The sequence below is a fragment of the Bufo bufo genome, chromosome 3, assembly GCF_905171765.1.
Source record: "Bufo bufo chromosome 3, aBufBuf1.1, whole genome shotgun sequence".
In the NCBI taxonomy this organism is placed as follows: Eukaryota; Metazoa; Chordata; class Amphibia; order Anura; family Bufonidae; genus Bufo; species Bufo bufo.
Window position 1 is genome coordinate 26,080,863 of NC_053391.1, and position 72,089 is coordinate 26,152,951.

The following is a 72,089-nucleotide window of genomic DNA, read 5'->3' on the forward strand; positions in this document are numbered from 1 at the left end:
AGATAGCTATAGCCACCAAAGGGATATAAAAGACCCAGGCATGGTCCAGAAAGCTGGAATTCACAAGGGAATTTACTTGGATCACTGACCTGCTGAGGAGAAGACACTGACTGGAGATCAAGTCCTTTGTGCCTAATCTAGTGTCCATATTTATGTGACATATACTGTCCTACATCCGAAAACTGTCTATATTGCAAATTACAATAATCCGGGCCTAATCTAGTGTCCACATTTTGTGGGTTTCTGTGACATATACAGTGCTCCATCCAAAAACTGTTTCTTTAGCGCAAATTTAAATTATCTGGGCCTAATCTAGAGTCCATAGTGTGTGGCTTTCTGTGACATATACTGTACTACATCCGAAAACAGTGTCTGTAACGAAAATTTTAATAATTGTGCCACATCTACTGTGTGTGCGTTTAATACATATCAGTGACATATACTGTACTTTATCTGGAGATATGCTAGTCTGTGACATTATCAGGGATACATCTCCTGTGTAATGTGTGCGCATCCCAAATACCTTTTTTAATTTATTGGCGCAGACATTTACAAATCCTACGCTACTGTTTGTGTGCCATACTCTTAAGCATATGTAACATTTAATATTAAGAAGGCGGCCAGTAAGGGCCGTGGAAGTGGCAGTGATGCTGATGCTGCACGCAGAGGCGCGATGAAACTGACAAAATGAATGAAGCTGAGGGCCTCCAGGTGCGCTAACCCTCAGAAACATTATTTGGAAGGGCCTTCCTCAGCTGACCCTCTAAAACATCATTTGTGAGTGTTCTGTCGTGAACTGATTGTAGCTTGTGAGATAAAATAATACATAACTTTTATTAATCTCTTTAAAATAAGTAAGACAGTGTTACTAAAATTCTTACACACGCACTTTGGTGCGTATGGCTCTTTGCTAGAAGAGGGGTATACGGTTTTTTGCCCTAGTGAGGGCTTGGCAGTTTGTGGTGGGGGTTGCTTCTAGGCGAGATCTGCAGATATTGCTCAGTATTGAATATGCAGCTAAGCCTACTTATCTCTGACCTAACTCTAGTCTTGAGTGGGGAGATAGGCTAACTGGCTGTAGTCGGAGCACTCGCGCTGAAAAGAGTGACCCCCAGCCGCTGGAACCTTGGGCCTGACCTAAATATCCCTTCCTCTAATAGCTGACTACAAGTTCTAGCCGACGCGTTTCGCCATAATACAATGGCTATATTTAGGTCAGGCCCTAGGGTCAGAGATAAGTAGGCTTAGCTGTATATTCAATACTGAGCAATATCTGCAGATCTCGCCTAGGAGCAACCCCCACCACAAAAACTGCCAAGCCCTCACTAGGGCAAAAGACCGTATACCCCTCTCCTAGCAAAGAGCCATACGCACCAAAGTGAGTGTGTAAGAATTTTAGTAACACTGTCTCACTTATTTTAAAGAGATTAATAAAAGTTACATATTTTTTTTATCTCACAAGGTACACTCAGTTCACGACATAACATTTATTGACACTACTGAGCTATTAGATAGGCTGTCTTTCTTGACAGCCTATCTTACATTGGGTTATTTATTATTTCCGAGTGGCTTCAGGGAAGCTGACCCTGTCAAACATTATTTGTTAGCGCCTACAGGTGAGCTGATCCTAAAAAACATGAATTACGAGGGCCTGCAGGTGAGCTGACCCTAAAAAACATGAATTGCGAGGGCCTGCAGGTGAGCTGAGCCTAAAAAACATGAATTGCGAGGGCCTGCAGGTGAGCTGACCCTGTAAAAATTTATGAGCGAGGGCAGCTTAAAAAGCATGTTGATATGATGGAAGAGGAGGAGAAGGATGAGAAAAGGAAGATTGAACCATATACAGTAACCTTTTTTGTGGTGGCAGAGGTGCATATGAATACGGTGTATTCAGTACATTATAAACAACACATTTAAAGTGCCTTTATGTTCAGACGCTTTCATCTGGTAGAGTAGAGAAGTCAGGGGCAATCCAGGCCTTGTTTATTTTTTTAAGAGTCTGTCAGCATTTTCAGTTGATAGATGGATGCACTTATCAGTTAGTATGCCCCCAGCAGCACTAAATACCCGCTCTGACAAAACGCCGGCGGCAGGGCAGGCCTGTACCTCCAAGGCGTAGAGTACCAGTTCATGCCAATTGTCCAGCTTGGAAACCCAATGGTTGTAAGGCACAGAAGGATCATTCAGTACGCAGACACGGTCTGCTACATTCACCATCTTCCAAAACGTTTCCCGCCTTGTGACACTAGGCCGCGCATCAGGGTGAGGGTGCTGGTGGGGTGTCATGAAACTGTTCCAGGCCGTGGAGAGTGTTCTCCTGCCTCTGTTGGAACTGCTGTGTGTTCTCCTCCTGTGTTGACCAAGCAACTACGGACTCTGCCGCCAGTGTTGTCATCTGTAATTTTTTCCGCAATGACATTCTGTTCTGTTATTATTATGGTTTGTGTTTGTATTATTGTTGGTATTATTATTGTTATTATGGTGTATGGTTGTAAAATATGTTATGGTTATTTGGTTGTTTATGAGTTAATTAACAGGCCATGCCATTGGTTTACCTCCACTCTTGTGTGTTATGTTGTTATTTGTATTAATGTATAAGTCTGGGATCTTTGTTGTGCATGGGACATATATGCTGTATGATTGCCATGTGTGTGAGCTTGCCAAGCTCCAAAGCTGCCAACAAGTTACGGCCATTATGAGATATAACAACCAACCATGCCAAATTGTAGGTTGAGTGGCGAGAGCCACAGCTCAGTCTGGTCCCACAGCTCTGCGGTGGTGTGCTGATTGTCACCTAAGCAAATGAGTTTCAGCACCGCCTGTTTTCGCTTCCTCACTGCTGTCCTACACTGCTTCCGGCTACTGACTGATGGCTAACTGGTGCTGCAAGATGAGAATTCAGAGGTGGAAGTGGAGTAGGAGTAGGAGAAGGGGGGATTTGCTGCAACTAATGTAGGTGGTGGTGAAAATCCTGATGGAATAGGGGCCCGCAATGCTTGGCGTTGGTAGCACCTGTGCCATCCCAGGGTAAGACTCGCTTCCGGCCTCCACAAGGTTAACCCAGTGTGCTGTCACGGAAATGTAGCCTCCCTTCCCAGAAGCACTTATCCGTGTGTCAGTCATTAAGTGGACCTTCACAATAACTGTGTTGGCCAGGGCACGCGTGATGTTACGGGACACCATTTCTGGTGTAATTCCAGGACGGCACACCAAGAAAAATAGTGGCGGCCTCAGGCCGCAGGCCTAAATGGCAACATTTCCAGAGGTAGCAATTTTTTCAGGTGTGCATTTATTGCTATGGCCTGTGGGTGGGAGGCTGGGTATTTGTGCTTAAGTTCAAATACCTGGGTTAGGGACATCTTAACGTGGGCCTATTTGGTGTGGCCCGCATTTTCCCTTTTGCCATTCCACACCTCTTCCAGCCTGTTGCGGTGCTGTGGATCCCTCCCTATCTGTACTGCTGTCCTCGCTTGGCTTGCCACCTTCTCAGGTTGGGTCAGTGATGTCATCGGGCACCACCCCCTCTTCCACTTCCTCACTCTGTTCATCCTCCTGACTTGTGTTGACCTCCTCAAGACCCTCACTTATTGACAACTGTGTCTCATCCCCATCATCCACCTCGTGAAACACTAATTGCCATTCCCCACCGTCATCTTCTGACTGTGGATGCTGAAGAGTTTGGGAATCAGTGCACAAGATCTCTTCATGTCCCTCTTCAGGGAGGATAAGATCAACTGCAGGCCCTCACCGACAATATTTGAGAGGGTCAGCTCAACTGCAGTTCCTCACTTACAATATTTGAGAGGGTCAGCTCACCTGCAGGCCCTCAACTAAAATATATATTTTTTAACTCGTTTTATTAAAGTTTAACAAGTCAGATATGGCATACAATTCACAGTAATTTGTACAAAAAAAGAGACAGGCATTGTAGTAAACCACATCAATTGTGCTACTCTTATTCATCCCCTATCATCACAATCCAGGTCTTACAAGCTAGTACATTATGAAACCCTTCACATATACATGAGTCCCATTAAGGTATCAATCCCTCCCTACTAGACCCAAATCTTGCAGACATAGTTAGCGAAGAGGAGCACCATTCTCCCCATACCTTTTAAAAATTTTGTGGGCAACCTCTATTCTTAAACACTATGTTTTCCATTGGAATTATTTGGTTCACCAAAAGCTTCCATTAATTAACAGTGGGCAATCTATCCGCCATCCATCTGATTGCAATTGCCTTTCTAGCAAGAAATAAAGTCTCCCTAAGAAATATTCAGTTGTTATGTGTCCACGTTTCCTCATCTACAATCCCTAGTAGACACAACCTGGGGCACACAGGGACAGGAGGGGAAACCACGGTCGAAAGTAACAATACTATCTCCCTCCAAAAACCGTGAATGTAATTACATCCCCAGATCATGTGCCAGAAGTCTGCATTAGGATCAGCGCATCTGTGACATCTGTTGTGATTGAGTTTACCCATTTTGTGCAGCCTGGTGGGAGTAAGATAGCTTTTGTGTAATACGAATAGCTGTATCAGCCTATTATTTATTGAGGGTGAGACTCTAGTATGAGCCTCAAGAGCCTCATTCCATTCTTCTACGGTGAGTTGTGGAATGTTGTTTTTCCATTTGCTTTCAATATTCAATTGAGTCAGGGACATTTTAAAATTTATGAGATGTGTGTATAGGGAGGACACAATGCCTCTGGGACCCTGTGTCTTCAATATTCCAATTAGTGGATATGATGATATAGATTTATTAGTGCTCCCAAATTGTGCCGACAGGGCATATCTAACCTGTAGGAATCTGAAAAATAGTGTTCGAGGGACTCCGAACTTCTCTTGTATTTGGGTGAAGGAATACAGTACCCCATTTTCATATAAATCACTTAAAGTTGCTATCCCGTGTGACCTCCAAGATAGTGTTCCATCATGGTTCGTTAAGTGCGGAAACATGGGATTATCCCATAAGGGCAGCGCATCGGGAAAATCACTATAGAATGGAAGTTTTGCCGCCTTCCAAACCTGATGCGCCAGTCTATGCAGGGGTAGAGCTTTCCTGGTAAATATTTGTATGTTTTCTAATACCGGCCATAAAGAGTGTAATTGTAAGTACTCCTGCAAATAGAGTTCCGCAGCAGGCAATGGGGACTGCGACACCTAATGTATTAGGTATCTGAGTTGACCTGCCAAGAAATACAGGAAGAAATCAGGTAAAGCCGCCCCTCCCTGTATTTTTGTTCTCTGCAAGGTATGAATTGCTAATTTTCGCCTGGCCTTCCCCCAGATGAAGGTTGCCATCATGGAGTGTAAGCAGTCAAAGAAGCTTCTGGGTACAGGTGTGATAGCATGTTCCAGTAGGTATAGGCCTTTAGGCAAGAGAACCATTTTGATGAGGTTTACTCGCCCCATAATTGATAAGGGAAGATTTTTCCACGCACTAAATTTTTCAGCGAATAGCAACTCTAGGGGCGCTATATTTGTTGTAAATGATTCAGAGGGATCTCTTGTGATGACAATACCTAAATATTTGAACTGGTCTACTACTGGAAGATTACAATATGTATTTGGCCAGTCATCTGTCCAAAGGGGCATTAACGCTGATTTGGTCCAATTTATATGTAAGCCCGGAAAGAGGCAAACATTTTCTATTAATTCTATAGCCCTTGGGAGGGTGGTATCCACATCGCTCATTAATAAAATCAGATCATCAGTGTATGATCCCAGTCTATCCTCTCTCCCACCCATAGCAGCTCCTCTATAAATCACATCTTGGCGTATCCTGAGTGCTAGATGTTCTATAGCTACTGCAAATAAAAGAGGCGAAAGGGGGCATCCCTGGCGTGTACCTCTGTTCAGTGTAAATTGTTTTGAGTGAGAACCATTTACAAACATTTTTGCCCAGGGCTTCTTATAGATAATGTGGATCCATTTTATGAATACTGGGCCAAAACCAAAGCAGTGTAATACTTCAAATAGGTATGGCCACTCAACAGAGTCGAATGCTTTGGCCATGTCTAATGAAGCCAGGGCCCATTTTTCATTCTTAGCCACCCCAATTTGCGAAACTACTTGGGCCCTTCTAATATTATTGGAAGTCGATCGACCAGGAATGAAGCCAGTCTGATCTTCATGCACTATAGTTGTGATGACTCTGTTCAGTCTATTAGCTAGGACTTTAGTGAGGATTTTATCACCTAGGTTCAATAATATCGGCCTATAAGAGCCGCACTCTGAAGGGTTTTTGACAGGTTTTAGAATTACCACTATGGTTGCATCGTATAGTGATTCCGGCAAGCAGGGCTGTCTTATACATTTTTTTTCAGTTGGGGGCCTAGTATATCTATATATTTAATATAAACCTCTAAAGGGATGCCGTCTGGGCCTGGCGCTTTCCCTTGGTTTAACTCCCGAATGGCCTGCTGTATTTCTTCTAGGGTAATATCTTTTTCCAAAAGATCCCTATCCTGAGCATTTAACTGCGTGTACGTCACCTCCTGCATGTAGGTTTTCAGTTCTAGAGTCGTATAATGTGCCTCAGATCTATAAAGATCTTGATAAAACTCCTGGAATCTTTTTAGTATCGTAGGTAGTGTCTCTAAAACCATACCCTCTGCGCTCTGTATTCGAAGTATCGGTGGTGCCGCATTATTACCACGGACCACATGAGCTAATAGATTACCTGCCTGGTTACCAACTTCAAATCCTTGTTGCTTAAAGAGGACCTTTCACTACAATAAAAAAAATCTAAACTAAGCATACAGACATGGAGAGCGGCGCCCAGGGATCTCCCTGCACTTACTATTATCCCTGGGCGCCGCTCCGTTCTCCCGGTATAGGCTCCGGTATCTTCAGATTTTCGGCTCAACTGGGAGGAGCTTGCCGGCGTCTCCTTCTCCCAGGCTGTAGCGCTGGCCAATCGCAGCGCTCAGCTCATAGTCTGGTGATGTCTATGCGTTCCAGACGTCAGGCTGCAATTGACTGCAAAGGATTTGCAACCAAGTATTAAAAAGTGAAAGTTTGATTATTTGATTATTATTCTGTCCCATTACTTTTGGTTCCTTAACAAGTGGGAGGCACATATGCAAACTGTTGTAATTCCTACACCTTTCACCTGATTTGGATGTAAATACCCTCAAATTAAAGCTGACAGTCTGCAGTTAAAGCACATCTTGTCTGCTTCATGTCACATCCATTGTGGTGGTGTATAGAGCCAAAAATGTTAGAATTGTGTAGATGTCCCAATATTTATGGACCTGACTGTATATTATAACATTGTACAAGGAAGGCAATCCATTAGAATATGCATAAAGATAAAACGCAACCTTTAATAATTTTACTTTGAGGGTCCATTCACACGTCCGTAACTGTTTTGTGGACACCGGCAATGTGCATTCCGCAATTTGTGGACCGCACATCGCCGGCACTATAATAGAAAATGCCATTGCGGACAAGAATAGGACATGTTTTTTTTTTTTACGGAAACGGAAGCACAAATGCGGAAGTGCAGATCCGCAAATGCGAATGCGGACAGCACATTCCGGCCCACATGAATGGGTCTGCACCCGTTCCACAAAATTAGGACCCATGGATGAGGACCCATTTTGCGGACGTGTGAATGGAAAAGATATCCCTCAAAATGAAAATAAAAGAAATTATTAAAGTTAAAGGGGTTATGCACTTTGTTTTAACTGATGATCTATCCTCTGGATAGATCATCAGCATCTGATCGGCGGGGGTCCGACCCCCAGGACCCCCGCCGATCAGCTGTTTGAGAAGGCAGCGGTGCTCCAGCAGCGGCGCAGCCTTCTCACTGTTTACCGCTGGCCCAGTGACGTCACGACTAGGATTAACTAGCGTGGGTGGGGCTAAACTCCAAGTGAACAGAGCTTAGCCCCGCCCACGCTAGTTTGATACTAGTCGTGACGGCGCCGCTGCCTTCTCAAACAGCTGATCGGCGGGGGTCCCGGGTGTTGGACCCCCGTCGATCAGATGCTGAAGATCTATCCAGAGGATAGATCATCAGTTAAAACAAAGTGCAGAACCCCTTTAAGCAAAAAGCATAGATGTGATTGGCAATAACAAGTGCTCGGCGGCACCAAATCAGAAACCATATGTCCTACCTACCACAATCCGAGGGGGTTCTAGTGCACATCCATGAATCCCGGAGGGAAAGCAAAAAACATCTATTACTGGGCTAGATGATGATGTGGTATTGAAGGACAGGGTGGGCAAAGAACTGTCCCTGATATTGCCCAACAGGAGGGTGCTATTCTAGCCCTGATAGCCTAACCACAGACCACCCGCCCTGATAAGAGCGACCCCGTCCGGAACGTTACCCTATATAAAAAATGGCCCTAGTAAGCCCCTAGCCCTTAGGCCCCTGACTTCCAGGTGATCACTATATAGATCCATGTGTTTTTGACTCATTATAAAAGTATATTATAAGTATATTGCACCCCTCTGTGTATCACACATATCGATAGCACACCTATACTAGTGCTTAAAATGACTTTTGTGGCCCTATTAGCTAGCGTTTGGTGTCCCTAACAGCCTATCCCTGCACCACACAGCAACCTCTCCCTACACTGGCAAAACACTGAATGTAAAATCGCGGCCAGATCAGGTTTATTTATAAGGTAGGGGTATGTCCATGTGCTGAAATGTCTCAATGGTCTGTCCTGTACCACCTGATGGATATGTCATGGGTCAAATTTCTTCACAATGTAAAAGAATATGGCGGACGCAAATTTCTCCATATGTTCTCATGTTCGGCGAATCGCGAACACGCAAAGTTCGCCACAAAACGACAGCCGGGTGAACCGCAAGGCCATCTCTAAATCTGTCTCGTTCATTATTCATTACCATGTTAAAATCTCCCATACAGATCATTCTAGTGGATACTGGGCTACAAAACCTGCAGCTGCCTGCAGTACTGCAGTATTGGCCGGAGGTGGGTTATATATGTTAATTACTACATATGGGTTGCCATTTATATACGCAAATACAAATATATATTGTAATAAGTTGCTGCAATTCCCATCTAAGACAGCGATGAACTAGCAATGCAACCCCTCTTGAGTGTGAGTTCCCATATGCGTTTGCACACCACTGAATCCAGGGCTTCTTAAGTCTACCTCCCGTATCATTTGTTAGGTGCGTCTCTTGCAAACCAAGGATATGTGGGTTATGTTTATGAATATGGGAAAACACTGCTATCCTCTTTCTAGGGCCTCCCAAGCCTCTCACGTTCAAGGACATAACTTTCATGACGGCCATTTTTGTATGTGGAGAGCGTGGTAAGGAGTATTCCCCTCGGACACATTGATCAACATCTGTACCTCCGTCTCTTTCTGTCTAACCTACAATTTCCACTGTCTCCCTGAGAAACTATAGTGCCATATCCCAACAGAATAATAGAACAAAACCAGAAACGGATAGAACCATTTGTGAACATTCTGATTAAGCAGATCACCATTGTATTGCATGGCCTTAAGGTCGGGGACCTGCATAGTGTAAAAAGATGTTATACAAATGCAGGTAGCTGCTCATTGACCCGATACCTCATTTTGAACAATCAGCAGAAATAGTAAGCTAACAAAGGGTTATGCTTAAAAGGAAAATAAAAGGACCCTTGTGACTAAGCACCAATTATAACAACAACTGAACTGAGACAAGAGACATTATACGATACCAAAAGGTCTCATCATAAAGAAACAAGTAAGTATTGTGAGTCCTTTCCTTGGCAGCTTCTCTCGTCTCAGGAATATTGAAAACTGGAGGAGTTCAGGGATCCTTCATTTGGTCAGTGGGGGGACCTGCGTCCCGGTCTTCTGGATAGCCATTAGTCTACTTCCTTAGGATCTGTAAAGAAGATAGTCTTCTCGCCGTCCACAACTCGTAGCCGGGCAGTATACACCATGGAGTACTGTAGATTCATCTCCCGTAGACGCCTTTTCACAGATAAAAAGGTGGCTCTTCTTTTCTGAAGCTCTGCGGAGAAATCCGGGAAGAATGAGATGTTGGAATTCTCATATGTGATGCCATCTTTGTTTCTAGCTTGGCTGAGTATCAGATCTCTATGCCTCCAATTTAGCATGCGAGCCAGGAGAGGTCTCGGTGGTGCTCCTGGAGGCGGTGGTCTGGCGGGCACTCGGTGGGCCCTCTCCACCGCATAAGCTGCAGAAAAGGTGGCAACTGGGAACACCGTTTTAAGCCAATCTTCTATGAATGCTGCAGGGTCTTGACCTTCCGCCCTCTCCGGTAAGCCCAGTATTCTGACGTTATTCCGTCTGGATCTATTCTCCAGATCATAGCACTTCTGTTTCCATAGCTGTACAGAGCTCTCCACTTCTTGTAGTTTAGCGTGCATGGGACGGGTAATATCCTCTAGGGTAGACACCCGGTCTTCTGTTTGGCGCACTCGCTCCCTCAGGTGGTGAGCGTCATGCATCAGAAGGCCCAAATCCACCCTCACCTCCTCTATTTTCCCGGTAAGGTAAGCGGCCCGGAGTTGATCATGGACTTCTTTTGGGTTAAGGACGGGCACCTCCGGGCCAGCCGCTTCCGCCTGTATCGCTGCTTGTCCGCGGGTCACAGAGGCGCGTGGTGGCGCAGAGTTCGCGGCACAATGTTGTCCTTCTTGCCTGGTGAATTCTTTAAGCTGGTCCGCGGCCGATTGAGCTTTGCTGGGGCCCATAACACATCTGCGGGGTCGTCTCCGTCTTCTGCACACCGTCCACTCTATGTTTACTGCTGAATGTGGCTGAGGATGGAGAAGGATTTAGTTCGGGAGCCGGAGCAACGCTGAGATGCGTGCGTTCACATCAGCAGTTGACCACTCTCCCCCTCACCTACAATATTTGAGAGGGTCAGCTCAGCAGCAGGTACCCGCCCATCATTTTTCCAATGGTCAGCTACGCATCAGGCACTCGCCCATCATTTTTGCAATGCTCAGCAGCAGGCCCTCGCCCCTAATGTTTTAGAGGGTCAACAGCAGGACCTTGCTCCTAATGTTTTTGAGGGTCACCAGCAGGCCATCAATCATAATTTTTCAAGGGTGTGTATGATGCCCTCCTTTATGTGTAATAAAGGGTGTATTGGAGTGCCGATTCCTTGTAATTTTTGGCAGACCTTTCACAGTGCACAGGCTTTATGAGTGTAAGAGTCCCACTACCTGAACAATTGTACCACAATGTGAATGAGGTCCTCCTTTATGTGATATACAGGTTTCATCGGAGTGCCTCTTCCGTGTAATTTTTGGCAGCACTTGCACTTTATATACAAGTAAATATACAGGAAAGAATGTTTCCTAAAATTTTTTCCTCTAAAATAGATATTATCTTCAGTTTTGTGCGTATTTTTGTCAGTCTGTAAAAGTGGCGTACAACTCCAACAACATGGTTCCCAGCAACAACCTAGGAGTCCAAGATGCATCGAGACATCGTCCCCGTACCGTTCCCGATCCATTTCAGTGTTTTTTCTGTCACTTTCTGACCTTTTTCAATCGACCAGGCACCCTCCCCTTTTCCGAGCAAGGGGTGCCCGGTTGTGTCCCTTTGACTTTCATTATACTCGCGTACTCGGTCGAGCACACGAACATAGCTATGTGTTCGGCCCGAACACCCGAACACACTAATACTTTGGTACTCGATCATCACTAGTCTACGGAGATGATCTGAGAGCCCGGTGAGGACAGCTTGAGCTTGTATAATGGTGATGGCCACAAGTAAATTATAGAGCAGATAATGTGGAGATTGAAGTAATTGTATTATATAAAAAAATCTGATGTGATAAGAGATTTAACATTTCTGAGGGAGCAAACAGATAATATAGAAATGTCTGTAAATGTAGTCATTGCTACAAATTTAACCTTATAGAAAATAAAATTATATGGAGGATTATCTGTTCTATTTTGTCTTACTAAACTGAATCATTGACAACTGAAAAGTTTTAGCCTGACAACCTTAAAAGCAAGAAATATAACATTGTTAAAAAGAATTAATATTTTTTAAGTCATTTCTCCTCTAGGTGAGATCTGAAAAAAATAAGTATTTTTGAATGATGAATCTGTTTTACTGGGTATAATATGGAGTATTTAATATATGTGAATTATAGATGGTGAGTCATGTGGTTGTATGTCTGGATGGAATCTATCTCATCAGGATGTAAAATGCTCATTGTTTACACTGATTCTCATATGAAAAGGTCTTGGGGTATCCCTGGAATCTCTTACAGATGCTAAATAGGAGTGTGAACAAAAGGTCTCTACCCTGCAAATACAATGTGTAAATGAAGGACCATCTCAGGAGGCCAGAAAATGCTAAATAAGTTGATGAGGAGGCACCATTATTCTTCCATTGTATATGGTAATGAGGGGAGCCAGATCTGATGATGAAAGGTTTCATTGATTATGAAGGTGGGACTGGGAGTCTCCTGGAGGAAGAGGAGGAGCAGATAGCTATAGCCACCAAAGGAGTATAAAAGACCCAAGCATGGCCCAGAAAGCTGGAATTAAGACCTGCTGAGGAGAAGACACTGACTGGAGATCAAGTCCTGAGTGTGTGGAGAGTCCATGTTTGGTAAGTATCACTGAACTGACTGTAAATGGAAGGAATTATAAAATAGTATAATCTGTGCTGTGTATAAGGACAATGTGTCTCTGCTTGTAATGTCTCTTCTGTATGTCTCTTTGTATATCTCCATATAACTCCCATCATAACTGGACACTGATTTTCCACCATTTACAATACAATTTTATAAACTTTTTCTTGTATTTAATTTCTTGCACTGAACCTTAGAATCAGACCCAGTAAGAGAGAGGAAATTCTTACAATGGGAATTAGACAAGTATTAGACCTCCTGATGTAGCAGATGATTGTTGGGAAGGAAAAGTTCCTCATTTGCAATTAACTGCTTGCTAGTGGAGGAGACCGCTGCCATTATATGTAGTAATCTCCTCCAGAGTAAGAGGAATAGTGATTGTTAATGCCATCGCTCGTCCCCATACTGACTCATTGTTTGCCAGCAGCAGCACGATCTGCCGCCTGTAAATAATGATAAATCATGCTTAAAAATCATGATTGCCCGATGAACATTTGTTCTTTCATAAGGTTATTGTTGGCACTTTTGGGGCTGTATTACACAGCCAGGTTCCTATGATTGCTCCTTAACGATTATCTGGCCGACTTTTGGCCAGTGTAATACAGCCCTAAGTCTTTAGTGATGGCAGCAGTGACTGGTGGTTGTCTGCACAGTAGCGTGTAAGTAATTGTACACGCAGTGTCCATACATGTGATATTACATACCTGTAACTGTGCCGGGAACACGGACAATCACCGATCCTGACTGCCATCACTGGACAATACCAAAGCATCAGTATTAGGAGGAAAGAAGATTACTGACAGGGGGAATCTGTCCAGCACCTTTATAGATGTCTGTATATAGTAATATAATAAAAAGGTATCTATACAGAATTTAAGGTCTCTATATAGAACACACCTCAGCACAGAATACAGCAACTATTATCCCAAAGCCAATCAGTGCACATAATATTAAAAAAGATCATTAACAAACCAAAAAATTATTGTGTAAAGTTATTTTTTGCACTGACCAATTGAATAAATGAATTATTAAGAACCTGAGATACCAGAGGACAATTATATAAAATAGAGTTAAAACGTAAATTGTGAAAATGGAGGTTATTATTATTAATAATTCATTTACCTTTCATTACATTCCTGTCATTAGACCAATCTGATATAAAGTGTATAGAAACAATGTCTATCAGAAAGCAGATTCTAGTGATATTCCCATATAAAAAATATATTCCATATCCTCATTTCTCCACCTGTAGTAGTTGTCCCAATTGGGTCCACCTGCCAGTCTCTAGGGGCTTTTGGGATCCATGTGCCAATCTGTAAGTCCTCATCTCAGACAACGAGAAAATCATTAAGAATAGTGAAATATTACTTTACTATAAATCCATTACCAGATCCCTGTCATTATTTATATTGGCAGTCTGTGAGCATCCTCTGCACACTTCTGCCATCTCTCCATGAGCTCTCTTCTTGATGATGTATTTATAGTAAGGTAATATTTCATTAATCTCAATAATTTTGCTTTATTATTTCCCAGAGAAACCCTTAGGCTACTGCTCATGACAAGAGATGCAGATCCTGAATGTTTTTGACCCTCAAGGTGTTCTCTGGCCAATAACAGATAGGTCATCAATACTATGTCAGTGTAGTGTGTAGTGGTCATGCTGGCATAATGTTATTTACCTCCCATTCACTTTATTGGAACCCAACACAGTTACTGCACACTAGATGTAGACTTCTGTTTCAGTTCAATCCTCAGTTTTGTCTCCGGCATCACCGACTGCCAAAAACAGCTGATCATGGGGGTACCTGGTGTAGGAAAACCACAGATCTGAAATTGATGATCTATCCAAGGAAACATCATCAATATCTAAAGAGTGGAAACCCCTTTTACTTTCAATATGTGTATACTTTTCACTTTGCAATATAGTTTTGTGGTCAGTATCTATAGATTGGACCTCCAGTCACATTATTTTATCCACTGAACAAGACAGTCCTTCTACCGATTCATGTCTATTGACCATCCTTCAAAATCAGTACTGGGGTGATGAGATCTTAAATTCTCTGAATCGAAAATCAGAAGAAGGGAGCACTGGACCTAACTTCTAGGCAAGGACCATCTTGTTAAGTAAATATTCATGGACCTAGAATTCCAATCTATAGATATCAACCATAAGGGTAAATAAACTATATTACAAAGTAAAAAGTATATACATATTAAAATTAATGATTTGTACTTATTTATGCGTAAGCAAATCATTTTAAGGTGTGGTGGGGTCATGACCATGTAAAGAAAAACTGGCAAACATGTGCATTACATTTGCCATTTTTTTATCCTATTGCATATGGACTAGTATGGTATGTTGCCAGAGATGCTTTGTATTCCCAGTTCAGCTCTACAAGGAGACCTCTAATTGGAACTTTGTATCAGCAATTTAATTGGTGAAACAAAATCTGGTGACTGCCTTTTTAAATAATGCATTTGTCTATTTTTAACAGCAAGTCAGTATTTCTAATTTTGGTAGGTTTTCTATAAATGCTATTGACTTAATGTTACTGAGATATTTTTATTTGCACTTTTTATCAAAAAATAATCTATTATCTTATAAAATTATTTCATTTTTCAGATGAAGACTTGATAAAAGGCTCAGACAGACATCTACGTTTATCTCCTTCTTATGTATTAGAAGATAATCAATCACAGGTTTGCAATAATAGAACTGGACATAGACTGGGAGAGATGTTTGCAAGTTCTGAAACTCTATCTATATGCAAGAAAAATCACAAAGATGAAAGTCCATTTATAGATTCAGAATGTGATAAAACTATTCCAGAGAAAGCAAGACTTCCTGAACAGCAGAGAATTCACACAACAGAGAGTCAGTTTTCATGTCTGAAATGCGGGAAGTTGTTCAAACGTAAACAACATCTTGAGAAACATGAGAGAACTCACATAGTGGAGAAGCCATATCCATGCTCAGAATGTGAGAAATGTTTTACTAAAAAAGCACGTCTTGTTGAACATCTCAGAATTCACACAGGAGAGAAGCCATTTTCATGTTCAGAATGCGGGGATTGTTTTAGGCTGAAATCACATCTTGCTATACATCAGAGAACTCACACAGGGGAGAAGCCATTTTCATGTTCAGAATGTGGGGATTGTTTTAAGCTGAAATCATATCTTGCTAAACATCAGAGAACTCACACAGGAGAGAAGCCATTTTCATGTTCTGAATGTGAGAAATGTTTCACTGTGAAATCAAGTCTTGTGAACCATCAGAGGATTCACACAGGGGAAAAGCCATTTTCATGCCCTGAATGTGGCAAGAGTTTTACAGAGAAATCAACTCTTGAGAAACATCTCAGAATTCATACAGAAGTGAGGCCTCATTCATGTACAGAATGTTCAAAATGCTTTATCCGAAAATCAAGTCTTACGGAACATTTGAAAAGTCACACAGGAGAAAATCCATTGTCATGTCCTGAATGTGGGAAGTTTTTTATCAAGAAATCAAATCTTGAAACACATCAGAGAATTCACACAGGAGAGAAGCCATTTTCATGTCCTGAATGTGAGAAATGTTTCACTGAGAAATCAACTCTTGTGAAACATCAGAGAATTCATACAGGAGAAAAGCCTTTTTCGTGTCCTGCATGTAAGAAATGTTTCACTATGAAATCAAGTCTTGTGAACCATCAGAGGATTCACACAGGGGAAAAGCCATTTTCATGCACTGAATGTGGCAAGAGTTTTATAGAGAAATCAACTCTTGAGAGACATCTCAGAATTCACACCGAAGTGAAGTCTCATTCATGTACAGGAATGTTCAAAATACTTTAACCATAAATGAAGTCTTACGGGACATTTGAAAAGTCACAGAGGATAAAAGCCATTGTCATATCCTGAATGTAAAAAATATTTTAACTATAAAACGGGTCATGAGATACATTTGAGAATTCACACAGGGGAAAAACCATAGTTATGTTCAGAAGGTCGAGAATGTTTTAGACATAACTCAAATTTTGTAAAACATCTAAGATCATATCAGGGAGAATCTATAGGTGTGTAAGGTCTAGGGAAAGAAATAACATAATCCTCGAACTTGTGGCACTTTAGTGAGCTCACACACTCTTTGTTTGTTGGAAATCTGGCAGGTATGGAGCTCTATTGTAGGATCTACTGACTCAGGATGACTTCTAATACATAACTTAAATGTGTTCCACTACTGGAAAGCAACTCTTGGTTTTGGTTTGGAAATTCTGTCCTATTTACTTCTAGTTATGTGAAGTTATCCGCTATCCATTGGATAGGGGGAGAACTGTTAAATCAATGTGGTCTTACTGCTTTGCCTATTATAAGAAAAAGTACATTGTGTCCCATGGAGACCCTCAAAAGGAACAGAGTGTCTAGTGTCGGGCGTGCAAGCAGCTGGTGCATCCATTTCTATAAGATTTCTGAAAATAGCTCTGAGGCACTCATAAGCACTGTACTTGACTATCTACGGAACTCCCATATAAATGAATAGAGCAGCTATGTGCATTCCAGAAGGGCCGATCTGTTCATTTCAAGGGGCTCCAAGTAAGTTGCCCTCATTCTCGTGATCATTAGGGGTCCCAGGAGTAGGACCCCACTAATCTAGTAGTTTCCAAGTATCCTTTGGATATGGGATAACTCAACATACCCAGAATATCCTTTTAAATAGAGGATGTTGCAAAACCAGACATAACCAGCAGCTGCGTATTTAGAATTAGTGGCAATGTTTTATGGCAAATTAATATGAAAAGTGGTATTTTCCAGAGAAAAAGAACTATAAATTTCATTGGACATGTCCTCTCCTTATTCCATTGATGATTTTGTATTAATAAATTTTATTTCAAATAAAATAAATTGTATAGTTTTATTTAGAATGTGTTTTAATAATGTAATAGGCATTTCACAAAATAGATGGTGCTCAGTAAAAGAGTATGTGGAAAGGGGTTAGGTAAATCACCAGGGAAATCAGGGGAGGGAAGGGGAGAGCAAGGCATGGCAGCATTTTATAAACCCCAGAACAAGCGCAGATCTATTCATGCTACCTAATCCGAGAGTAGGCTTGGCTCCTGAATTTGGCTCACAATAAGTGATGGAAATAACTGACTAAATAACAGAAGTGTGAACTCAGCCTTAGGCCCTGATGCAAATGGACGTTGTGTGCCCGTGGCTGTATTGCGGCCCGCATACGGGGGGTCAGCAAAACACGGGCACGGCTCATGTGCACTCCGCATCAGAGATGTAGATTGGAAGCACGGATCGGAAACCCATGGAAGCACTACAGAGCACTAGAGAAGTTGTTCTATTTCTTTGCGGTGCGGACGGATCGTGCACCCATTCAAATTGAATGGGTCTCGATCCGCCCCAGCAGCCGCACGGACGTTGCCTGTGCATTGAGGACCGCAAATTGTGGTCCCCAATGCACAGAACGGACGCACAACGGCCGTGTGCATGAGGCCTTATAGGTCAATGTTAGAGTCAGCTCTAATTTATCGACGTGGACTTAACCGCGCAGAGGCCAAAGATTCAAGTAGTGGCCCGATGACAGTTGGGTGTCAGCAGTAAAGTTCTGTTCACATCACAGTTTATTTTTTCCATTCTTCTGATTCATCAGAAGAGCAGTCCAAAAAGTGGATCATGTATTTTGAGCATCTACCTTCAAACCTTCAGTATCTGGTCAGCATCTGATCAGTATTTGTAATGCAAAAACAGAAGTGAGCTCAAAACAGATGTAATATGTTATGGAGATATTTGCATGTCTTCTGTGTTTTTGACCTATTCCTGCTTTTCTCTTCCAAATTTTGATCAAATCCTGATGCAAAATACTGACCGTGTGATAGAGGCCTTATATACAGTGTTCATTTTAGGACATGGTCATATATCATAGTCATGTATCAAAATAATGCCATTGTGATACCTGACCCTGACCCTGACACCTAACTTTGACACCTGACTTTGACACCTGACTTTGACACCTGACTCACACTAATACTTTTTGGTACTCGATCATCACTAGTCTACATTCTCCGTACCGGAGATGATCTGAGAGCCCGGTGAGGACAGCTTGAGCTTGTATAATGGTGATGGTCACAAGTAAATTATAGAGCAGATAGTGTGGAAATTGAAGTAATTGTATTATATAAAAAAATCTGATGTGATAAGAGATTTAAAATTTATGAGGGAGCACACAGATAATATAAAATATGTCTGTAAATGTAGTCATTGCTACAAATTTAACCTTACAGAAAATAAAATTATATGGAGGATTAGCTGTTCTATTTTGCTATTTTGTCTTACTAAACTGAATCATTGACAACTGAAAAGTTTTAGCCTGACAACCTTAAAAGCAAGAAATATAACATTGTTAAAAATAATTAATATTTTTTAAGTCATTTCTCCTCTAGGTGAGATCTGAAAAAAATAAGTAATTTTGAATGATGAATCTGTTATACTGGATATAATATGGAGTATTCCATATATGTGAATTATAGATGGTGAGTCATGTGGTTGTATGTCTGGATGGTATCTATCTAATCAGGATGTAAAATGCTCATTGTTTACACTGATTCTCATATGAAAAGGTCTTGGGGTATCCCTCTTACAGATGCTAAATAAGAGTGTGAACAAAAGGTCTCTACCCTGCAAATACAATGTGTAAATGAAGGACCTTCTCAGGAGGCCAGAAAATGCTAAATAAGTTGATGAGGAGGCACCATTATTCTTCCATTGTATATGGTAATGAGGGGAGCCAGATCTGATGATGAAAGGTTTCATTGATTATGAAGGTGAGACTGGGCGTCTCCTAGGGTTAAGAGGAGGAGTAGAAAGTTATAGCCACCGAAGGAGTATAAAAGACCCAAGCATGGCCCAGAAAGCTGGAATTAACAAGGAAATTTACTTGGATCACTGACCTGCTGAGGAGAAGACACTGACTGGAGATCAAGTCCTGAGTGTGTGGAGGGTCCATGTCTGGTAAGTATCACTGAACTGACTGTAAGTGGAAGAAATTATAAGATATTGTAATCTGTGCTGTGTATAAGGACAATGTGTCTCTGCTTGTAATGTCTCTTCTGTATGTGTCTTTGTATATCTCCATATAACTCCCATCATAACTGGACACTTATTTTCCACCGTTTACAATACAATTTTATAAACTTCTTCTTGTATTTAATTTCTTGCACTGAACCTTAGAATCAGACCCAGTAAGAGAGAGGAAATTCTTACAATGGGAATTAGACAAGTATTAGACCTCCTGATGTAGCAGATGATTGTTGGGAAGGATAAGTTCCTTATTGGCAATTAACTGCTTGCTAGTGGAGGAGACCGCTGCTATTATATGTAGTAATCTCCTTCAGAGTATGAGGAGTAGTGATTGTTAATGCCTTCGCTCGTCCCAATACTGACTCGTTGTTTGCCAGCAGCAGCACGATCTGCCGCCTGTAAATAATGATAAAACATGCTTAAAAATCTTGATTGCCCGATGAACATTTGTTCTTTCATAAGGTTATTGGCGGCACTTTTAGTGCTGTATTACACAGCCAGGTCATAGCTAAAGAGTGTTCCTATGAATGCTCCTTAACGATTATATGGCCAAATATCAGCCAGTGTAATACAGCCCTAAGTCTTTAGTGATGGCAGCAGTGACTGATGATTGTCTGCACAGTAGTGTGTAAGTAATTGTACACGCAGTGTCCATACATGTGATATTACATACCTGTACCTGTGCCGGGAACACGGGCAATCACAGATCCTGACTGCCATCACTGGATCTCTCCAAAGCATCAGTATTAGGAGGAAAGAAGATTACTGACAGGGGTAATCTTTCCGGCACCATTATAGATATCTGTATATAGTAATATAATAAAAAGGTATCTATACAGAATAAAAGGTCTCTATATAGAACACACTCAGCACAGTATATAGCAACTATTATCCCAAACCCAATCAGTGCACATAATATTAAAAAAGATCATTAACAAACCAAAAAATTATTGTGTAAAGTTATTTTGTGCACTAACCAATTGAATAAATGAATTATTAAGAACCTAAAATACCGGAGGACAATTATATAAAATAGAGTTAAAACGTAAATTGTGAAAATGGAGGTGATTATTATTATTAATAATTAATTTACCTTTCGTTACATTCCTGGCATTAGACCAATCTGATATAAAGTGTATAGAAACAATGTCAATCAGAAAGCAGATTCTAGTGATATTCCCATATAAAAAATATATTCCATATCCTCATTTCTCCACCTGTAGTAGTTGTCCCAATTGGGTCCACGTGCCAGTCTCGAGGGGCTGTTGGGATCCATGTGCCAATCTGTAAGTCCTTATCTCAGACAATGAGGAAATCATTAAGAAGAGGGACATATTACTTTACTATAAATCCATTACCAGATCCCTGTCAACGTTTATAATGGCAGTCTAAGAGCCGCCGTCCTCTGCACACTTCTGCCATCTCTCCATGAGCTCTCTTCTTGATGATGTATTTATAGTAAGGTAATATTTCAGTAATCTCAATAATGTTGTTTTATTATTTCCCAGAGAAACCCTTAAGCTACTGTTCATGACAAAAGATGCAGATCCTGTATCTATAGCAATGTTTTTTGGCCCCTAAGGTGTTCTCTGGCCAATAACAGATAGTTATTCAGTACTAGGTCAGTGTAGTGTGTAGTAGTCATGCTGGCATACTGATATTTACCTCCCATTCACTTTATTGGAACCCAACACAGTTACTGCACACTAGATGGAGACTTCTGTTTCAGATCAATCCTCAGTTTTGTCTCCTGCATCACTGACTGCCAAGAACAGCTGATCATGAGGGTACCTGGTGTAGGAAAACCACAGATCTGAAATTGATGATCTATCCAAGGAAACATCATCAATATCTAAAGTGTGCAAACCGCATTTACTTTCAATATGTGTATACTTTTCACTTTGCAATATAGTTTTGTGGTCAGTATCTATAGATTGGACCTCCAGTCACATGATTCTATCCACTGAACAAGACGGTCCTTCTACCGATTCATGTCTATTGACCATCCTTCAAAATCAGTACTGGGGTGATGAGATCTTAAATTCTCCCAATCGAAAATCAGAAGAAGGGAGCAGTGGACATAACTTCTAGGCAAGCACCATCTTGCTAAGTGAATATTTATGGACCTAGAATTCCAATCTATAGATATCAACCATAAGGGTAAATAAACTATATTACAAAGTAAAAAGTATATACATATTAAAATTAATGATTTGTACTTATTTATGCGTAAGCAAATCATTTAAAGGCGTGGTGGGGTCATGACCATGTAAAGAAAAACTGGCAACCATGTGCATTACATTTGCCATTTTTTTTATCCTATTGCATATGGACTAGTATGGTATGTTGCCAGAGATGCTTTGTATTCCCAGTTCAGCTCTACAAGGAGACCCCTAATTGGAACTTTGTATCAGCAATTTAATTGGTGAAACAAAATCTGGTGACTGCCTTTTTAAATAATGCATTTGTCTATTTTTAACAGCAAGTCAGTATTTCTAATTTTGGTAGGTTTTCTATAAATGCTGTTGACTTAATGTTACTGAGATATTTTTATTTGCACTTTTTATCAAAAAATAATCTATTATCTTATAAAATGATTTTTTTTTTTCAGCTGAAGACTTGATAAAAGGCTCAGACAGACATTTACGTTTATCTCCTTCTTATGTATTAGAAGATAATCCATCTCAGGTTTGCAATAATAGAACTGGACATAGACTGGGAGAGATGTTTGCAAGTTCTGAAAATCTATCTATATGCAAGAAAAATCACAAAGATAAAAGTCCATTTATAGATTCAGAATGTGATAAAACTATTCCAGAGAAAGCAAGACTTCCTAAACAGCAGAGAATTCACACAACAGAGAGTCAGTTTTCATGTCTGAAATGCGGGAAGTTGTTCAAACGTAAACAACATCTTGAGAAACATGAGAGAACTCACACAGTGGAGAAGCCATATCCATGCTCAGAATGTGAGAAATGTTTTACTAAAAAAACACGTCTTGTTGAACATCTCAGAATTCACACAGGAGAGAAGCCATTTTCATGTTCAGAATGCGGGGATTGTTTTAAGCTGAAATCATATCTTGCTAAACATCAGAGAACTCACACAGGAGAGAAGCCATTTTCATGTTCTGAATGTGAGAAATGTTTCTCTGTGAAATCAAGTCTTGTGAACCATCAGAGGATTCACACAGGGGAAAAGCCATTTTCATGCCCTGAATGTGGCAAGAGTTTTTCAGAGAAATCAACTCTTGAGAAACATCTCAGAATTCATACAGAGGTGAAGCCTCATTCATGTACAAAATGTTCAAAATGCTTTAACCAGAAATCAAGTCTTGCAGAACATTTGAAAAGTCACACAGGAGAAAAGCCATTGTCATGTCCTGAATGTGGGAAGTTTTTTATCAAGAAATCAAATCTTGAAACACATCAGAGAATTCACACAGGAGAGAAGCCATTTTCATGTCCTGAATGTGAGAAATGTTTCACTGAGAAATCAACTCTTGTGAAACATCAGAGAATTCACACAGGGGAAAAGCCATTTTCATGCCCTGAATGTGGCAAGAGTTTTACAGAGAAATCAACTCTTGAAGGACATCTCAGAATTCATACAGAAGTGAAGCCTCATTCATGTACAGAATGTTCAAAATGCTTTAACCGGAAATCAAGTCTTACGGAACATTTGAAAAGTCACACAGGAGAAAAGCCATTGTCATGTCCTGAATGTGGGAAGTGTTTTATCAAGAAATCAAATCTTGAAACGCATCAGAGAATTCACACAGGAGAGAATCCATTTTCATGTCCTGAATGTGAGAAATGTTTCACTGTGAAATCAACTCTTGTCAAACATCAGAGAATTCACACAGGGGAAAAGCCTTTTTCATGTCCTGAATGTGAAAAATATTTTAACTATAAAACGGCTCTTGTGATACATTTGAGAATTCACACAGGGGAAAAACCATAAGTATGTTCAGAAGGTGGAGAATGTTTTAGACATAACTCAAATTTTGTAAAACATCTAAGATCATATCAGGGAAAATCTATAGGTGTGTAAAGTCTAGGGAAAGAAATAACATAATCCTCAAACTTGTGGCACTTTAGTGAGCTCACACATTCTTTGTTTGTTGGAAATCTGGCAGGTATGGAGCTCTATTGTAGGATCTGCTGACTCAGGATGACTTCTAATACATAACTTAAATATGTTCCACTACTGGAAAGCAACTCTTGGTTTTGGTTTGAAAATTCTGTCCTATTTACTTCTAGTTATGTGAAGTTATCCGCTATCCATTGGATAGGGGGAGAACTGTTAAATCAATGGGGTCTTACTGCTTTGCCTATTATAAGAAAAAGTACCTTGTGTCCCATGGAGACCCTCAAAAGGAACAGAGTGTCTAGTTGGGCGTGCAAGCAGCTGGTGCATCCATTTCTATAAGATTTCTGAAAATAGCTCTGAGGCACTCATAAGCACTGTACTTGCCCTCGTTCTCATAATCATTAGGGGTCCCAGGAGTAGGACCCCACCAATCTAGTAGTTTCCAAGTATCCTTTGTATATGGGATAACTCAACATACCCAGAATATCCTTTTAAATAGAGCAATGTTGCAAAACCAGACATAACCTTTTCAAATAAACAAATTCGACCAGATTAGTATTAAATGGGCAATATCACAACATTCTACTGTATTTGATTAAAGTATTTTAGAGGAGTTAGTGGCTTTCCTTAAGAACAGCAGCTGCGTATTTAGAATTACATAGAAACATAGAAACATAGAATGTGTCGGCAGATAAGAACCATTCGGCCCATCTAAACTAAGGAGCATATGGGTGAGCCCTATAAAACCTTTAGAGCTCACCCTGACTGCTATGCCCATGCAAAGGTCTTTATGGTAGACGTACCTAATACTGTGTGACACCTGAAAACCCTATAATAGTGAGGGGACACGACCACCGGCTCCCTGCACTTAATACGGACGGAGTCAGGGTCACCTAGAATCAAGCCAGCAAGGAAACACAAATAAAGGAAAAGGACTTATCTGAGGAATCAGTAGTAGCAGCCTCCAGCAGTGAACATTTCATCCAGGAAGTAGTATAAACCGCAAAGTGAGGCAGTATGGGAGGGAATATAAAGGGAGACAATTAGTGTAAATAGGTGACAGTTGGGAGAAGGAAAGGAGATGACAAAGTGAAACTCAAACAAAGAACGTCATGCAAGAGGTAGAGAAGAACATCTAACAGACCTTCTCACAGAACTGGCGGTGACAGTACTGCTCCCTCTACAGGTGGACTCCGGACACTCTGAGCCCACCTTCTCAGGATGAGACCTATGGAAAGCCCTGATTAGACGAGTGGCCATAATGTCTGCCACTGGGACCCACATCCTCTCCTCAGGACCATAACCCTCCCAATGAACGAGGTACTGGAGAGAACCGCGGATAATGCGATAATCCACAATCCAAGAGACCTTAAATTCAAGATTACCATCAACAACAATCGGAGGAGGAGGCAAAGAGGAGGGTACAGTGGGTTGGACATAAGGTTTTAATAGGGACCTGTGAAAAACATTATGGTTCTTCCAAGTCTGAGGAAGATCAAGACGGAAGGCAACGGGATTGATGACGGACAAGATCTTGTAAGGCCCAATAAACTTAGGACCCAACTTCCAGGAGGGAACCTTCAGTTTGATATTCTTTGTAGACAACTACACCAAATCACCCACATTCAGGTCCGGACCAGGCACACGTCTCTTATCCGCCACACGCTTATATCTCTCACTCATCCTCTTCAGATTACCCTGAATCTTTTTCCAAATAAATGACAAAGACGAGGAAAATCTCTCCTCATCAGGTAAACCAGAATACCCCTCTCCAGAAAATGTCCCAAACTGCTGATGAATCCCATATGCACTAAAAAATGGTGACTTATCAGAGGACTCCTGGCGACGGTTATTTAAAGCAAACTTAGCAAGGGACAAAAAAGAACACCAATCCTCCTGATTCTCCGCCACAAAACAGCGCAGATATGTCTCCAGATTCTGATTGACGCGCTCGGTCTGACCATTCGACTGCGGTTTAAAAGCAGAAGAGAACGACAACCGAACCCCCAAGCGAGAACAGAAGGCCTTCCAGAATCTGGAAAAAAATTGCGTGCCCCTATCAGAAATGATGTCTCAAGGAATGCCATGCATTGGGTAACCCAGGAAAGTAACCCAGGAAAGGGAATGAAATGCACCATTTTGCTAAAACGGTCCACTACTACCAGAATCACAGTCTTCCCGAAGAATGAGGCAGGTCCGTAATGAAGTCCATGGACAGATGCGTCCAAGGACGTGAAGGAATGAGGTAGGAGTTAACCCGATGGCCGTGAATGAGGGACCTTGGCACGAGCACAGGTCTCGCAGGCTGTCACAAAACCCTCAACCGTCTTACGAAGAGCCGGCCACTAGAATCTCCGAGCAATGAGATCCACTGTGGCTCTACTCCCCGGGTGCCCAGCAAGGACAGTATCGTGGTGCTCCTTAAAAACCTTGTGTCGTAAAGCAAGAGGCACAAACAACCTCCCAGGGGGACAAAGATCAGGAGCCTCTGCCTGGGCTGCATGAACCTATGCCTCCAAATCAGGTTAAAGAGCAGAGACGACCAACCCTTCAGCCAAAATGGGGCCCGGGTCTTCAAAGACCCCCCCTCCCGGAAAACAACATGACAGGGCATCGGCCTTCACATTTTTAACCCCAGGGCGGAAGGTAACAACAAAATTAAACCTAGAAAAGAACCAAGACCATCTGGCCTGTCTCGGGTTCAGATGCTTGGCCGATTCCAAGTAGACCAGATTCTTATGGTCTGTAAACAAGGTAATAGGGTGTCTGGCACCCTCTAGCCAATGGCGCCATTCCTCAAAAGCTAATTTGATGGTCAACAACTCCCTATCTCCCACATCGTAATTTCTCTCTGCAGAGGAGAGTTTCCTTAAGAAAATGGCACACGGTCGCCATTTGGCAGGAGAGGGACCCTGAGATAAGACCGCACCCACACCCACCTCAGAAGCGTCCACCTCAACAATAAAAGGTAGAGAGACATCAGGTTGTACCAAAATGGGAGCGGAAGCAAAACTCGCTTTGATACTAGAAAAGGCTTTAAGCACATCTACCGACCACGAAGAAAAATCTACCCCCTTTTTAGTCATATCAGTGAGTGGCTTAACAACAGAGGAATAATTCAAAATGAACTTTCTGTAATAATTGACAAAACCCAAAAACCGCATCAGCGCCTTCTGATTCTCAGGAAGCTCCCAATCAAGCACAGCGCTGACCTTCTCAGGGTCCATGCGAAAACCAGAAGCGGAGTGAAGAAAACCAAGAAATTCAATCTCCGGAACCGCAAACACACTTTTTTCCAGTTTAGCGTACAATTTATTCTCTTGCAATCAGCAAGACCTGACGTAGGTGGTCTCGATGAGTCTTGAAATCAGGAGAAAAAATCAAAATGTCATCTAGATACACCAGTACAAATTTCCCCATTACATGATAAAAAATGCTGTTCACAAAATGTTGGAAGACGGCCGGAGCATTCATCAAACCAAAGGGCATAACCAAATTCTCGAAATGACCCTCAGGGGTATTGAAGGCCGTCTTCCATTCATCCCCTTTCCTGACCCTGACTAGGTTGTATGCCCCTCTTAAATCCAACTTAGAAAAAACCTTAGCCCCAACAATCTGGTTAAACAGGTCCGGAATCAGAGGAAGCGGATATGGGTCACAAATCGTGATACGGTTCAGCTCCCTGAAATCCAGACAAGGTCTTAAAGAACCATCTTTTTTCTTAACAAAAAATAAAACAGCGGCAACAGGTGACACAACAGCATTCAAACAACACACATGCTATTACCACAGAATTTCTATATTACAGGCATTAAACAGTTAGTGTCAGATTATGTGGGAAGGTGTATCACATGTTTGAGGAGCAACCCAAACACCAATGTAACCAGATTGATTAAAGCCCTAAGTGAAATTGAGGAAAAAGTTGCTTGTAAGTCTCCTTGTCTTCCACAGGAACCAACTCACCCATTCCAAGTGGGAGATATCGTGCTGATAAAGAAATTAAAGAAAGGAAAATTCGCAGGAAACTTCATCTTCTGACCACCGACTACAGTGGTAGCCGCGACCCGCACAGCAGTACTCATGGAAGAAGCACCTACTTGGATCCACGCCACCAGAGTGAAACTGGTAAAGGAGGCACCCCAAAAGGAGGTAATAACGGGAAAAGACAGTCCTGACCTCGAAAAAGGACAAAGTGAGGTACTAACGGGAGCAGACAGCTCTGACCTCCACCAGGATGCACTCCCTCAATTCTGGAAGATGGCACAGACGATCCACTTGGACTGTGTGATTACTGATGATCCTAATGACTCTGCCGGAGGATAATAAAGCTGAAGTTGCTATAACTCAGAAAGGTGGAATCACTACCTTCTGGTACAATTCCTCCAGTACTCACGTTGCAACTTACTCCTTCTGTTTATGCAACATAATAAAGTGCAGTCCTTCCACGAGATGCGGCAACCCCTATAAGAATGGACAGGCTTATATCTGTATTACTGACCCTTATTGGGGTAATAGATGCGTATATTGGGGGTCAGTAGGATGGAATACAGGAGAAGACTGGGGGTATAAACCACAGAATGCCCTTAATCGAAAGGATAAGAATGGTAAATCCTTGATTAGTAGAATGACAATTATCAACGGAGGGGACTGTCACATAGATGTTAGCCTATATCCTACAGGGTGGGCATGCCCTAAGATGGTGTCTGAGATGAAAATAATTATAAACACAGAAAACCCGAACAAAGGTGATGAAGGAGATTACGTGCTGGGATGGTACTTTCACGACATGGGGGGGGGGGGGTTCAGAGATTTCAATGATCACCAAACACTTTGAAATAAGAGATATGTGTCAATCCTCAGAATGGACATACCCTCAGAAACAAACATACCCTCTAAAAAGCCATATACAGTCCCTAGGAAACATACTGGCTATTTCTGACCCTACCTATGAGGATACCCTGGCAGCAGAAACTGGGTTTCTCTGATGGCAACCTATGGTTAGAATGGATGAAGTACAGTGCAGCTTCAGTAAATAAAATTAATTGTTATATACAGTATGTGGGACCGCTAAACCTCACCTAGGTACTGTGCCCTTAGTGTTGAGGAATGTTTTTTGCAATTTTTCTCAAATTCATCTAGTAACCAGTCTGCATGAGAAGAATGGAAGAAGAAATACCCACTCCTCATAATAACTCCCCGCCCTGGTGCAGGCATACATATCTATCCTGGTAACTATACCTGCCACAGAGGGGGAGATCAAGGAAGATCCCTGGGTAATTTCACTGAAGGATACTGTGCAACTTACAGTGAAACAGATACCTCCCTCACACAGAATCAAGTATACTCGATTGGATGGAAAGATAAGATCTAGACTAGAGAATTCCTGGAAAGGTGAATTTGCTCTTGCTAAAACCATAATAAATATACACATATTTAGTGAAAAATAGACCCCTAGTGTAGGAAGAGTGACAAGGACCAAAATATCACTCCCCATGGGTAGTTTTGATCCTTATGTGTATATAGACGCAATAGGCGTCCCAAGAGGGGTCCCTGATGAATTGAAAGCCAGAGGTCAGGTGGCAGCAGGATTTGAATCCATAATTCCCCACATAACAATCAACAAAAATGTAGACTGAATCAACTATATTTACTATAATCAACAAAGGTTTGTAATGGATGCGTTACAGGGTGTAGCAGAACAGTTACAGGCAGATTCCATTATGACATTTCAAAACCGCATGGTACTCGATATGATACTTGCAGAAAGAGGTGGTGTCTGTAAGGTATTGACAGACCCCTCATCATGCTGCATGTTCATACCCAACAACACCGGCCCTAATGGTAAGGTCACACTGGCAATAAAGAAACTCGAGGATTTATCAATCGAGCTCAAAAGAAACTCAGGTATCGATAACCCTTGGGATCAGTATTTTGGCAGGTTCACTAACTGGAAACAGGCACTTGTACAGTTGGGAATCATTATCCTGATAATTATTATAGTAATAGCAATAGTTGCAACATGTATCATACCATGTGTATGGAAACTGATAATGAAAGGAGTATCAAATATGTCATTTTATGAGACTCTGCTGCCCAATCCTGAAGACAACTCACATGAAGGATATAGAAAATATCTGGTGGTATACAGGGAAAAGGGCAAGGGTAAGAACCATATTATCTAAGAAATTTGGTTCTAAGAGGGGATTCACCTTCCCCCGCTGTGAGTTTATTTTTGCTTATCTGTCCCAAACGTTCTTGTCTTATTCAGGGTCATTCGGCACAACTGCGTACATTCTTATATGTGAGTGATTAAAACCTATTATTTTTCCTTACTGCACGTCCACATACCATAAATGGATGTTCCGGTAGTATCTGTATGAGCACCAATGTTTATCTTTATGATTGGTTTAACGCTGTTGTTATGCAAACTTTTCTACTGCCTATATAAGGCCAAGCGATAGCATAAGAAAGTTAGAGTGTTTCTCAGTGATACCTGTGTGTGTGTCATGTTATTGCCAACTGAGAAACATTTCTCCTGACGTCAGTGTCTCAAACCAAGGTTGTCGTAGAGGTCTAGAAAGGTCCAAATCCTTTCAGCACCCCTTCTGATGCACCACATGCGGTTGCCCATCTGGCTCTAGAAACAGCCCTGCTGTTAAGGCATAATTTTTGTACGATTGGTTCCCCAGCAATCTTTTTTTCTTTTATGTATTTATCCCATAACACTATGTTCCAACACCGTCAGCCCCCAATAAGGGGCAATTTTTTGGAATCTGAAAAAACATAACATGTGCCAGCATTGTTTGTTAATAGAGATGAGCGAATCGAAGCTGATGAATTCTAATTCAATCCGAATTTCAGGAAAAATTTGATTCGCACCGAATGCAAATTTCCTCACGCTCCATGGTAACGAATTGCATTTTTTCCTAAAATGGAGGATAAAATGGCGTCTACACGTGTGAGGACATGGGAAAAGGAACTCTGGAAAGGCGGGATGACCTTTAATGCCATGCATGCAGCCAATCAGCTGCCAGCCAGCCCTGTGATGTCACAGCCCTATAAATAGCTGTGGCCAAAAATATATTCTGCGTTTAGAGCTGCAGTTATCTGTTCAAAAGCCTTTAGTGTCGTTTATCAGTAGAAAAATAAATTTAAGTTCGCCATTCGTTGCTGCGCTTATATGTTGAAAAACTTTTAGTGACGTATATCAGTATAAAAAGAAATATACATTCTCATTCACTGCTGCAGCACTTCTATGTTGAAAAAGTGTTCAGCGCTGCAGTAATATTTGTGGTAAAACTTTTAGTTATGTATTTCGGTAGAAAATCAAAATTAATTCAGAGTTCCGCGCTGCTGTAATATTTGTGATAAAACCTTTAGTGACGTATTTCGGTAGAAAACAAAAACATTATTCTGTGTTTAGGGCTGCAGTTATACGTGATAAAGCATTTAGTTGCGTATTTCAGTAGAAAACAATACATTTATTCTTATTAAAATTTATCCTTATTAAGGAATGTTGCACGGGTTCACAGAAGCAGCGGCGGTAGCAGTCAGTCAGTGCGGAGTGTTGGGGGTAAAATCACCTACTCGGCGGTGTGACAGTTTTTGTTAAGATGCCTGAGGAGGTAAACATGGCAATATGTAGAATATGTGGGCAGAAGGTAAAGTGTGGCCAGGGTGCCAATGTAGGCACCACAGCCCTGCACCAACATATGCAGCGTCACCATAAAGTGGCCTGGGAGAACCGTGGATCTGATGTTGTGGTCCAACCTGCCCCAGCAACCTTTTCAGGCAGTCAAGGCTTCACCACCTCAGCCGAAGGGAGCTGTCTGTCATTCCCATTGTCTGCTGGTCCTGATGCTCCTGCTCCTCCTACTCCTTTTCAGTCATTCCATTAGCAATCGATCACCGAAGCAATTGCCAAAAGACAAAAGTATGTGTGCATGCATCCAACGGCACAGAAGCTGAACGTGCTCCTGTCCAAGTTGCTGGTGTTGCAGTCCCTCCCTTAATAAGTGGTGGACTCTGCACCTTTCAGAGATCTGATAGCTTGTGCCGAGCCGAGGTGGAGATTCCCAAGCCTTTAGTGTTATATTTTGGTAGAAAAACAAAATATTTTCAGCATTATTAGTAGCTGTAATACTTGTGGTAAAATCTTTAGTGACATATTTCGGTTGAAAAGCAAAATATATTCAGCGTTCTGTGTATCAGTACTATTTGTGGTAAAATCTTTAGTGATGTATTTTGGTAGAAAATGAAAAATGTATTCTGTGTTCAGCGCCGCAGTTATATGTGGTAAAGTCTTTAGTGCCATTTTTTTATAAAAAATGAAAAATGTATTCAGCGTGAATGATATCATTCCAGTGCTTTATGTCCTGGAACAGATACTGGTAAATCTGGCTGGTCACGGGACTGGAGCGCCTAGATATTACCGCCAGATGAGCCCTGTGGGGGCTGAACTGGAAGAGGAGGAGGGGGATGAGGCGGACATTTGAGCACAGGCAATGTGTAGTGAAATTGGTGGTTTTTATACTCAGGTGACAGGAGAGGAGGACCAGGGGCAGCTAGAGGAGGTAAAGGGCGATGAGGAAGATGAGACAGAGAACCCAGACACACCGTGGCAGTATGCAGTGGAGATGGAGGCAGGGAGTCCCTCAGGGTCACTTGCACAAATGGCCCGCGGCATGCTCACTTACTTGTGTAGTGACAGCAGAATTTTTACCATTTGGCAGAGGTATGACCTTGTTGGAGCCTTGCTATGGGTCCAAACTAGGGGCCTTTTTTAAACCCACTGAGAGGGAGGACAAACTAACCTACTAAAGAGACATCCTATGTAGTCAGTTGGCCTCTGTCTATCTGCGCCAGGTCTGACCGGGGGGCCTTCTGTGGTCACATTTCTCTGGCATGGCTGCAGAGTGGGGGGAAGGAGCAGTTCCAGCTCTATCAGCAGCAACTTGAGTCTAGAGACGCTGATGAGCAGCTTTCTTCACCCGCATAGTGAAAAAACTACTCACCAGCAGCTAGGCATAGAGTAGTACCTGAACCAGCAGGTGGTGGCATATCTGGAGTGCACCCTGCCAGCCGTGATTGAAGATCCACTGGACAACTGGCAGCCAAACTGTATTTGTGGACGCAACTGAAACGAGTTTGCCCTGGAAAAGCTGTCCTGCCCGTCCAGTAGTGTGGCATAAGAGCGGGTGTTTAGTGCGGCAGGGGCCATAGTTACCCCAAGAAGAACTCGTCTATTCACCCAAAATGTAGAAATGCTGACCTTTGTCCAGATGAATCAGGCGTGGATCAGCCAGGATTTCCACCAATCAATGCCTGATGCATCAAACTAGATCATCCATGGAGCCTCATCCAAAACTTGACAAAAGAGACCAGTTTCTTCTGGCTACTATTCTGATGCTGCCACCCGTCTGATGCCACACATCTGATGCCAAGTGGTCCTTCTTTTACCCATCTTCGTCAGCGGGTACTGGTAGTTCCACCACCTCCCCACTCTGTCACCGGGTCACTCTGTGGTCGCCTCATGCTGCTGTCATCTCCACACTATGTCACCTTGCCACTGTGTGGTCTCCTGATGCTTCTACTGCTATCTCCATATTAAGTCACTGTGCCACTCTGTGGCCTCCTGATGCTCCTGCTGTCATCTCCAGACTCTGTCTTTTTGTCTCTCGGTGGCCTCCTCATGATGCTGCTGCATCCGCCACCTCCACACTCTGTCATTGTGGCACTTGCTGGCCTTCTCATACTGCTGTCACCTCTAGAATCTGTCATTGTGCAACTCAGTGGCCTTCTCATGATGCTGCTACTGCATCCGCTACCTCCAGACTCTGTCATTGTGCCACTCGGTGGCCTACTCATGCTGCCGCTACCTCCAGACACTGTCATTGTGCCTCTCTGTGGCTTCCTCCTGATGCTGCTGCATCCGCCACCTCCACACTCTGTCATTGTGGCACTCTGTGGCCTCCTCATACTGCTGCCACCTTCAGACTCTGTCATTGTGCCACTCGGTGGCCTTCTCGTACTGCTGGAGTATAAAGATGTCCACAGCACTCTCCGATTGTCTAAAAATCCAATTTATTTTATTAGTACATCAGCAGCAATGCAACGTTTCGACTTTACCTATATCCTCCCTAGTAGAATGGTAACAAGTGTCCACTCCCCATAGGTCATGATCCTGCCCTACACCTGTGTATAAGGCTTTGGTTGGTCATTAGTCAATTAGACCAACGCCGGCCCCCTAATCTGCTTTGAACTTGCGGCCATGTGCTATTCCCTTTGCTGTTCGGCGAAGCGCATAAGAAGCGCGTACACTTGACCGCATATCTCCTTGAGAACACGTTTTCAAACGTAAATGCGGATGCACGACAGGCCCTGCGAGAGTGCGCGAGCGCGTCGACATGGACACCGGAATGGAATCCGCAACAGGCAACGGAGACAAGCTCGGCCGCAGCGTACTGCCACTTGCCCGGCCAAGCTGTTCCCGAAAGCCATGCGGTCTTCCCCTCCGGTGCACATGCGAACGCATCCCCGCGTCAGTTCGCAAAGGGCTCGGAGCTGGTGTATCAATGGAGACAGGTATAACCTGTCCCGCAGCTCCACGAGGACCATTTTTGGTCACACCGGAGTGCGAGACAGGTGAGGATCTTACATTATTCTTCTAGGAAATCAGGATCCTCTAATACTCCTCTGAGAAAGGTTTTAAATCTTCACATGAAGTATGTCATTTTGAGGGTGAGTCATTTTTTCCTCAATTGCGGGTTGTTCAGAGTAGCCGGTTTGAATGTTGGGTCACTACTAGTGTAGCTTCCATGTGGTTTTCATCTGAATGATGATCCTAATGGGGGTTCTCTTTGTGACCCTTGATAATTACTCATGAATACTGTCTTCAGTTCCTGCTTGTGGCCTCCTCTTGGGGCATTTTCCCTTCAGTTTTGTCTTCAGCAAGTGAAATGCATGCTCAATTGGATTCAGGTCAGGTGATTGACTTGGCCATTGCATAACATTTCACTTCTTTCCCTTAAAAACCTCTTTGGTTGCTTTTGCAGTATGCATTGGGTCATTGTCCATGTGCACTGTGAAGCGCTGTCCAATGAGTTCTGAAGCATTTGGCTGAATATGAGCAGATAATATTGCCCGAAACACTTCAGAATTCATCCTGCTGCTTTTGTCAGCAGTCACATCATCTATAAATAAAAGAGAAGCAGTTCCATTGGCAGCCATACATGCCCACGCCATGACACTACCACCACCATGCTTCACTGATGAGGTGGTATGCTTAGGATCATGAGCAGTTCCTTTCCTTCTCCATACTCTTCTCTTCCCATCACTCTGGTACAAGTTGATCTTGGTCTAATCTGTCCATAGGATGTTGTTCCAGAACTGTGATGGCTTTTTTAGATGTCATTTGGCAAACTCTAATCTGGCCTTCCTGTTTTTGAGGCTCACCAATGGTTTACATCTTGTGGTGAAACCTCTGTATTCACTCTATTGAAGTCTCTCGATTGTTGACTTTGACACACATACACCTACCTCCTGGAGAGTGTTCTTGATCTGGCCAGCTGTTGTGAAAAGTGTTTTCTTCACCAGGAAAATAATTATTCAGTCATCCACCACAGTTGTTTTCCGTGGTCTTACGGGTCTTTTGGTGTTGCTGAGCTCACCAGTGAGTTCCTTCTTTTTAAGAATGTTCCAAACAGTTGTTTTGGCCAAGTCTAATGTTTTTGCTATCTCTCTGATGGGGTTATATGTTTTTTTCAGACTAATGATGGCTTGCTTCACTGATAATGACAGCTCTTTGGATGTCATCTTAAGAGTTGACAGCAACAGATTCCAAATGCAACACACTTAAAATGAACTATGGAACTTTTATCTGCTCATTGTAATTGAGATAATGAGGGAATAACACACACCTGGCCATGGAACAGCTGAGAAGCCAATTGCCCCATTACTTTTGGTCCCCGAACAAGTAAGAGGCACATATGCAAACTGTTGTAACTTCTAAACTGTTCACCTGATTTGGATGTAAATACCCTCAAATGGAAGCTGACAGTCTGCAGTTAAAGCACATCTAGTTCATTTTATTTCAAATCCATTGTGGTTGTGTATAGAGCCAAAAATGTTAGAATTGTGTTGATGTCCCAATATTTATGGACCTGACTGTATAATCATAACTTCCCTCAGTCTTATTGAGTTCATGTGACTATTTACTAATCAGTCTTGAACTTAATAAACTGTAAGAAGAGGATAGTCACTATAGATGAGCGAATTTCTCAAAAATTTGTTTCGGCTGGTTTGCTGAATTTTACAAAAAAATTGGCTTTGATCGAATATATTCGCAGCGAATTGTGATAAAAATTGCTATTTCTGGGCTACAGAGAGCCTTTATAGTGGTGTGGAACACTTTGCCTTGCAGTAACACGCATAGGGAGTGTGCTGTGGTAGTGAAATAATACTGTGAGTCTGTATGACAGGCGTCGCTATCAGAATCACTGCACACTTCACTTATTTGGGCAGTCAAGGGGCCAAAACTGACCAAATAACTCAGGTGTGAACTCAGCCTTACAGGTCAATGTTAGCGCCAAGAAGAAGCGCAATCCTTTACGTCAGCTAATTCCACATAGCTGTCTACAGAACCTGTTCTATTAAACGCTTATACATGTAGAGCCCCCCTGACAGAGTGGAGAGGGTGTCAGCAGTAAGTTTGTGTTGACATCACTGATTATATTGCCCTTCCTCTGATACATCAGAACAATAAACCCCAAAAAAACAGATCCTGTCTGGGGAGCATACGCCTTCAGCATTTGCTCAGTAATCCATCAGTATTGCTAAAGCCCAAAAAAAGCAGGAGTGGATCCAAAACAGAGATGACAGGTGAAGGTAATATTTGCATGTCTTCTGTGTTTTGTACCCACTCCTGATTTTGGCTACCAAATCATAAGCCAATTCTGATGGGACCATACAGGCCTTACAGCTGCTACACAGACAGGATCCGTTGTCCGTCTCATTTTTCCTTCCTTCTGACTGATCAGAAGAAAGGTCAAATAAATTTCAAGAAGGCCAAACAAGGACAATAGCCACCCCGTCATAGACTGGGGAGGGTGGTAACAGCATGAGAAGTCCACATATTGGCCCTATGACATAGTGGTGAGGTGGAAGCAGCATGCAGACAAAATCAAGTGGCAAAATGAAAGGGTCTGGAGGTGGCGGCAGCATCAGGAGGCCAAAGAGTGGCACAATAACAAAGTGTGGAGGTGACCGTAATATCGGAAACCAGGAGAAGTGCTATGCTATGTCCTATGGTAGGACTTGTAGTGCTGCTTACTACTTTATACTTCTCATATTGCTGCCACCTCTAGATTCTGTCATTGTGCCACTCGGTGGCCTTCTCATGATGCTGCTGCTGCACCCACCACTTCCATACTCTGTCATTGTGGCATTCGGTGGCCTTCTTATACTGCTGCCATCTCCAGACTTTGTCATTGTGCCACTCAGTGGCCTTCTCATGATACTGCTACTACATCCGCCACCTCCACACTCTGTCATTGTGCCACTCGGTGGCCTACTCATGCTGCTGCCACCTCTACACTCTGTCATTGTGCCACTCTGTGGCCTACTCATGCTGCTGCCACCACCAGACTCTGTCATTGTGACAAATCGAAGCTTCCTCCTGATGCTGCTGCCACCTCCACACTCTGCTATTGTGCCACTCTGTGGCCTACTCATGATGCTGCTACCTCCAGACTCTGCCATTGTGCCCATCTGTGGCTTCCTCCTGATGCTGCTGCCCCTACCTCCACACACTGTCATTGTGTCACTCGGTGGCCTTTTCATGATGCTGCTGCTGCATCTGCCATCTCCAGGCTCTGTCATTGTGCCACTTGGTGGCCTCCTCATACTGCCACCAACCCCAGACTCTGCCATTGTGCCACTCGGTGGCCTCCTCATGCTACTTCCACCTCACCACTATGTCATAGGGTGCCTGATACCAATATGAAATCCAGATACAGCAGAGTATAGGACAATAGTAACGTAATTGTGGTGAAATAATATTAATACTACATAGCCACATACCGTTTTTACCTTTGCTTTGGACCTTGCCATATCAGCACAGTGGATTGGATTACGGATTTAAACACAACAATTGACACAATTATAGCAGCACGGACTGAAATACATCTGTTTACCTAGCTGTGACACTGAGTTACTGGCAGCAAATCTACAATACACGGAGTTCACAATATATTGTGCACCACGCTGCCAGCTATCATCTGGAGTAATTGTGATGGTCAGAGTTGCTATATCAACCAGGGTTGTGTGCTTTTCCTCTCTCTATTTTTTTAGATTTTCTATATATTGAGTGTTTTTTCTATTAATTATGTTGGCGCCTCTAATGTATGTAATATGTGTATGATACATTTTTAGAAGTGATTGAATATAAATCAATTTTGAAATTCATTATAGCTGTATATTACTATTATCCATTTGGACCCAGATAATTGAGTGCCCCCTACTCTTATACATAGTACATTTTTTTTTGTTTCCCCTGAAGCTCCTAGACTGTTATTTGGGTTGGGTGGCAGAGAATTACCATCTGAATGATGGAAGTAGTTGTCATTGTGAGGCTAATGTCCAGGTGAGGATCTCTCACTATTGTTATGTGGACAATCACACGTCTCTGTGAATGTGGTAGACGATACACAAGGCGCGGCCTCATCTACACATTCGGATGACATGCTCTTTTAAACACTTAAGGATATAGAATAGTTTGATTGTTAAACAACAAATTCCTACCATTTTTTAATACTGTTTTCTATGTTGTGAGCAATACAATTTCTTTTACTGGTTATTTTAATTGCTGTATTTAACAATATGTAACTATATATAAACTATATTTAAAAATAAGTGCAGCAGGTGGTGTATGTTTTCGCTATAGTTTAGGACAAGTCGATTCGCTCATCACTTTCTGTACATTTCATAATATCATGCTTACTTAAGCAGACTTCTTCCTACTCGCAGTCCCAAAATATAGCTTGATCTAGGTTTATTATAAAATGATAATTGTAAAACAGATTAGAGAAAAATCACAGACTATGGGGGTCATTTATCAAACTGGTGTAAAGTAGAACCAACTTAGTTGCCCAAAGCAACCAATCAGATTCCACCTTTCATTTCGGACAGCTCCTTTGGAAAATGAAAGGTGGAATCTGATTGGTTGCTATGGGCAAATAAACCAGTTCTACTTTACACCAGTTTGACAAATGACCCCCTATATTCTTAAAGTAAAGATACATAGGAGAAGAAGACAAAATGGACGCCAAGCTAAACAAATCTGCGTTTAACTCAGGTCAAGTTCTTTCATTATAAGGCTGTTACCAGCCTGCATTTGTGGGAGGGGCGTCTGGCTATTTAGTCCCCTTCCCTCCGTTCAGCCAGGCGCCCGAGCCTAACGCATCAGCAGCGTATCGTGCTCCCTTCCTCCTTACTTCCGGTATTCCGGGTTACGTGCCGCCGACGTCCGCATCGCTACACGCAGTCTGCCAGGTAATCGGGGCTCAGCCGGCTCCGTTCCAGCTGTGCCTCATGCCCGTCCTGGTCTCCAGCCCTGGGTGCGGGGTTGTGATGCCGCTCTCCCCCAGCATGTCCGCTCTCAGAGCTGCGGGCGGCTGGGTTGGGGGGAGCGGCATCTTAGCTGCTGCGGTCTGCCGGTCACATGCCGGCTCAGGATAACTTTAATAGACACGCTCGTTCAGCATAGTCTGAGTCCTGAATATTTCCTGGATTCCAGTTATGCTATTAGGGCTTCCAGCTCAGAAGGTGCTCTCAATTGTGGTTTTATGATGCAGGCAGTACTCCTGTGTCTCAGGAGGGGCGCAGCTCATTAGTGCTCCACAACCCACAACAGTTTATCTGCGGTAAAATAAAATAAAAATAAAAACCGCCCTTAATATACATGCCCATTTTAACTCAGAGCAGCTATACTTAGGCTGTACAAAAAAAAAAAGGGGCAGCATCATAATACCAGAATTGGCAGGTTCAGGTACAAGGGACATTTTCGATTTACTGTTTTGTGACAGCCGGTTTTGTCGTCTCAATCTACTTCTGTCCCATGGTCTTTTCATTTTCCAGGGTCCTTTCATTTTTCAGGGTCCTTGGTTCACCCATATTTTCAATGTTCCTGGATCGCCCAGGTTGTCAGTGTTCCTGGATCGCCCAGGTTGTCAATGTTCCTGGATCGCCCAGGTTGTCATGTTCCTGGATCGCCCAGGTTGTCAATGTTCCTGGATCGCCCAGGTTATCAATGTTCCTGGATCGCCCAGGTTGTCAATGTTCCTGGATCGCCCAGGTTGTCAATGTTCCTGGATCGCCCAGGTTGTCAATGTTCCTGGATCGCCCAGGTTGTCAATGTTCCTGGATCGCCCAGGTTGTCAATGTTCCTGGATCGCCCAGGTTGTCAATGTTCCTGGATCGCCCAGGTTGTCAATGTTCCTGGATCGCCCAGGTTGTCAATGTTCCTGGATCGCCCAGGTTGTCAATGTTCCTGGATCGCCCAGGTTGTCAATGTTCCTGGATCGCCCAGGTTGTCAATGTTCCTGGATCGCCCAGGTTGTCAATGTTCCTGGATCGCCCAGGTTGTCAATGTTCCTGGATCGCCCAGGTTGTCAATGTTCCTGGATCGCCCAGGTTGTCAATGTTCCTGGATCGCCCAGGTTGTCAATGTTCCTGGATCGCCCAGGTTGTCAATGTTCCTGGATCGCCCAGGTTGTCAATGTTCCTGGATCGCCCAGGTTGTCAATGTTCCTGGATCGCCCAGGTTGTCAATGTTCCTGGATCGCCCAGGTTGTCAATGTTCCTGGATCGCCCAGGTTGTCAATGTTCCTGGATCGCCCAGGTTGTCAATGTTCCTGGATCGCCCAGGTTGTCAATGTTCCTGGATCGCCCAGGTTGTCAATGTTCCTGGATCGCCCAGGTTGTCAATGTTCCTGGATCGCCCAGGTTGTCAATGTTCCTGGATCGCCCAGGTTGTCAATGTTCCTGGAGTGGCCAGGTTTTGTCTGCATTTTCTTAGGGTTTTCATCTATTCTGATGTCGGTTGTTCCTTCCTTTAGATTGGGCAGTTGTTATTTTTCCTTCTCTCCTTCGTTTTCATCTAGGAATTTCGAGGCAATTCCAGGTAAGTCGGCTCAGAGACGGTCACTAGGTTAGGGTTTAAGTATCAGTTTGATACTCAAATCCGTTCTTTTTATCAGTTCTCCACTTAATCGGTCGGGGTTTTTGGAAGTCGTCTTTCCAAATCTGTTCACATTCCGTCAGGTAGGTTCTTTCGTTGGTCACGTTACACGCTTCAGTCTCTCACTTTCTTTCGGCCGCTACTACCACTTCCATCTGTGCTTCTTTTTCGTTTTCCGGTAGACTTAAGTTCCCCTTCTTTACCCAGGTTATCATATCTCACATGTCCGATATGGAGGACAACCTCTCCATGCCAGGATCATCCGTCTCGGGGCATTATAGCAACACATCTCTAAGGAGCTGGACTGTGCCAAAGTTAATCGCCGAACTCAATCGCAGGGGGATCCGGCATCCCGCGACAGCCCGCAAGGCCGAATTATACCGGCTCCTGATGACCACTCCGGGTCCGACAGCGGAGCAGTCCAATAGCGACTCCATCCGGCTGGCTCTAGCTCAGATCCAGTCATCCATCACCGGACTCGTTAGCTCAGTCACGGACATCCAGAATAGGGTCGCGGTTTTAGAATCCAGACCAGCAGCCTCACCGCAATATCCGGGTTCGGCAGTCATTCTTGCCATTCCTCCGGACGTTGCAGGTAGGCCTTCTGCCACCCCCCAAATTGCTCCTTCCCATTTCATTCCAGAGCATATTAAAAAGGATATCTTGGCAGGCAAGGACGTTAATTTAGCATCCATTTTGATTGCCTCCCAGGATATCTCCGAAAACCGGGTGATTAATTGCGGAGAGGTTTCCGTGGTGTTGAAGGCCAAGGATGCTCGGTTAAATAGGAAGCTGTCGGTTTCCAAGTTCGTCCTGGCCTTCAGCCTCTACAGGGATGTAATATGCTCCGCCCATCCCAATCGCAGGGAAGAATTAGATACTTACTTGTACCGGATTACGGATTTGGGGCACAAGTACGGCGGCTCGGCATTTTACGATTATCATCATTCGTTTTCTGCCAAAGCCGCCGCAGCCCTGAATCAATTTCAGTTCATGTCCAACTGGGCAGACTTGGACATGGAGTTGTTCTGCCGGCACTTCGCAGGTCTGAAGGCTCCCCTGTGTGCCATCTGCCAGTCCATCTTTCATTCCACGGAATGGTGCCCTAATCCGGTGCAAGATCCTCAGTCAGCGCCCACTCCAGGTCTGTCCGGGTCCTCCAGGTCTTCCTCATCATTAGATAAACTGGGTAGGCCCATTGTGTACCTTGGCAGTAGCCAGGTGTGCAATAATTTTAATGCCAAGGGCTGTGCTCTCAATGCGTGCCGGGCACTGCACATCTGCTCCCTTTGTTTTCGGCCCACCCTCGTCCTTCCTGTCCCAGGAAGTCAGCCAGGGACTCCTGACTAGCCGACCTCAACTTGGAGTTACTGGCTGCACTCCTGCAGGACCACCCAGATCGTTCCTTTGTCGCCTTCTTATTGGATGGGTGCAGAGAGGGGTTTCACACCGGCATTATCACGCCCCCTCAGGGCTGCTGGTTGGGCCCCAATCTGCTATCCGCCTCCAGTGACCCTGAGGCGGTGACCACTCTCATTCAGGCAGAGGTCGACAAAGGGTTTGTCATCGGTCCTTTCCTTCAGATCCCATTCCGGTCGTGGCGCATCAACCCTATCGGCCTGGTCACGAAGTCATCTTCAAATAAAAAACGTCTCATTTATGATCTCTCCGCGCCTCATATGTCCTCCATCCCCAGTCTTAATTCACTCATTCCGTCTGAGGAATATTCCATGCAATATTCCTCAGTTGACGAGGCCATCCAGTACATTCTTCAAGCAGGTGTCGGGGCTTGGTTGGCCAAGGTAGATATTGCCGACGCTTTTAAGCTGCTTCTACACCCGCAGCTTTGGAAGTACTACGGCATCCAGTGGGCAGATAGATTTTATTTTGCCAACCGGCTTACTTTTGGCTCCAAGAGCAGCCCTTGGCTTTGAACAGCTTGCTAAAGCCCTGCACTGGATTCTCAACCATCACGGTGGCTTATCCATGGTCGTTCACTACTTGGACGATTTTCTCCTCATTGAAAGGCCCAGTCAGGTCCCTTCCATTCCCCATTCACTTCTGGATATTTTTTCCCGACTCCAGGTCCCCGTGGCCACGGCCAAGACTGAGGGTCCGGCCACTACAGTCACCTTCCTGGGCATTATTCTAGATACCGTTAGAATTGAGGCTAGCCTCCCCAGCGAGAAGTTGCTCAGGATTCGCTCAGCCATCTCCCGGGCAGTCCAGTCTCACTCGCTGACCAGGGCGGAGCTCCAATCCTTGCTGGGGATGCTTAATTTCGCCACCAGAATTATGCCTCAAGGCAGGGCCTTCCTTTCCAGGTTGCTATGTCTCCTGCCCTCGGCCCCGGAACAAGATTCTGTTGTCCATTTGGACAGCCAGGCCATTGCAGATCTCGACATGTGGAGCAGTTTTCTCGCTAACTGGAACGGCATTTCCTTGTTCGTTCCGCAGTGGGATTCCTCTTCCCCCATGGTTTTCTCCGCCGCCGCTGGTTCCTCCGGGTTCGCTGCCATTTTCAGATCTCATTGGCTGGCTGCCGGATGGCCGCCAGAATTAGCCTCGGACTCTGCAGCTCTAAAATCTTCCCCTTTTGGAACTATATCCCATAGTGGCGGCTGCTCAGGCCTGGGGTCACCTCTGGTCTAACTCTTCCGTGACGTTCGTTACGGATAGCCAGACCTTGGTGGACATCGTCAACAAGGGCAGGGCCCAGTCCCTCAGGATCATGGCGTTATTACGCAAGTTAGTGTGGTTATCCCTCCACCACAATTTTCACATGCGCTGCGTACACATCTCAGGCGAACAGAATAGGGCTGCGGACGCGCTTTCCCGTGCTAATTTTGCAATTTTCTTTCAGGAAATGCCCGACGCGGATCGGTCAGGCACCCCGGTGCCCCAATTCAGCACCCTCATTCTGGTTTAGATTCGCTCTTAGAGGAGGCCGAGGGCCTGGTCGCTAAATCGTTGTCACGTAATACGGCGAGGAATTACCAGGCTGGCCTAAGGGCGTTTGATAAATTCTCTAGGAATCATCCGAGGGGTCAACACTCCGAGATCTCCTACATCATGGCCTTCCTGGCCTATTGTCACTTGCATCTCTCTCTGTCGTATGGTACCATCAGACTTTATTTGGCCGGACTTCAACATCACGCTTTGCTGGCCAATCCTCATCACAGGTCCTATTTTTCCATCCAAGCTATTAAAGCCACTCTCCGGGGCATTCAAAAGGAAGGGAAGCGATCCGTGAGCCATAGGCAGCCAGTATCCAGCGAATTGTTCAGGGATCTCTCCTCGTCATTGGATGGTAATCCTTTTGGGCCCTCCACTAGCCTGATTCTGAAAGCGGCTATGTATCTTGCTTTTTATGGGTTCCTCCGGCCCGGAGAGGTTCTGGCTGGTCCAAATCGTAAAAACCATCCTCTGAAGCAACATCTGTCATGGGGCCAGGGCCATTACACTCTGCTTCTACCCTCCGCCAAAACCAATCAGACGGGTCCTCCCTCTGAAATCAAGTTCTACCCGACTTTGAACAATTGGTGCCCAGTCCAGGTGCTGCATCAACTGACAGCACTCATCCGAGATTCATTGCCCGACAGTCCACTCTTGCCACATGCAGGCAAGCCTCTCAGCACTTCGCAATTCATCGCTTATATCCGTGCCCTCGCCCAGGGTTTAGGCTATGACCCCAAGGTAATTTCAGGGCACTCATTTCGTATAGGGGCAGCCTCCGCTGCTTCCCGTCATCAGGTGCCGGCTCACGTCATCCGGTCCATGGGGCGGTGGCGATCCTCCTGCTTTACCAGGTATATACCCAATCCTCAAACTGAGATATCTCATGCCTTTCGTTCTCTGGCTTTGTAATTTGTAAATAAAAGTGTTGTACCTACCGGTTGTTTTTTGCCCCCTTTTCTCACTGGTGTACCCGCGCCCGTGGCTTCCGGCACAATTCAGCCACTATGTTCAGGGTAGGTTTCTCTGCGTACGCCGACGTTGTCCTAGCCCTGACCATAAATTATAAGGCTGTTACCAGCCTGCATTTGTGGGAGGGGCGTCTGGCTATTTAGTCCCCTTCCCTCCGTTCAGCCAGGCGCCCGAGCCTCACGCCCCTCCCTCCCGCCCTTTTTTTCTCAGGTTTCCATCAGGTATGCCCCCTTTTCTCACTGGTGTACCCGCGCCCGTGGCTTCCGGCACAATTCAGCCACTATGTTCAGGGTAGGTTTCTCTGCGTACGCCGACGTTGTCCTAGCCCTGACCATAAATAATGTAAATGGTGATCGAGCAGGTACATGAACGCCTGTTCCCTGATAAATGAGTAAAATGCTCTTTCATAGAGTTTATTCATCTATCGTACAGACACTTCAAGCATCGCTCCTGGGCTTTAGATCAGCTGCATCGGAACAATGAATTTCTATTAGGATGAGCGATAGTAATAGTCATCGTGTATCCTCAGTGGACGTGATTGTTGCATGTAAATACAGCTCTTCATCTCCACTGATGAGCAGTTAGTTATCTGCAAATTTGATGTGTCACCCAACAAATATTCAAGCTAAATCCACGCTCCAAAAGCCAAAGAGGGCTCCTTCCCTTCTGAACCCTGCCGCCTGCCAATAAACCATCTTACATCCATGTTTATGGCACTTCTGTACACAAGAGAACCTGCCTAAGAATTCAAGTATTGTGGTGTGAGTGTCTGATGATACCAGCTGGGCACAACAAGGGAAAATCACCACATTGGACCTCAAAATTTTCATGAAGCTCTTTTACTCCTGAGCCCTATCATAAATTCAGCAAAATAATAGGGCCACATATGGGGTTTTTGAAAACCAAGAAGCACGGTATAAGGGCTCATGTATTTACAAGGCCATAGCCGTTTTTGCAGTTTTTGAAAATTGCAGATCTGCATAATACTGTATACTGTCTGTTTGCTTTATGTATTTTGCGGAAGGGATTGTCCTGCCCTTTATAAAACTGTCCTAATCCTTATCCGTAATATCGACAAGAATAGGACATATTCTATTTTTGTTTGTCTGGTTCTCTATGGATCACACGTACAATGATTATAAATGATTTTCCTCCTTAAGTTAATCAGTTGTTATGAAGCATCATATATTTTATGGAAAAAAAGACAGTAAAAGGACTAAATTGTATAAGTAGCACCTAATAAAGGAATAAGCACAGTAAGAAGAAATCCAAGCAGATGACCAGAAGAGGTCTACATTCTCCGAACCAGAGATGATCTGAGAGCCCAGTGAGGACAGCCTGAGCTTGTATCATGGTGATGGCCACAAGTAAATTATAGAGCAGATAGTGTGGAGGTTGAAGTAATTGTGTCATATAAAAACAAATCTGGCATTGAGTTCCATCGTCGGGAATCAATACTGGAAAAGCTTTCTGAATGGAGAGAAATCCATTCAGGATGTCTTCAGTTCAGTCAATGTACGGCGTTTTGGATGGACAAAATACCACGTTTTATCTCCGTCCAAAATGCCGTAATGCCTAATCCGGCATAAATTTCCATAGGAATGTATTAGTGCCGGATCCGGCAATAAAAATACTGCATTGACGAATCCGTTCTTCTGGTCTGCGCATGCGCAGACCTTTAAAAATGTGAATAAAATATATAATGGATCCGTCTCTCCAGATGACAACCGGAGAGACGCATCCGTTATTGCAATGCATTTGTAAGACGAATCTGCATCCGGATCTGTCTACAAATGCTGTACGTTTGCATCCAGATTGCTTGCCGGATTCCTCTGCTGCATCTGTGAAATTGTCTGATGGAGCAAACAGGAAATACAGAAATGCCTGTGAATGTAGTCATTGCTACAGATTTAACCTTATAGAAAATACAATTATATGGATGATCATCTGTTCCATTTTGTCTTAGTAAATTGAATCATTTACAACTGAAAAGTATCAGCCTGACAACCTTAAAAGCAAGAAATGTAAAATTGTTAAAAAGAAATAATATTTTTAGAGTCATTTCTCCTCTAGGTGAGATCTGTAGAAAATAAGTATTTTTGAATAAGGAATCTGTTATACTGGGTAAATTATAGAGTATGTCATATCTGCGAATTATAAATGGAGCGTCATAAAAATGTAGGTCTGGGTGGGATGTATCTCATCAGGATGTAAAATGCTCATTGTTTACACTGATTCTCACATGAAAAGGTCTCGGAGTATCCCAGGAATCTCTTACAGATGCTAAATAGGAGTGTGAACAATAGGTCTCTACCCTGCAAATACAATGTGTAAATGAAGGACCATCTCAGGAGGCCAGAAAATGCTAAACTGGTTGATGAGGAGGAGGCACCATTATTCTTCCATTGTATATGGTAATGAGGGAAGCCAGATCTGATCATCCTAAGTTTCACTGATTATGTAGGTGAGACTGGGCGTCTCCTGGGGGGAAGAGGAGGAGGAGCAGATAGCTACAGCCACCAAAGGGGTATAAAAGACCCAGGCATGGTCCAGAAAGCTAGAATTCACCAAGGGAATTTTCTTGGATCACTGACTTACTGAGGAAAAGACACTGACTGGAGATCAAGTCCTGAGTGTGTGGAGGGTCCATGTCTGGTAAGTGTCACTGAACTGACTGTAAGTGGAAGGAATTATAAGATATTGTAATCTGTGCTGTGTATAAGGACAACGTGTCTCTGTCTGTAAGGTTGCCATAAAAACTGATCACATGTTTCAGCAGTTTGCAGGTCCTTAAATATTCAGTCATATGACATATGACGGCACAAATACACTGCTACATGCATGGAGGGCAGAGCCCACTATTAAACGTATGGGCGGTGTGGATTTTAAGTTAAAGGGGCGGGCACTGTGGAGGTCACTGTTAAAGAGGCAGTCACTGTTAAATGGATGGGCAATGTGGAGGTCACCGCTAAAGGGGCGGGCACTGTGGAGGTCACTGTTAAATAGGCGGACACTGTTGAAATCACTGTTAAAAGGGCGGGTACTGTGGAGGTCATAGTTATAGAACGGCCACTATGAAAGTCACTGTAAAAGGGGTGGTCAATGTTAAAGGGGTGGGCACTGTGGAGGTCACTATTAAAGGGTCAGGCACTGCGGAGGTCACTGTTAAAGGGTTAATGGGGTGGGCATTGTGGAGGTCACTGTTCAAAGGGGCGGACACTATGGAGGTCACTGTTGAATGAGCGGGCATTGTGAAGGTCACTGTTAAAGCGGTGGGCATTGTGGAGGTCACTGCTAAAGGGGCGGGCATTGTGGAATTCACTGTTAAAGGGGCGGGCACTGTGAAGGTCACTGTTAAGGGGCAGTCACTATGAAGGTCACTGTTAGAGGGGTCGTCAATGTTAAAGAGGTGGGCACTGTGGAGTTCACTGTTAAAGAAGTGGGTACTTTGGAGTTCAAAGTTAAAGGGGGGCCACTGTGGAGGTCACTGTTAAAGGGGCGGGCACTGTGGAGGTTAATGTTAAAGGGGCAGCCGCCGTGGAGGTCAATGTTAAAGGGCCGAGTACTGTAGAGGTCACTGTTGTGGGGATTACTGTTGATATCTTTTTAAGGCACATCAAAACATGAAATTAAATACATGAAATGTACCCATGCGGAGCCAGGTCCTTCTGCTAGTCTGTTATAAAATGTACAGAAACAATGTCACTCAGAAAGCAGATTCTACTGATTTTCAAAAAAATGGAATATATTCCATATCCTCATTTCTCCACCTGTAGTCGTTGTCCCTATAGAGTCCACGTGCCAGTCTCTAGGGGCTGTTGGGATCCATGTGCCAGTCTGTAAGTCTTCATCTCAGGCAATGAGAAAATCATTAAGAATAGTGAAATATTCAAAATAGGAATAGCTGCTGCTCCTTCAGAACGAATGGATAAGGGTGCTCACCTCTCGGTCCATCCAGACCGTGTAGGAGAAAAATGGAAATATATAAGTGTTGAGGGGCAATCCAAATTCAGGAAATGATAGACAGTGCTAGGTAAGTAGGCCAAATATTTAATATAATGGACCAATCAATACAAACACCTATAAAATCAAATGAGCAATACAACCATATCTCAGATAAATCTGGACACTGGGTGATGGAAGTCCAGGTATTGCAAGGGATGGTGCTACTGCGTGGGTCACAGTCCTAATAAGTTGCCGGCAGCGCTATATATGCACTATAACATGTCCCAACCTCCGTGGATGTATCGAACTGTCCCAGCAAGATAGATAAGTAATAATGACAGTCTGCTCGCTTCTCGTGCTGCTCTACCCAACGTCCCACGTGGTATGGAGTCTCCAACGTGACGTCTCACGTGACTCGGCTTCACAGCGATACGGTGTCGAGCTCTCTGTGCAATCCTGGATCACGTACTGCAGCGCATCCAATTGGAAGGTAATACACAGTTGAAAGTGGCTGTAATAGTCCATAAAGGTGCAATTAATAGCAGAAATGAATGAATCCTGTGGATAAATCCTTGCAGATAGATGAAGCTCACTGTCCCAAAAGAAGCAGATGTGTTTCAGGGTATACTCCCCTTCCTCAGTGGTAGTAACAGTGAGCACTTAGTTTCTTTTTATACCTTTTTACAGGCAACGTATGGGTGGGACTGGGCTAATTGGAGAGATGCAAAACTGGGTCCGGAATCCTGATCTCATTGTAATCCAAACTCCAATCTAGTCAAAACGGACTTAGGGAAAACGCAGCTGTGTTTTGATGCACTTCTGTCACTACTTCAATACTTAAGTCAGACATAGCGAGGAGACATCACAATCAAATAAAATATCACCATTCTGGGGTTGAGGTACAGCTACATGTAAAGATTATACATCTATAGCAAATTAAAACATAAAACTATAAAAAAAATTATGCAAAACATAAAAAACGCATCTGCAGTGTAGCTGTGTTTTCACTGCATTTTTTGATGTGTTTTCTATCAAAAACATCCAGATGGTACATGGGGGTTCGGTTATCTTGTCTAGAGTTAGCAATCGTCCGCCATAGCAGAATTAGATGCAGATAACAAAGTGATGGGGGGAAGATGATGGGGAGGAGAACCAGGCAGGAAAGAAGGAACAGAGTGCTTAAAAACAGCCAGACTCTGATCCTACGTTACCACCCGGCTCACCCCCCCACTTCACAGAAACCCAAATAGCTCTAATTCGGCATTGAGGCCCCTTGGAATGAGGGAATCAAACTCAAAGATGTGGCGAGACTCCTGTCTAGACATGGAGGCTATATGATTCCCGCCTCTCCAAGGTCTCTTGACCTTTTCTAATGCAATAAACATAAGGGAGGAAGGATCGCAATTATGCACTTCTTTGAAATGCTTAGAGAGTGAATGTAACATGTATCCCTTCCAGATATTGGCCACATGTTCCGCCACCCTTTTTTTCAACATTCTTTTTGTCCTCCATATGTATTGCTTACGACAGCTACATTGTAACAAATTAATCACATCCGTCGAATCACAGGTCAAACACTCTTTAATGTCTATCCTAAAAGAGTTTTGGGTAGACGTGGCCCTCATTGTTTTTCTTGGGAAACTGGTGGATCTACAATTCCCACACCGGCCACATCTATGAAAACCCCCTGTTGTTAACCAATTTTGACCTTCATGTTTGCCCTTTCTGATCACTTTCAGTGTGGGTGCCACCTTTGGGGGACGATTGCTAACTCTAGACAAGATAACCGAACCCCCCATGTACCATCTGGATGTATTTTATATAAAACACTTCAAAAACGCTGTGAAAACGCAGCTACACTGCAGATGCGTTTTTTATGTTTTGCATAATTTTTTTTATAGTTTTATGTTTTAATTTGCTATAGATGTACAGTATAATCTTTACATGTAGCTGTACATCAACCCCAGAATGGTGATATTTTATTTGATTGTGATGTCTCCTCGCTATGTCTGACCTAAGTATTGGAGTGGTGACAGGAGAGCATCAAAACGCAGCTGCGTTTTTCCTAAGTCCGTTTTGACTAGATTGGAGTTTGGATTACAATGAGATCAGGATTCCGGACCCAGTTTTGCATCTCCCCAATTAGCCCAGTCGCACCCATACTTTGCCTGTAAAAAGGTATAAAAAGAAACTAAGTGCTCACTGTTACTACCACTGAGTGTGTAGTGGTCATGCTGGCATACTGTTATTCACCTCCCATTCACTTTATTGCAACTCAACACAGTTACTGCACACTAGATAGAGACTTCTGTTTCAGATCAACCACAGTTTTGTCTCCGGCATCACCGGCTGCCAAGAACAGCTGTTCATGGAGATACCTGGTGTAGGAAAACCACAGATCTGAAATTGATGATCTATCCAAGGAAACATCATCAATATCTAAAGAGTGGAAACCCCTTTTACTTTTAATATGTATATACTTTTCACTTTGTAATATACAGGGTGGGCCATTTATATGGATACACCTTAATAAAATTGGAATGGTTGGTGATATTAACTTCCTCTTTGTGGCACATTAGTTTATGTGAGAGGGGAAACTTTTCAAGATGGGTGGTGACCATGGCGGACATTTTGAAGTCGGCCATTTTGAATTCAACTTTTGTTTTTTCAATAGGAAGAGGGTCATGTGACACATCAAACTTATTGGGAATTTCACAAGAATGATGTGCTTGGTTTTAACGTAACTTTATTCTTTCATAAGTTATTTACAAGTTTCTGACCACTTATAAAATGTGTTCAATGTGCTGCCCATTGTGTTGGATTGTCAATGCAACCCTCTTCTCCCACTCTTCACACACTGATAGCAACACCACAGGAGAAATGCTAGCACAGGCTTCAAGTATCCGTAGTTTCAGGTGCTGCACATCTCGTATCTTCAAAATGGCCGCCATGGTCACCACCCATCTTGAAAAGTTTCCCCCCTCACATATACTAATGTGCCACAAACAGGAAGTTAATATCACCAACCATTCCCATTTTATTAAGATGTATCCATATAAATGGACAACCCTGTAGTTTTGTAGTCAGTATCTCTAGATTGGACCTCCAGTCACATGATTCCTTCCACTAAACATGACGGTCCTTCAGCTTTTTAAAATTAATGCATATGTCTATGTTTAACAGCAAGTCGTACAGTATTTCTAATTTTGGTGGATTTTGTATAAATGCTGTTGACTTCATGTTACTGAGATATTTTTATTTGCAATGGAAATGTATAAATAGAAGACTGGCACTCACTATGCAGGTCACATCCACAGCATTTAATCTCAATAGCATATATCACATGCTATTGAATTTTATTTGGACTTTTTATACATATTTTTATATTTTTTATATATTTTTTAATGTAAAGCAACCTGGTAGCAACTTTTCCTTTATTATATGTATTAACCGCAACAATATGAAGAAGATACATAAAAAACGCATGTGTTGCACAAAAACCGCATCAATACCGCAATGACCAAAATACATATTCCAGTCCAGGTTTTGAAGAGGACCTGTGGCGGTATAAAAGGACGTGACGTTGTAGCAGGGATATAGCCACTGAGGAAGGGGAGTGAAGTCCCCGAAACGCGTCTGGCGTTATATCCCTGCTTTGATAAGGAATCCGGACATGATTAGGACGATTTAAACCACCTACAAACTTGGAGCGCTCCATTTTCTGCTGCTGTGAGTATAATCTCACTTGAATACCGGAACAAAGGTACCAAATCTTGTGATATCTCTGGAAGAGATCACGTGTCATATACCAGAGAGCGAGGACGCCGGGAAGCAGCTACAGCCGTGCGGTTGAGCGAGGAGAGCTGGTTAACGGGACTGCCGGGCACCAACATATACCGGTAAGCGATATCTTCCCCCAACACCGACCACCAGATGACACCGCTGCTATTATCACCATAATTTTGAAAGAGGCGCTCTGCTCCACATGGACCAGACTGCGATTTAATGTGGACATTGTATTTCAAATAGACGGACTCCTGGGAGGTGTCACCGTCTGGATGTACATTATATCCAAAATTTTAAGGAACACTGTCCAAACGTCAATACGGAATTGGCTGACCATACAGGTCATAAAAGCGGGATTTGGGTAGCCCAACCATACCCAGCTGAAAAGATTTCTAATTCTTAGGCATTTTTTTACATAGAAGATCTTACCCCATATATAGGACCGTACCACCAGTGGATTGCATTTATTAACATACTTTCATGGGACATTTTATATGAGATTTTACCATTCCGGTAATTGTGATGTTTTAATAGTGTGATGTATAATTTTTTACAGCGTGATTATTCTTGCTGTTTGAATTTCGCTGTTTCATTTTATTGAGATTAAATGCTGTGGATGTGACCTGCATAGTAAGTGCCAGTCTTTTATTTATACATTTCATTATATATTCTGACTGATTGGGTGATCAGTTTTAGACTAGAGCACCTTTGCCATACAGAGAAAGGTGGTGAGCTATCCACGTTTATTTACTTTCATATTTTTATTTGCACTTTTTATTTTTTAAAAATCTTTTATCCTAAAAAAAGTTTCTTTTTCCAGGCAAAGACTTGATGAAAGGCTCAGACAGACGTCTATGTTTATCTCCTTCTTATGTATTAGAAGATAATCCATCACAGGTTGGCAATAATAGCACTGCACATAGACTGGGAGAGATGTTTGCAAGTTCTGAGAATCTATCTATGTACAAGAAAACTCACAAAGATGAAAGTCCATTTATAGTTTCAGAATGTGATAAATCTGTTACAGAGAAAGCAAGTCTTGTTGAACAGCAGAGTCAGTTTTCATGTCTGAAATGCAGGAAGTTATTCAAACTTAAAAAATATCTTGAGAAACATGAGAGAACTCACACAGTGGAGAAGCCATATCCATGCTCAGAATGTGAGAAATGTTTTACTCAAAAAGTGCATCTTAAAGAACATCTCAAAAATCACACAGAAGAGAAGCCATTTTCATGTTCAGAATGTGGGGATTGTTTTAAGCAGAAATCACATCTCGCTATACATCAGAGAACTCACACAGGGGAGAGGCCATTTTCGTGTTCAGAATGTGGGGATTGTTTTAAGCAGAAATCACATCTTGCTAATCATCAGATAACTCACACAGGAGAGAAGCCATTTTCATGTTCTGAATGTGAGAAGTGTTTCACTCATAAAGCAAGTCTTTTTAATCATCAGAGAATTCACACAGGGGAAAAGCCATTTTCATGTCCTGACTGTAGCAAGAGTTTTAGAGAGAAATCAACTCTTGTGAGACATCTCAGAATTCATACAGAAGTGAAGCCGCATTCATGTACAGAATGTTCAAAATGCTTTAACCATAAATCAAGTCTTACAGAACATTTGAAAAGTCACACAGGAGAAAAGCCATTCTCATGTCCTGAATGTGGAAAATATTTTAACCATAAATCAAGTCTTGTGATACATTTGAGAATTCACACAGGGGAAAAGCCATATTCATGTTCAGAATGCGGGGATTTTTTTAAGCGGAAATCACATCTTGCTATACATCAGAGAACTCATACTGGAGAGAAGCCATTTCCATGTCCTGAGTGTGGGAAGTGTTTTAGCCAGAAATCAAGTCTTAATAAACATCAGAGAATTCACACAGAAGAGAAGCCATTTTCATGTCCTGAATGTGAGAAATGTTTCACTGATAAATCAACTCTTGTGAAACATCTTAGGATTCACACAGGCGAAAAGCCATATTCATGTTCAGAATGTGGAGAATGTTTTAGACATAACTCAAATTTTGTAAAACATATAAGATCACATCAGAGAGTATCTATAGGTGTGTAAAATCTAGGGATAGAAATAAAATGGTTTTAGACTCTGTGGCACATCAGTGAGCTTACAAATTCTCTGTTTGTTGGAAACCTGGCAGGTATGGAGCGTCATTGTCGGATATGCTGGCTCTGAATGACTTCTAATACATAACTTAATTATGTTTCAGTATTGGAATACAACTATTGTTTTTTGTTCGGAAATGCTGTCCTATTTACTTCTGGTTATGTGAAGTTATCCACTATCAATTGTATAGGAGGGAAATAATAGATCAATGGGGTCTTACTGCTTTGCCTATTATAAGAATAAGTACCTTGTGCCCATGTAGCCCCTTAAGGAACAGAGTGTCTAGTCGGGTGTGCAAGCAGCTGGTGCAATAATTTCTATGAGAATTCTAGAAATAGACTGTACTTGACTATCTCCAGAACTCTGAGAAAAAGTGGACAATAATCCTTTAGATGGACGTCACTATGTATCATTTGCAATAGCTCAAAAAATAGTGGTTTATTAGTTATCTTAAAACATAACTTTTACTAATGAAATTAAAAGATAGGCCCAAAATATGAGTATGATAAAATTATGAGAGCAGCGGTATTACAGGTCAATGTGCATGGCGGCACCCAAATAATTGATGGAAAAAGAGAAAAAGTGCTCGGCGGCACCTGAAATGAAACCCGTGTTCCTACCGCTCTGTCGTCAACGTCCAGGGTGCAGGGTGCGTCCTGATGACACGAAGTGAATGGCTCCAAACCGGATGCTCAGCTGCTAGAGGCGGCGGGGTCAAAAGCGACCCTAATTTGACCCTATATTGTGGTCTGAGGCTTGCCCTAATAACTAATTAGGGGTAGCAGCCTAACCACAGGGCACTCGTCCTTAAAAGGGCGACCCCGTCCGAAACCTCTCCCTGTAACCTGGCCCTGTGTGGCCCTAATCTAGTCCCGCTTCCTAGACTAGATTAGCACCACACAGGGCCAGGTTACAGGGAGAGGTTCCAGACGGGGTCGTCCTTTTAAGGACAAGTGCCCTGTGGTTAGGCCGCCTCTAGCAGCTGAGCATCCGGTTTGGAGCCATTCACTTCATGTCATCAGGACGCACCCTGCACCCTGGACGTTGACGACAGAGCGGTAGGAACACGGGTTTAATTTTAGGTGCCGCCGAGCACTTTTTCTCTTTTTTTATCAATTATTTGGGTGCCACCTGTAATACCGCCACTCTCATAATTTTATCATACTCATATTTTGGGCCAATCTTTTAATTTTATTAGTAAAATGTTGTTGTGTTTTAAGATAACTAATAAACCACTATTTTTGGAGCTATTGCAAATTATCTCCAGAACTCCCATAGAATTGAATGGAGAAGCTATGTGCATTTCAGACTCTCTGTTTATTTTGAGGGGCTCCATGGAGTAAGTTGTTCTCGTGATCATTGGGGGTCTTAGGAGTAGGACCCCACCAATCTAGTAGTTTCCACCTATCCTGTGGATGGGTTATAACTCAAAATAAGTAGAATATCCCATTAAATAAAGCAATGCTACAAAACCAGACATAACCTCTTTAAATAAACAAATTTGACCAGATTAGTATTAAATGAGCAATATCACAACATTCTACTGTATTTGATTAACCGCCTCCGGACCGCCTAACGCAGGATCGCGGTCCGGAGGCGGCTGTCTGAGGCAGAGTCACGCGTTGGTGCTTCATCTCGCGAGACGTTAGATGACGCTCAAAGCCGGCCTGCGCATGCGCATCGCAAAAGTTAGAGGGGTAATACATCATCAGCCTGCCAGCCAATGATCGTGGCTGGCAGGCTGATGATTTTCAAAAAAATGAATCACAAGCCATATAACACCTTATATTTATAAATATAAGGTGTTAAATGGCTTCTCTGCTCCTCTGCTGGTCCTTTTGGTCGGTTGGTTCCAGCAGAGGAGCAGACATCACAGTGAGTACACACAAAACACTACACTTAGCCCCAGATCACCCCCATCACCCCAATTAACCCCTTGATCACCCCTTGATCGCAACTGTCAATCACCTAGTGAAAGGGAAAAAGTGATCAGTGTAAACTGTCATTTTTTTTTCCACTGGTATTGACTGTTAGGTTTTAGGATAGTTTAGGCCCCTTGGTTAGGTAGTTAGCGATCGTTTAGCGCCCAGCCCACCACACCGCAGTCACTGATTCGCTGATTAGCGTATCGCTAATCAGCATTTGTACTTTTATAGTATCTGTAAGTGATCAAAACTGATCACAGTAAGATCTATAATAGTATTAGTGTCACCTTAGTTCGCCCTCCACCAAAAACGCAGTGTTTGCCCGATCAGGCCTGATCGGTCGCCCACACATGCGTTCTCCCACGCCCGCCCCGCCGCAGTGACAACATTTTTTATTTTTTTTTGATCACTGCACAATCACTTTACAAGCGCTGCGGCGATAAAAAAATCAGTTTTGATATTTTTTATCAATCGCAGCGGCTTCCGGTACTTCGCTAGCATCCCATTTGTAAGACAGGCTTGCTTTTTTTCTTGGGTAGTCTCAGGGAATACCCCCTAAATTTAGTAGTCCAAATGTCAAACAAGGGGTATTCTTCTGAAGAGGCCTACAGGCTTCTGACCCAGTCGAATGAGGAATGGGAACCCTCATCTGACGAATCCAGCGGGTCAGAATATGAACCTGTAGAAAGCAGTGGCAGTCTGACCCAAAGTTCGGACGAGGAGGTTGAGGTCCCTGATACCAACAGGTGTACCCGGCCCCGTGTTGCTACACCACAGGTTGCGCAGGATCCGCTTCAAGGGCAGCAGAGTGGGGCTGGCGCTGTCGGATTACGTGGTGAGGCATACACCAGCAGCGCAGCCCACCCTGGACCTAGTACCAGCATTGCCATACAACATGGTGAAGTGGCGAGCACCAGAAGGGCAGTTGAAGCTGGTACGGTGGCACGTGCAATAGTTACCCCATCGCAGCCACCGCACAGACAGGCCTGTAGAGCCCCTAGAGTCCCTGAGGTGCTGGCAAACCCTGATTGGCAGTCCCCAACTTCAGCCGCACCAGTAGTTCCCCCTTTCACCGCCCAGTCTGGAGTTCGGGTTGGTCGGCTCAGATCGGTTCGGCACTGGGATTTTTTGAGCTGTTCTTGACTGCGGAGCTCTTGGACATAGTCGTGGCAGAAACAAATCGGTATGCCACTCAATTTATAGCCGCCAACCCATGTTCTCTGCTGCCATGTCCAGGGCACAATTTGAGGCCATCCTGCGTTTCCTGCACTTTAGCGACAACACCACCTCCCGTCCCAGAGGCCACCCAGCTTTTGACCGGCTCCACAAAATTCGGCCCCTCATAGACCACTTCAACAACAAATTTGCAGATTTGTATACCCCTGAGCAAAACATCTGCATAGACGAGTCCCTTATACATTTTACCGGGCGCCTTGACGTCAAATAATACATCCCAAGCAAGCGCGCCTGGTATGGGGTCAAATTGTATAAGCTCTGTGAAAGGGCCACAGGCTATACCCACAAATTTTGGATCTATGAGGGTAAAGATCAGACCCTGGAGCCGGTCGGTTGCCCTGACTACCTGGGGAGCAGTGGGAAGCAGTGGGAAGACAGTCTGTAAATATATCAGAGGTCAGTACAGAGATCTCTCCCATCATCTATTTATCCCCAGGACTGTGACTGTGACGAGGGGACATCCTCTGCGTCTGGAGGAAATGGGTACCATCTTTATGTGGACAATTTCTACACAAGTGTGCCCCTCTTCAGGCATTTGTTCCTAGAACAGATTGGCTGCTGTGGCACCGCGCGACCTAGTCGCCGGGGCTTCCCCCAACGGCTCGTTACCACCCGTCTTGCAAGGAGGGAGAGGGCTGCCTTGTGTAATGAAGAACTGCTCGCGGTGAAATGGAGAGACAAGCATGACGTTTACATGCTCTCCTCCATTCATGCAGACACGACAATACAAATTGAACGAGCAACCAGTGTCATTGAAAAGCCCCTCTGTGTCCACGACTATAATTCGCTCATGGGAGAGGTGGACTTCAATGACCAGATGTTGGTTCCTTATTTAGTTTCCCGACGCACCAGACGCTGGTATAAGAAGGTGTCTGTATATTTAATTCAATTGGCTGTATATAATAGTTTTGTTCTCTACAGTAAGGCTGGGAGAACGGGATCCTTCCTCAAATTTCAGGAAGAGATCATCGAAAACCTCCTGTATCCAGGAGGTTCCGTGGCCCTATCTACCAGTGTAGTGAGCCGTCTACACGAGCGACATTTCCCCAATGTCGTTGCTGGTACCTCAACCCAACCGTCACCCCAAAAAAGATGTTGTGTCTGTAGCAGGAGTGGAATAAGGCGTGACACCCGCTATTTCTGTCCTGACTGCCCTGACCACCCTGCCCAATGCTTAGGGGAGTGTTTCCGGAATTACCACACACAGGTACAATTAGCATAGGGATTGCATCTCACAGGACAGGCACACAGGGCTATTAGGGCCCATTCACACAGAGCTGCTGCAAACCTCTCCTTTCACCTGGGACAAAGTGCATAATGTACTTCACCACATCTCTGGGCGAGTTGCGCTTTGCACATTGTCCCATGGGGATGGAGAGGTTTGTCCTATAAAGGTAAAAAAAACAAACCCCAAAAAAAATCACCGGTAAGCAAAAAAGTTACCGTTCTGTTCAAAAAGTTAAATAAAGTTTATATGTTCCGTTCAAATGTTATTATAAAGTTAATAAATTTATTGCGTTGCGGCCTGGTTTTTTCTTTTTTCTTTTTTTTTTTTTACCTTCCAGGTGGACCAACCGATCGACTAGCTGCAGCACTGATGTGCATTCTGACAGAAGCATTGCGCTGCTGTCAGATTACACAAAAGTCAGTGTTTGCGGCGCTGTAAATAGCACAGCAACACCACAAATGCTAAGACTCTTACCTGCCGCAGCCGAGATGGAAGGACGGCACCAACGACAACCCAGACCTCCCTGCGGCTACAAGAAGCATGGAGGTTCCAGGTTGGGAAGCACACAGTCTTGCATATTGCTTAAACCCATCCAGTGCAACATACACACACCAAAAGTGACACATCAAGCAGCCATGCTGGTAACAACACCACAAATACCAGACATAGCACACCACACTAGACGTACAACAAAACCAGAGAGGAAGGGTACAGGAAACAGACACAAATAATAACAATGACAACTAAGGGTGGCTCACACAGCATGACACATTGCAGCCCGGTAGCAAAGGACATTGCGCGGTGGGGGGGGGGGGGATTCCCCACTCTCTGTCGTGACAGTACAGTTCTGGTCTCCTGTGAACAAGGCAGACATAGCCGAGCTGGAGAGGGTTCAGAGGAGGGCAACTAAAGTAATAACTGGAATATGATAACTACAGTACCCTCAAAGATTATGAAAATTAGGGTTATTCACTTTAGAAAAAAGACGACTGAGGGGAGATCTAATAACTATGTATAAATATATCAGAGGTCAGTACAGAGATCTCTCCCATCATCTATTTATCCCCAGGACTGTGACTGTGACGAGTGGACATCCTCTGCGTCTGGAGGAAAGGTTTGAACATAAACATAGAAGTGGACTCTTTACGGTAAGATCAGTGAGACTATGGAGCTCTCTGCCTGAGGAGGTGGTGATGGTGAGTTCACTAAACGAGTTCAAGAGGGGCCTGGATGTATTTCTGGATTGTAATAATATTACAGGCTATAGCTACTAGAGAGGGGTCGTTGATCCAGGGAGATATTCTGATTGCCTGATTGGAGTTGGAAAGGTTTTTTCTTTCCCTAAGTGGGGAAAATTGGCTTCTACCTCACAGTTTTTTTTTTGGATCAACTTGCAGGACAACAAGCCGAACTGGATGGACAGATGTCTTTTTTTGGCCTTATAAACTATGTTACTATGATACTAGTAGTGACTTTGGAACAGAGAGGGGTGGGAGCATCAGCAGTAGCAGATGGCAGTAGAGGCAAGAGGCATGTGGCATCATGCAGGTGGCAGCATCAGACTAGTGGCAGCAGAGGGTTTTACACTATTTAGGAAAGACCGGGTCAATAGAAAAGGTGGTGGCGCGTGCCTATATGTGAGGAGTGATCTGAAGACAAGTGTGAAAGAGGCAATTGTGTATGAGGATGATGAGGATGTGGAAACCTTATGGGTGGAAGTTCAAAGGGATATAAACACTGAAAAAATAATACTTGGTGTAATCTATAGACCCCCTAACATCACAGAAGAGATAGAAACGCAACTGTATATCCAAATAGAGCGGACGGCACAGGCTGGTACAGTGGTCATAATGGGAGATTTAAACTTCCCAGACATTGACTGCGGTCATGGTTCTGCCTCAACTGCAAAGGGGAGAAAATTCCTCAACTTGCTGCAGGACCACTGTATGGGCCAGTTTGTAGAAGCTCCCGCTAGGGGCGATGCTCTGTTGGATCTGGTATCTTCTAATGATGCAGAGCTTGTTGGTAATGTTACTGTTCGAGAAACATTAGGTAATAGTGACCACAATAAAATTATATTCTCCCTAAACTATAAGAAGCAGAGCAAAGACACTGAATTTCAAAATGGCTAATTTCCCTGGGTTGAGGGCCGAATTTCAGGGCATAGACTGGGAGCAGCTACTGTCATATAATAATACTGAGGATAAATGGGAGAGCTTCAAATCCACATTGAGTAATTGCACTAAAAAAATGTATCCCTTTAGGTAACAAGTATAAACGGCTTAAATTAAACCCCCCATGGCTTACAGCTACTGTAAAAAGAGCAATATAAGACAAAAAGAGGGCATTTTAAAAATACAAATCTGAGGGGTCAGCTGTAGCGTTTGAAGATTACAAAGGGCTTAATAAAATCTGCAAAAAGGAGATAAAATTAGCAAAGATACAAAACAAACAGCAGGTAGCAAAAGAAAGCAAAACAAATCCCAAAACGTTTTTTAAATATATAAATGCTAAAAAAAAATAGGTCTGAGCAGGTAGGGCCCCTAAATAATGGTAAAGGGGGGTAGTCACTGAAGATAAGGAAATGGCAGAGTTCCTAAATAGGTTTTTTAGCTCTGTGTATACAAAAGAAGAGAAAGGAGCTGATATCTGTGGCGCCGGGGTTGTTAGTACATCCAGTGATATACTCAATTGGCTAACTGTAGATATGGTCCAAGAAAAGTTAAATAGGGTAAATGTGAACAAAGCTCCAGGTCCAGATGGATTACACCCAAGAGTGCTTAAAGAGCTCTGTTCAGTAATTGCTGTGCCCCTGTTTATAATTTGTAAGGATTCTCTAGGGACTGGCACAATGCCAAGTGATTGGAGCAAACATGGTGCCCATATTCAAAAAAGGATCAAGGTACTCCACAGGTAATTATAGACTATTTAGTTTAACTTCTGTTGTGGGAAAAATGTTTGAAGGAATCTTTAGGGACTATATACAGGAGTATGTGACTATAAATAATATTATAAGTGATAACCAGCATGGGTTTACCAAGGACAGAAGTTGTCAGACTAACCTGATTTGTTAGTAGTAGGTGAGTAGTAACCTGGACAGAGGGGCGGCTGTGGATGTAGTGTTTCTGGATTTTGCAAAGACTTTTGATACTGTCCTTCATAGACGCTTAATAAGTAAAGTAAGGTCTATTGGCTTGGAAAGTATAGTTTGTAAATTGGATTGAAAACTGGCTGAAGGACTGTGTCCAGAGTTGTGGTCAATGATTCCTATTTAGAATGGTCCCAGGTTAAAAGTGGTGTACTCCAAGAGTCAGTGCTGGGCCCTTTATTATTTGATTTATTTATCAATGATATTGAGGACGGGATTAATAGCACCATATCTATTTTTGCAGATGACACTAAGCTGTGTAGAACTGTACGGTCTATGGATGTCCACAAACTACAAGCTGACTTGAACACTCTGAGTGATTGGGCATCAACTTGGTAAATGAGGTTCAATGTGGATAAATGTAAAGTTCTGCATCTTGGTAGTAATAATCTCTGTGCATCATATGTCCTAGGTGATGTAGCACTGGGGGAGTCCCTTATAGAGAAGGATTTGGGTGTCCTTGTAGATGGCAGATTAAATTACAGCATACAATGTCAATCAGCTGCTTCTAAGAGCCACCAGGATATTGTCATTCATTAAACGAGGCATGGACTCGCGGAGCAGGGATGTAATACTACGACTTTACAAAGCGCTGGTGTGGCCTCGTCTGGAATATGCAGTCCAGTTCTGGGCACCAGTACATAGAAAGGATGCACTGCAGCTGGAACAAGTACAGAGGAGAGTGACTAAAATGATAAGGAGCATGGAGGGTCTTAGTTATGAAGAAAGATTAAAAGAATTTATTTTATTTAGTCTTGAGAAGAGACTTCTAAGGGGGACATGATTAACCTGGGCCATACAAAAAATATGGCGAAAAGCTGTTCCATGTAAAATGTGCTCAAAAGACAAGGGGGCACTGCCTCCGACTGAAGAAGAAAAAGTTCAGTCTCCAGATGGTCAAAGCTTCTTTACTGTGAGAACTGTGAATCTGTGGAATAGACGTGGTCACAGCAGGAACAGTGGACAGTTTCAAAAAAGGTTTAGACGAATTCTTAAAAGTAAAAATATACCGTATTTATCGGCGTATAACACGCACTTTTTCCCCCTGAAAATAGGGGGCAAATCATGTATGCGTGTTATACGCCGATATTCATTGCGCTGTATGAGCCGGGAGAGAGGAGGGGCTGGAGTCCGTAACTAGGGGCGGGGCCCGGTGCAGTCACTGTACTCTTACACCGGGCCCCGCCGCTCACCAAAGTATTTATAAACGTGAATCCTTATCCTGTTATTAAGCTGCCCTCTCCCATGTTCCCATGTCCCCCCTGTATCCCCATAGCACTTACTTAAGCTTCAATAGCAGGCAGAGCGGACGGCAGCAGTAACGTCACTCACTGACGTTGAGCGCCTGCTCCGCCCCCTTTATGAATGAAGCAGGCGGAGCAGACGCGTGACGTCAGTGAGTGACGTTACTGCTGCCATCCGCCCTGCCTGCTATGGAAGCGTGTGAATCGTAAGTGCTGTGGGGATACAGGGGGGACATGGGAACATGGGAGAGGGCAGCTTAATAACAGGATAAGGATTCACGTTTATAAATACTTCGGTGAGCAGAGGCCCGGTGTATTGGGGGACACTGTTATGAGGGGGATCTGTGGATGACATATAGCAGTGTCATCCACAGATCCCCCCCATAACAGTTCCATCCACAGATCCCCCCACCCCATAGCAGTACAATTTGAAATGGACACTGTTATGAGGGGGATCTGTGGATGACATATAGCAGTGTCATCCACAGATCCCCCCCATAACCGTTCCATCCACAGATCCCCCCACCCCATAGCAGTACAATTTGAAATTTAATTTTTTTCCCTGAAATTTCCCTTAAAATGAAGGGTGCGTGTTATACGCCAGTGCGTGTTATACGCCGATAAATACGGTAAATGCTTATGAAAACATCTAGAAATCTGAGTCTCACTTCCTTCTGGGATTTGCGTCCCCACCTATCCCTTGGTTGAACTTGATGGACGTTTGTCTTTTTTCAAACGTATTAACAATGTAACTTGGGTAAAAGTACTTTGTATGTAGCTGGCGTGCCGTCCCCATCATTGAACCCCTCAGATATCACTGATTGTGGCATCTGAGGCTACCATTTACGCCTTTCAGGCATTAATCAGGGTAAGGGCTCATGCACACAACCGTATGTATTTTGCAGTCTGCAAAAAACAGATCCACAAAAAATACGGATGACATCCGTGTGCATTCCGTATTTTGCGGGCTCTTCATAGAACAGTACTATCCTTGTCTCTAATGTGGACAATAATAGGACACGTTCTATTTTTTTTTTTTGCGGAACGAAAATAATAACATACTGAAATGGAATGCACACAGAGTAACTTAATTTTTTTTTTTTGCGGATCCATTAAAGTAAATGGTTATGCATATGGTCTGCAAAAAAAATGGAACGGACATGGAAAGAGAATACATTCGTGTGCATGAGCCCTAAAAATTTTCAGGAAAAATTGATTTGTTACCACGAAGCGCAAGGAAATTTGGTTTCGAAGCAAATCTGATTTTTCCTGACATTTGTATCAAAGTTAATTAATTTGACTTTGATTCTCTCAACACTAGAAAATAGCCATATATTGAATAAGGATGGGGACTTCTAAGAAAAACAGAAGTGGATACAATGTTCCCACCGGCGGCACCCCTTCTGATGCACCACATGCGGTTGCCCATCTGGGTCTAGAAACGGCCACGCTGTCAAGGCATAATTTATGGACGATTGGTTCCCCAACAATCCATTTTTTTTTTATTTATCCCATAATACTGTGTGTTTAAATACCATCTGCCCCCAATAAGGGACAATTTTTTGAAATAGGAAAAAACATAACATGTGCCAGCATTGTTTGTTAATGCCGTCAAATGCGCATTTACCAATAACTATGTATGTCAGTGTTAATCGGGCATGATTTCCTATTGCTGTCATTACGTTTGAGAACTTGGGGAGAAAAAAAAAAAAAAACTCATTAAAAAAATGAATGAAAAGAGATAACAGGTCCTGGGGGACTAGAAGGTGTCAGGGGGAAACTTTCAAGAGTCACGTTTCCTTTTTTTTTTGTTTCCCCTGAAACCCCTGGACTGTTATTTGGGTTGGGAAGCAGAGAATAACCATCTGAATGACTGGAGTAGTAGTCATTGTGAGGCTAATGTCTAGGTGAGGATCTCTCACTATTGTTCTATGAACAATCACACGTCTCTATAAATGTGGTAGACAATACACAAGGTCCGGCCTCATCTACACATTCGGGTTTGGCAATATTTAAATTTTGTGGGAACTTTCATCTATTTGCATTTTTTTTATTGACAACAGATTGTTTTCATCTATCAGATGACATGTTCTTTTACATACTTAAGGATATAGAATAGTTTGATTGTTAAACAACAAATTAAACATACTCTGAATGGTGCAAAGATCTCTCGGCCAACTCCTGGCCGAGAGATCTTTGCACCATTCAGGGTATGTTTAATTGTGTTCCTTTGTGTTCCTTCCATCTTAAACCTCAGTCTCCACAATCGCCTCTGTTGCATTGTGTTTGGGGCGTTGCTGCTATGAGACTCTGAGGTATGCTCTTTCAGCTAGTATTCTTTTTCCCTGTATTTTTTTGCACTGATCTCCCGGCCTCTCCTTGGGTCATGCTCCTCATCTGTGTGTTCCGCCTTGTGCTGCCTGTTTAATAATACATGTATGTACTGTTTATATATATTTACAATAAAGCTTTTTGGATTTTCATACATACGAAAGTTAGTTTCATTTTTTTGGTGATTATTATGACTCCTTGGGGGTCCGATGTTTTGATATCATTCTGTCCGGTTAATATTGGTTGACCAATGTAATGAGTCTATATCATATATTAGTTTCACCTTTTAAGTTGCATTACTGAAATAAATGAACTTTTGCACGATCCTCTAATTTTTTTGAGTTTTACCTGTATGTTTTGAGCAATACAATTTCTTTTACTGATTGTTTTAATTGCTGTATTTAACAATTCATAAATGTATATTTAACTATATATAAACTATATGTAAAAATAAGTGCAGCAGGAAATGTGTTCCCGACACGTAGTGTACTGTATGTTTTCGCTATTATTTAGGACAAGTCCCAAACTAGGGGACTACACCTTGCTTGTCTGTGGGATTCAAATTGTTTAATAAGTTATCCCGTTGTGCCCAGGGGATGTGGCCGACCTTAGCATCAAAGACCCAGACACTTTGCTGGTTGAAGGATTCCCAGCCGGGCAACATCTGTAGAGTAAATTTTACTATTATTATTATTATTTATTATTAAAGGGCCATTCATTCCATAGCGCTGTACATATGAAAAGGGGTATACATACATAATACAGACAATTGCATTAAGCATGAAAAAGACTAGTTAAAAACTGGTACAGAAGGAGAGAGGGGCCTGCCCGTGAAGGCTTACAATTTACATGGTATGGGAGAAGGACACAGTAAGAGACTGTGAAGCTGGTCATGGTGATATAAAGGCAGCAGGGTCACTGGTTGTGGGTTTTCAGGTTTCTTTTGAAGGATTCCACTGTAGGTGAGCGTCTGATATGTTGGGGTAGCAGGGGGCATGGCCTGACTGCTAATGGCGCCAGCTGTGTGAAGAGGGAGCTCCGACTAAGGAAACACTTACTAAGCGGCTGGAGTCAGAGCCAACTGGTGGCTCAACTAAGATGCCTCGTGGTAAGATGGTCAAACGAGGCACTCCGTCTAAACTTACCGAGTTTTTTGCTAAAAGCCCTTCCACAACTCCGGTGACGGGAGACCGATCGCCACATGAGCAGGCCTCTTCTCCTCCCTTCTAGTGTGCAGACCATGCAGAACTTCTTTCTGAAACGCTGGAGGGTAAGCTCTCAGAGTGCACACTTGCAAAACAAAATATGCAATCTATGTTGAATGCTTTCCGCATCTCCCTATTGGTGGACTTTAAGGCCATGTTGAGTGATCTAAAGCGGGAAATATCAGACCTTGGAGATCGTACTGCTCATATTGAATCCAAGATGGTGGAGTATGCCACTTCTCTCTTGATTGATGCTCATTATGAGCTAGTGGAGGATGTCTCCATTTTAAAAAACAAGCTATATGACCCAGAGGACAGGTCCAGGAGAAATAATGAACGCATCATAGGGATCCCAGAGAATATTCAGGACTCTCAATTCAGGACTTTTTTACTGAGTTCCTTAGACATATCCTACCAGACCTACCTGAATTGGACTTCCTAGTAGACAGAATCCACCAAGTTCCAAAGCCCAAACAGCTCAACCCCGCTCTGATGCACGACACATTGGCCAGGCTTCACTTTTACAAAATTAAGGAGGCCTTTCTCTCCCAACTATGTCATAAGCCAACTCTATCGGCTGCATACAACCTTGCGGTTTACCCAGATTTGTCAGCAGCTACCTTGGCGAGGAGGAGGGAGTTTGCATCTGTCACCCAAGTTTTATGGAGCAAAGCTATCCCCTATAAATGGGGCTTTCCGATTAGGCTGGTGATCACTAAAGATGGAACCACCTTGACCTGCCTCACCCCGTCCCAAGCAGAGGCCCTACTCCAAAAATGGCGTCTCCTACCCGAGGCTTCAGAATCTCCAAAACCCACACGTCCACTGGAGAAGATTGCACAAGATTGGTTGGTGCCTTGACTCCTGTCATCTGAGCAGGTTCCTCATGCTTTTCTATCGGGACATTAGTCCGCACTCTTCCAATGCTCGCAGTGCTCCTTGCTGTGCCCATTCCCAAAGTTGTCACTAGTGATTGCACTGGCCTTGTTTTCAGTTTTTTTTATCAGTTTTTTCTTTTTTCTTTTTTTTCCTCTGCCTTTTTTATGGTACATGTCGACTATTGGTACACTTATGTTCACTTTGTACTTTCCCTAGATCAACATCTGTGCCCCATCAGAGGCCATATTTTTACAATGCCTTATATGTGTTGCAATGGTAGTGAAGATTGTATCATTAAACGTTAAGGTTAAATTCCCCATATAAGAGGTCTATGTTATGGAGAGAACTGGCTACGTCTCGGTGTGATATTTCTTGCATACAGGAAACCCATCTGTTGCAGAAAGATTGCTTGCGACTATCACACAGAGACTTCCCATATATAAAACACGCCACAGCTGCGACTAAAAAGGCCAGAGTTTGAATCCGCATTAGGAACTCACTGGAGTTTTCGGTCATATCTGAGCTAATAGACCCAAGGGGGAGGTTTATAGTTTTGGTATGTAGTGTTAATGGCTTCGTGTTCACTCTGATTAACATTTACGCATCCAATCGCTCACAATGTGCGTTTGTCAGCTTGGTGCTAAGGGAGGCGAGGTTTGGCAAAAGTTGATATGCAGAGACTTTAACATCCCTGTCTCCTCGCATTTAGATTGTTAATCGAAGGCTACTAATCAGAGAGATGATCTGCATACATTACTGCTAGAGGAAGATCTACATGATATTTGGAGATATCAGCATGCAAATGAGCGAGATTTCTCATATTTTTCCCTTAGATACGTAAGAGATCAGAGGTAAGAGATCAGTTTACGCATACTCCTGCTTTATAACTTTGAGGGCAATTTAACCAGATGTAGGGCTAAATATTTCGCTATGGGCGACAGAGCTAGTGCATTATTGTCCAGAAGAGTGAAACAAATGTCAGCTAAGGCCAAAATTGCATATGTAGAGCAGACCCTAGATTATCGGCTTACAGACCCCAGGGATATTGCTGAAGTATTTGCGGCTTATTATTTTAAACTGTACAATTTAAAAGATGTGTAACAACCCAGAATTGTGTTATGAAACTCTTTTACCCCGCTACTACCTAGGAAGTTAAGTTAGTGTGCTAGCCACCCCTGCTAGGGGAAGCGCTGTGCATTTAGGAGCTCCCAGATCTAGGGATCCAAGCCAGGATCTTGTCTTGGCTGAGACAATTGATCATCATCCCCAGCCTGAGCCTTGCAGCCTCAGCTGGCAATAGCAAGCAGACAACTCCACTTCCAGGAAGAAGCATACCCTGAGACAATAGCTGTGAGTACCGTCCAGAAACCCAGGAGAAGCCATATTCCTCCTCAGCTAGTCAGTACCCAGACAGCAGAAGATAGAAAATGCAGAAGCCAAATTCCTGCCACAGTTTAGAGCTAACAAGCAGACGTCCTTTCCTGCAAAGCTCCAAGTACATGATTGAGCAGAAGATATATTCCTGCCACACATTGCCAATACCTGCTGGGACCAAAGACTAATGCTGTATCTTGCTTGGATGAAACTTACCAACAATAAAGACAAGTTTGAACTTTACCAACGGTCTGGATCTCAATTACTGCTGCAAATCCCTCTTTTACTCCTACTAGCACCACACTCAATTTATTGCAAGTGAGCCAGGATCCAGGAGTCCAGCCGTACCCAGGTAGGAAACACCTTTTGTTTAAAAGGACCACGCTGCACCCGGACAGAGCTGAAAAATCCTCCTTTCCAGATCTCACAGGAATTTCTTGAATATGGCTAAGCGATCAGCTCACTTAAGTACACCTCTCCTCCAGGTAACCTTATGAGAAATCAAGGTGCCACCAATAGTCAAGTACATTCACACGAGGTTCCAACTGCAAGGTTTTTATTATACTTACAAGATGGATAAAATCACATGCGGTGTATACAAATCAATTCACCCGACCCGGGTTTCGCTTTGTGAAGCTTCGTCAGGGGTATCTACTACGCCTACCAAGAGGCCGTCTTTATATATCTGCCACTGATAGGCTACACCCTTTTAAAATCATCATAGCCCAAAGGGCTCTATACAAACATTAATGCATCCAAAAAATACATCAAAAACATTCATTATACAAATATCACATATAGACCTCCTTTGGGTCACCAAATAATTGGTTACAATGTGAATTATAAATTACAAACATATCTGAACTGCTTCAGACTGATCACATGACATTAAACATAACACCAGTTAAAATAATATCAAAACACCATACATGATCGCATATTTAACACAGAGACAAATAAATCTAAACCAGTTTAAAATCAGCATTCCTATGAATAGCAAAGAAATACATACGCTCACACAGAGTAGCTGGGTAACATGATATTAACAAACTCAGCCATGGCACTCCCAGGGTTAATGGACAAAGTAACCACATACACATCTCTGTGCATGCGACACTCTCAGGGTTAATAGACATGGCAATCCCAGGGTTAATGGACAAAATAACCACGTACACATCTCTGTGCATGCGGCACTCCCAGGGTTAATAGACAGAATCCCACATACCCATGTCTGGATTAGTTATATCCTATTTGTATAGCCTTCTCCTAATCGCTACTATCCACCTATTACGTACGCATATTGCCTTATTCAATAAACCTTAGGGGCTAAACCCTCATTCACGGACAGCCGAATCATCACCACCCCCTTAGTCAATCATAACCCCTGATCAGTCAAACCTGATACCGCCCTCCTCCATATATCACTAACCCAGAAGTCTCACATAGTATAGTCCCACCAATGAAGACGTCAGAAGACACGTGGTTCTTCCCAGCCTATAACAAAATGACACGTTATAGGGACGCCCCCCAAGTGCCATAGGACCGCCCTTCAATAGTTGTTTATACACCGTGGGAACACTACCGCATTCATTCATGGATGGCCATTCCCCACACGATCCTTCGCCACCAATAGCAGAGTCCTTCTCCTGAGGACCCCTCCCTCCATCCAGGAATGAATGACGGGCAAAGCGATCCACACGAATGTCTCCAACCAGCAGCGGTTAGTCCCTCACTACTGCCACGAACCAAGACATGGACAGAGTGGGGATTTCAGAAGACTCTTTTAGGTGAGGCAAGGTTTAAGATCGAATTCTACATTCATCCCTTTTGGCTGCAGGGAATCCATCATGTAGATCCATTCCACCTCCCTCCTGTTGATCCGCTCGATTGTATTCCCCCCACGCCAATGCGGTTTCACTAACTCCACCCCTACAAAAGACAGACCACTTGGATCTTTCTGATGCTTGATTTTAAAATGCATCGAGACACTATGGGTCTCAAGTCCCTTTCTGATATTCCGGACATGCTCCTGAACCCTAACTTTCAACTTTTACGCATGGTGCGGCCCACATACTGGAGCCCACGCGGGCACTCCAGCATGTAGACCACCCCTATGCTTTCACATGTAATACATCCTTTTATTTTATAATCCTGACCCTATTGATTCGAATGTACATTTTGGGTGTCCCTCTTTCTTTTTTCTTTCTTCCTATTGCGGCACGGCAGACAGAACCCACACCAGGTAAACTTACTCCCTTTCCTAATACCCTCTGAATATAGAGAGCTATGCACCAATCTAGTTCGTAGACTTGGTGCCTTTCTGAAAATCACATTGGGATGTTCCGGGATATCCTTCCCCAGCACTGGATCATTTTTCAGGGTTGACCAGTTCTTCCTTATTATATTCTTAATATTACCAGCTTGGACATTGTATTGAGTGAGAAAGGAAAAGCGAAAATCTTTCCTTATTCTCCCTGAGGCTCCCTCTCCTATTTTTTCTCTCTCTACTTCTTCTCTACATTTCTCTAGATCTTCTCTGCAATAACCTTTCTCCAGAAATCGCTCACTGATGACCTCACTTTGCGCTCTAAAGTCCTCCAACTTTGTGCAGTTACGATGGATCCTTTTAAGTTGCCTCTTAGGTATATTTTTCAGCCAGGGGGCATGATGACAACTGGAGGTGTCTATATACCCATTGACATCAGTCTCCTTGAAGAAAGTTTTGGTCTTC

At 43.3% G+C, this 72,089-nt stretch overlaps 1 protein-coding gene across 1 annotated transcript; it reads left to right on the plus strand.

The window, feature by feature from the left end:
• Positions 1 to 10,451: 10,451 nt before the first annotated feature.
• Positions 10,452 to 54,542, plus strand: LOC120993595 (zinc finger protein OZF-like; the record flags this gene model as incomplete). The annotated part of the gene is made up of 6 exons (XM_040422070.1): positions 10,452 to 10,502; positions 15,103 to 15,124; positions 15,231 to 15,587; positions 22,287 to 22,577; positions 53,482 to 53,693; positions 54,063 to 54,542. Coding segments are annotated over exons 1-6 (1,413 nt in total), but the record flags the coding sequence as incomplete, so codon positions are not given.
• Positions 54,543 to 72,089: the final 17,547 nt, after the last annotated feature.